Source organism: Pleurodeles waltl, chromosome 4_2 (assembly GCF_031143425.1).
Source record: "Pleurodeles waltl isolate 20211129_DDA chromosome 4_2, aPleWal1.hap1.20221129, whole genome shotgun sequence".
In the NCBI taxonomy this organism is placed as follows: Eukaryota; Metazoa; Chordata; class Amphibia; order Caudata; family Salamandridae; genus Pleurodeles; species Pleurodeles waltl.
The window spans coordinates 917462314-917534402 of NC_090443.1; positions in this window are offsets into that span (position 1 = coordinate 917462314).

The window sequence follows — 72089 nt, forward strand, 5'->3', positions numbered from 1 at the left end:
GTTACTGAATAATGTGCCAGTGAAGGAGAAGATGCAGGGCAGCCCATACTGTCAGTGAGAAGTGGCAGGGCTGTGGAACACACTCTGCACATGTGTGTGGTAATACACATAGTATAGGGCGTATGTGATACACAAGGAACTGGAACAGGGAAGTACTTATAGTCTGGACCCAGTGCATGGTCAAGCTCCCTTACATGGTCTTGGCCAATGACACAAAGGGGGCAATAGAACAACAGAGGTGCAGCACCAATTGCATCAATACAGTCCTTGTGTCCCTCAATGCACCCCTTACTCAGCCTTGTGTGCGTCTAATGAGAATTAAGGCACAGCATGATGTAGGTAGGGTCTAAATGCATCTATTTCTGTGTAGGTAAATGATGTACTTTGCAGAAGTTGCAACAGATCCTCACAACGTCTGCTGAGAATATTGGGGGCCCATCTCATACATTTTCATCCCCCCATATCACACCTGCCATCAGCAGCCATTCAGAGTGCTGGAATAATTGTACTATGGGATTTCTCATCTTAATCATGGCTTATACATATGCCACCCATACAGGTTTAGGGACCACCTTCCATACATAATGCATAGCGCAGGGCTCATTTGGTGCTGCTCATTAACAAGTTACCCTATGCATGCATCACATCACTTTGTAATGGTTGTGTAGGGAAAATGGTGCATCTGCCCAGCATCGGCTTCATCATTGTACATCTGACTTGCAGGACTAAGGTGGTGCTGGGACTCATCATACAGGTAGAATACAACATTTCCATATTCATAAGCATTACATGCAGCACTCAACCGTATCTGCAACTGTCATGCATATGCAAAAGTAAGGACTTTGGGGGTGATTCTGACCCCGGCGGTCAGAGACCGCCGGGGCCAGGGTCGGCGGGAGCACCGCCGACAGGCCTGCAGTGCCCCGCAGGGCATTCTGACCGCGGCGGTTCGGCCGCGGTCAGATGCGGAAAACCGGCGGTCTCCCGCCGGTTTTCCGCTGCCCATGTGAATCCTCCATGGCGGCGGAGCGCGCTCCGCCGCCATGGGGATTCTGACACCCCCTACCGCCATCCTGTTCCTGGCGGGTCTCCCGCCAGGAACAGGATGGCGGTAGGGGGTGCCGCGGGACCCTGGGGGCCCCTCTTTGTATTTCAGTGTCTGCTATGCAGACACTGAAATACGCGACGGGTGCCACTGCACCCGTCGCACCTTCCCACTCTGCCGGCTCAATTCTGAGCCGGCGTCCTCGTGGGAAGGATGATTTGCCCTGGGCTGGCGGGCGGCCTTTTGGCGGTCGCCCGCCAGCCCAGGGCAAATCCCAAAATACCCTCAGCGGTCTTTCGACCTTGGAGCGGTATTTTGGTGGGGGAAGTCTGGCGGGCGGCCTCTGCCGCCCGCCAGACTTAGAATGACCCCCTTTGTTTGGAAATGTGAGACTTACCAACGACTCCACCAATCTCAATTCTCAGATGATCCAGCAAATCCTGCTCGCTTGTAACCAGATCTGCTCATCGATGTTTCAGTTGGTTGTCATTCCTTCCATTGCCAAAGATCCTTGTGAGGTGGTGGAGCACCTTGCCCCACCACACCCGCCATGCCTCTGTGGGGTAGCCAAGGATTACATGGCCACCCAGTTACAGCATCAAAGGGATGTAGTGCTGAACAAGCCAGATGAACCCTCCCAGCTCATGGGCAGACATCAGCGGCATCCTCCCCTTCCCAGACATACTGCAAATGCAGTTCACCCAAAACTAAAAATAAAGTAAACCTAACACCTAACCCAACCATCCCATCAACTATTCTGCCCCAGACAAACAGACCACAATACAGAGACAAAAGCAGTACAATTACACTGCAAAAGACAAGTTGAAAGACAACTAAGGACAACACCTATAAGACACAGCACAAGAAACACTACAAACACTCCAAAATACACCAATCCACCTTCCAACACCAGCTCCACTCACCCTCACTCAGTCATGGACAATAAGACTGTGAAGTGAAAGTGAACTCACTGTACCATGTTTGGAGGCAGGATGTCCTGTTTCATCACTTCCTGGACGTGTGCATCATGTTTCCAGTCATGCATCGTTTTTTTTTACGCATTATGGTTATGCGTCATTTTTTTCACCATTAGCATGAAAAGGCCTGTAAACTTGCGATAGACGCTCAGGGGCTAGAAGTCTCATAGCTTAAGGAGTACTGTATAGTATATGCGTATGCGTGAAAAAGTTTGCCGCATGACGGTCATGCGTGGATTATACACCATGGTGCATTCAGAGGCGTGTGGACGGGTAATTGACACTCAGGGCCCAGGCATCATTTTACAAATGTTGCAATGTATAGCTGATGCGTTTGCATCATACATTTTTGTCTCATAACGATATTGCGTGGATTTTTGCATTGAGGCCTTGAGTGCACCCTCATTAACTTACCATTTTACATGGGCTCTGCAGCAATGTTGTATATGTGGTAGTGGTGGAGTGGTGACACAGACTGCTTGTGGCATAGTGTATGTTCCTGTTCTTGTGAAATGGTTTCATTGGACTGTGTTGATGGGCATGACAATTTTGGGTAGTGGCTCAAGGGCCTGGGAATATTTATGTTGATCCCAAAATGATGGTTATAATTTAGGTAAATGTGAATGTGTGAATGTCCAGTACTGTCATTACGGTGACAACTGGATGTTGAACCTATAGGTTTGTTTATGAGTCTGCTGCATGCGACTACTCATACCTTGTGCATATGTGCATGTGTAGCTACACTATGTCCACATACATGTTGGCACATGTGTGGTATGTGTGTACACATGTGTAGGTATACTAATTTGTTGGTGGAGTTCATTGTTATGTCTGAGATACAAATGTACACATACATAAAACATAATATATATGGTGACCTATGTCCAACACATGGAAAAGCATGTGACAACCATGATAGTTTCTACTCATAGGTTTCAGTTGACTTAATTTGTATTGACATCACGTAAACCCTGCCAATTTGCATGTGCAAGTGTGTCCACTCTGTGGTGTGTTGTTGGATTTTACTTCATGTTGCTCTTCTACAAGAGTGCCATTTGGTCCCTCATGCATCTTAGTTGCAGGAGATGTTATGTACACACGTTTTGGTGAAGACTGATATGTGCTTTGTGTGAGTGTTTTGTAATATCTGTAACATATGATGTCAATGGTGTGTTCATGGGATGTCAAACCTCCAATTACTATCTTCCTGCATAGACACATGTTGGCATTTGACAAATGCATGCATTGTCACATCACTGCCACCTATGTTTCTGTATGTCAGAACACATGTGAAGGTCATTTCTTACAGTCACTGATCTTGTGATACCTATGCCCTTACTATTGTGCTAGGTTGCCTTTTGTTCCGAATCCATACATATTACCATGCCTGATCCTTTACAGTGGTACATGTTTGCTGAGATATGTGGCACATGGGTGCATGCCATAAACTAGGAGCTCACATTTGTCCACATCATGTTTGTTATGACTGTCACAAACAATGGTATACCACTGTGTAACAGTGTTGCAGTCTGGCATAAAGGGCAGCCTACTCATCATCACAACCGTGTGAGTTTGTATGGGAATACAAACCCATGGTTGCATGTGAAGGGGCAAGTTAATGGAGCTCCATTTTACTCAGCCCCCTGTGCACATGCATCAGGCCCCTGACAATGAAATTCGGTAAGGCAACGAGAGCAGTGATGCGTGGATTTATTGAGCAGGTACCTAGCCTCTTCATAATTGCTACTCAGCTGAACTATGCACACTCCCCAGCAGACAGACACATGTACAGTCCAGGATATCACATTTTCCTCTGCGTACTTGATGTCAGCTTTCCCCTCTCATGTACTAAGCTTGGGTGCTTGCACATGTGGGACATGCGACATAATTTGATGTCCTTAGTTGTTTCCTTGGGCAGCTTTTTGGGTTTGTATATCCGTTGTGACTTCAATATTGGAAGCATGCCAGGGTACAGATGGTGTTGTCTTTCATAGCCTCCTGTCACGGTTGCATACGATGGGCAATTACCATAGTATGCTATTGCCCAACATGACTGAGTTATGTACTGACCTGCCCACCCTCTCTGTACATATGTGAAATGTTGCAATGTAGACATTGATGTGTTGTACAGCCAGAGTTGGTCTATGTGTGTCCCTTCTCCATGTATTCCTGTACTACTGGTAAGGCATGTATTGTCACCTACATTGCTCCCATTCTTTAGGCTTCTTGCACCTTGTACACATCTTCTACAGCAACATTGTCTGGTCATACATGGACATGATGCAACATGTGACTTGTGTAATTGGAAGATATACACATTTCCTTCTACTGGCTACTTGATAGTTACGGTTCTATTGACGGTATTCATGAGATGTCATGAGTTACACACACATATGACATTACTCCTGCCACAGTACTTGTGTTGTCTCCATTTCACCCCGTGTTGTATTTGCAAGTATCTGTGGGTGTCTCAAAGCTGTCCATCCACAACCTCCATTGAACATGGGCATGCATTTCTTTCAGCATGCCACAACCTAGGTAACTCTTACCATGACTGAATGATATAGAGATGTGTAATCATCTCAGTGCTGTACAGTTCATTTGCAAATTGCTACATATATGGCTAGGTCTACTCACACTCAGATTGTTGTTGTGCCTCAGACATTTTTCAACAATGCTGATCAAAATAGCACATCCCATACCTGATTGCGATGTTGGAGGACATAACATGTATGGGACAATTTGTTACTGTTGCTTTCATGCACTTGTTCTGTCATATGAGTGACAATGAGCGGTGTGTATTGCTTTGTGCTGTGTGATGTTGAAACTGGCAAACCCGTTGCTACCTAGAACAGACACCCGTACATCAGTCTTCACATGTTTGAATGGTTTTGCTCTAGGCATGTGCCAAGACAGCAGATTTGTGTGCCAAGAGTGTACATCATGTACATAGTGAATATTAGACATTCTGCCTACATTCGACCCACATAAAAATTTGGTGGTGCATTGTCCAAATAAATCTATGGATCGTGACTATGGGTCATGTGTTTGAATAGTGATTCTGTACAAATAGCTGATCATTTAGGCAGGCAACCTATTGCGCACTCCATAGCCAATGTATGTGTGCCATACATGAGGTACAATCCTCAATGTGCCAGGGTTGTACCCGATGGCAGTGAAAGGACACAATCCAATGGATACATTGTTCAGGCTCAGCATGGGGCATTGGTTACAATCCCCGAACACTTACTGAAAGACCACAGTTAGCAATGATGTTCCACCCTTGTCATACATGTACCATGCAGGCAAAGCTACTGTCACAATGAGTTGTGACATTGTTCTGTTCCTACATAACTTGATATCCATTTGTTAACAGCCCCTGCCTTATGTTTGCCCCCCTTGCATACATCCTGTTATGTATTGTGTTGTTGTGGTGAATAGGCTAGGTATTAGCACCTTGCCCACTTGACGGAACAATATAAGTAGTGGTGCATGGATCTAGACCTTCAGGAGTCACATGGCCGCAAATTGTGTATCTCTGATATGTGAGATGGTGACAGTAGACCCTCTTATGTCACAAACAATGTTGCTACTATACTGGCCACCCTTGTGTTACTTACCTCCTCACTGAGGTTTGAGTCACATTCCAATGGTGTATATAGTGGAGAATGAGTAGACCAAGGAGAATCAGGTGCAAATTGGTTTATTTGTGCTATTTACAATGTGATGTTAATAGTATAGTGACTATGGCCCTCATTCCGAACCTGGCGGTCATAGACCGCCAGGGCCGCGGGTGACGGAAGCACCGCCAACAGGCTGGCGGTGCTTCCTTGCCCATTCTGACCGCGGCGGTAAAGCCGCGGTCAGAAAACCGGGTCCGGTGGTTTCCCGCCGGATTTCCCCCGGCTGGGCGAATCTGCCATGGCAGCGCTGCAAGCAGCGCCGCCATGGGGATTCTGACCCCCTTACCGCCAGCCTGTTTCTGGCAGTCTTTACCGCCAGGAACAGGATGGCGGGAACGGGTGTCCTGGGGCCCTTGGGGGCCCCTGCAGTGCCCATGGCATGGGCCAGTGCCAATGGCATGGGCAGTGCAGGGGCCCCCTAACAGGGCCCCAGCATGCTTTTCACTGTCTGCATAACAGCCTCTGTGGCATCGGTGCTTGCGGCGGCCTCTGTGGCATCAGTGCTGGCGGCGGGCTCTCTGGTGGCAGTGCTGGTGGCGAACTTTGTGGCGGCGGTGCTGGTGGCGGGCTCTGTGGTGGCGGTGCTGGTGGCGGGCTCAGTGACTGCAGTGCTGGTGGCGGGCTCAGGGACTGCGGTGCTGGTGGCAGTGCATGTGGTGGTGCCGGTGGCGGTGCAGGTGGCGGTCTTCTCCGCCGAACCGGTTGGCGTCGACGTGGACAGAAGGTGTGACACTGGTCCCATAGTCGGTGCCACCATGCCCTCTCCTGACCTGCCCTTGATTTTCTGGCCCTTCCCCACCCTGGATGGTGGCGCAGCTGTCTTGCCACTATCCTCTTTTGTTTTCCCTGAGCCCTTGGTGGCAGGTGTTTTCACCTTCTCCCTCTGGGATGTGGGCAACTTTTTTACTTTTGCAGGTGGCGGAATGTCCTTGCCCTCGCTCCGTGGCACACTGGCTGCCCTGATGTTTGGTGCACTCCAAAATCCCCGCTGTTGCTGGGACCACAGTGCCCGGTGATGTGGTGGCTGAGGTGCTGGGTTGGGACCTGGAAAGCCTGGCCCTAGGGGGCGGACGGAGGGGAGGTGTAGGGAAAAGGTCAATGTTAGCCAGAAAGTTTTTTTTACACACACTGGGATGGGTAGATGGAGTGGGTTTGGGAGTGGAGGAAGAGGTAGTGGTTGTAGGAGGTATACGATTGCTGAATTTGGGTGAAGGTACATGGGCTGGAGGCTGTTGTGAGGTGGATGGCTGTTGGGTGGGTGTGTGCCTGCGTTTGTGTACTTTGGGAGGAGGGCTCACAGACACACTGGTAGAGGACACAGTGTGAATGGTAGTGGGGGTGGTGAGTGCACGTGAGCGGTGTGTGGTAATGGGCGTGCTGGTGATGGAGGTAGTGGCTGAAGATGTTGTGCATGCAGGTGTGAGTGGAGACGAGACAAGGAGGGAGGAGGATGACGTGGAGGAGGGGGACACAGTGGAAGCGGTGGATGCTGGTATGTCTGCATTGGACTGATGCTTGTGTGAGTGCCTGTGGGATGTGTGGTGCTTATGTTTGCCAGAGCCACCCTTGTGTGATGAGGTGTGTGCATGCTGATCTGATGGTGTGCTTGGGATAGGCTGAGGTACAGGGGATTGGGTATGGGTGGAGGAAGTTGGAGGGGGGAGGCTGGACACAGGGACAATGGCTGCCATCAGTGATGAGGCCAGAGCCTGAAATGCTCTCTGTTGGGCTGCCTGGCCAGAATGAATGCCCTCCAGGTATGCATTTGTTTGTTGCAAATGCCTCTCGACACCCTGGATGGCATTCACAATGGTAGATTGCCCAACAGTGAGGGATCTCAGGAGGTCAATAGCCTCCTCACGGAGGGCAGCAGGGCTGACTGGGGCAGGGCCTGAGGTGCCTGTGGCGAAGGAGATGCCCACCCTCCTGGGTGAGCGGCCACGGGACACACGCTGAGGGGCTTCTGGGAGGGCGGTGCTGGTAGCGGGGGTGGCGGCTGTACCTGTTGATGCGGGGGCACAGAGGGGCCCACCACCGCAAGGGAGCTCCCATCAGTGGAGGAGTCCCTGTCACTAATGTCACCTCCTGTCCCCGCTGTGGAGCTCCCCTCGGCCTCCGTCCCACTGGTGGCTTCAGACTCTGTTGTCTCGCCCTCCAGGGCCAAGTGGGATGCAGCTCCCTCCTGCTCCGGTGCCACTGCTCCTCGGCCTGATGATGCTATTGCACACAAGAACAGGGAGTCCACAAAAAGGGTGGGTGAAAGACAGAAGAAAGACATGTTCAGTGCATGCAATACCACTACCGTTGGAGGACACTACAGAAACAGCAGCCCTCTGCACTACGCCATGCACTTAGAGTTCCTAGATTAATCACAAGGCCATGGGGTACAAGGACTATGCCTGATTGCTGCACACATGGAAGTCACAGGAGCCTGACTCAGTGTAGATGGCTCTTACCACTGGTGGGGTAGGGGTGCCAAATAGCCTGCCTCACAAAGGGTCCTTGCCTACAAAGCTAGCCCTGGCCTAGGGTAACCCACTGCCCACCTTCCCCACCCAGACACCTCGTAATGCGTGCAGAGTCAGATGGATGTGACGGTACTCACCTCCTTGTGGCTGCTGTGATGCCCTCAAGCGCCCATCCAACTCCGGATACGCCACTGCCAGGATCCGGAACATCAGGGAGGTCATGGTGCGACAGGCACCCCTCCCACATTGGGAGGCCATCCCCAGCTGGGCTTCCGCCGTCTTCTTGCTCCAGTGGCGAATGTCCTCCATCTTTTCCGGCAGTGGGTGCTCCGTCTATGGTGGACCCCCAGGGTCCGGACGTCCTTGGCGATGGCACGCCAAAAATCCGTCTTCTGGTGGGCGCTGACCTAGAGGAATAGTACAGAGGGAAAGGAAAATCATTACCCGGCCGGACCGTCATACTCATTGACCCACGTTCCCACCCTTGCCCTGACACACAAACACTCACCGTCCACACATGCAGGCCTCAGCCCCCCCATGTATCTTCCATCCACAAGATTCCAAACAGGCATTGCCCATGCAGCATACTCACCTGTTTGTCTGCAGGACCGTAGAGTAGCGTGTACTGGGGGAGGAACCAATCCACTATCTTCTCCAACTCCTCCGAAGTGAAGGCATGGGCCCCTTCCCCAGACACATGAGCCATCGTCGCTTCCAGACACAGCAGCACTTGCAGTGTAGGTCCTCTCCTGTCGAAGGTCAGGTATCAAGTGAGTGAACAGAGAGATGGTGTAGAATGCGATGGTGTAGAATGCCAGCGCAGTTACCTCATAGCCCCTTGTCCCACCTTACAGGTCAGGCAGCCACCATTTCAGGGGGCCACAGGGCATTAATATTAACTGCGTCACACCTATCTAGGCCTTGCATACATACAGTAACAGGCACATTGCAGATTTACAAATGTTTGCTAATGACATGTAGTAATACCTCAGTGTTGGCTGACTCTATGCTCGGTGTTTTCCTCCAATGGGCACGTCCGCTGGGGCAGGTGGTGAGGTGGCGGCATCCTCCGGTGTACAGACCGCTGGTGGACCTGTCGACAATGGAAGAGAGACACATAATAGTCACCTACAGACTTGATCGTGCAACAATCCATGAACTGTGTGCCCAGTTGGAGCCAGACCTGATGTCAGCAATCCGCCATCCCACAGGAATCCCCCCTCTAGTGCACGTCCTGTCAGTACTCCATTTCCTGGCAAGTGGGTCTTTTCAAACAACAGTGGCCATTGCATCAGGGATGTCACAGCCAATGTTCTCAAACGTGTTGTCCAGAGTGTTGTCTGCCCTGCTGAAACACATGCACAGCTACATCGTTTTCCCTCAGGTGGAGGATTTGCCTACAGTGAAAGGTGACTTCTATGCCCTGGGACATATCCCCAACATCACAGGTGCCATTGATGGGACACATGTGACCTTGGTACCCCACCGCAGGAGTGAACAGGTGTACAGAAACCGGAAGAGCTACCATTCAATGAATGTGCAGATGGTGTGTTTGGCTGACCAGTACATCTCCCAGTTTCCTGGCTCAGTGCATGACGCTTACATTCTGAGGAATAGCAGCATCCCGTATGTGGTGGGGCAACTCCAGAGGCACCGTGTGTGGCTAATAGGTGAGGACAAGGACCCTATACCCTGTGAATAGTTGTCTGGGTCTGGGGTTGTCCCTAAGGGTTAGTGTGTGTCTAACAGTTGTTCCTCTACATTTGCAGGTGACTCTGGGTACCCCAACCTGTCATGGCTACTGACCCCAGTGAGAAATCCCAGGACAAGGGCAGAGGAACGCTACAGTGAGGCAGATGGGCGAACTAGGAGAGTGATCGAAAGGACCTTCGGCCTCTTGAAGGCCAGGTTCCGGTGCCTCCATATGACAGGTGGTTCTCTCTACTACTCACCAAAGAAGGTGTGCCAGATCATCGTGGCCTGCTGTATGCTGCACAACCTGGCTTTGAGATGACAGGTGCCTTTTCTGCAGGAGGATGGTCCAGATGGGGTTCCTGTGGCAGCTGTGGAGCCTGTGGACAGTGAAGAAGAGGAGGCAGAAGAAGAGGATATCGACAACAGAAACAACGTTATCCAGCAATACTTCCAGTGAGACACAGGTAAGACGATGTCACTGCCTCACACCTCTCATCCAATTGTTAGACCCATCATATGTCTGTCACTTACACCAAGTGTATGGACCTTGACTTGTCACTTTGCCTTTCCATTTCACAGATGTGGGTCCCACTGTGTGACCTCTGCTATATTACCTCATGGACTAGAGCTATTTACATGGGTATGTTGACAATACAATTGACATTGCTATATTCCATAGTTATTGCAAATACACATTTGTGAAAGCACAGACTGACTCCAGCTTGTTTTTTGATCCAAGGGTGTTTATTTCAGTGCAAAATAGCGGAGGGGGTTGTAAAATGGGCAGGGGTGATGATGGAGGATTGTCCATGGCAGAGTCCAGTCTATTTGTTTCACAGGTGCATTGTCCAAAGGGGCAGAGGAAGTGGAACTAGGGCAGTTGATGGATGGACAGGGTGACAAAGTGGGACAGAAGGATGACATTCAGGGTGGTCTCATTTCCTGGCGGGGGTCTTGGCATTGTTCTCTGTCTGTGTCCTGGACCTCAGGGACCGTTTGCAGGGTGGTTCTCCATCTGCAGGGGGTGGAGTGCTGGTGTCATGGTCCTGTGGCGGTGCCTCCTGTCCACTAGCGCCGCCGGAGGTGGTGGGCTGTTCATCATCCAGGCTAGTGTCAGGGGCCCCTTGTTGTGCCACAGTGTCCCTCCTGGTGTTCACAAGGTCCTTCAGCACCCCTACAATGGTGACCAGGGTGGTGTTGATGGACTTAAGTTCCTCCCTGTCCCCAGATACCCTTCCCTTCTGTGTCACTGAGGCTGCAGGGGCCTGTATTATGCCCCTGCTACTCCCCTGGTACTTCCTATATAGAATTGCAAATAAATATTCATGAAATATGCCACCACTCCATAGGCTCCTCCAATAGTGTGTCATCTTCACCTGAAGGTGCATACAATTAAGGCTCAGATTTATGAGATGTGGTGCAGGGCAGCACAGCAAGTCAGCTTGCTGTGCTGCCCTGTGTCAAATGGCAGCAGTGCACTTTATCTATGGGATACAGTAACTCTCTTTGGAGAAAAGCCCTTGTAATCCCACTGGACCTTGGCTACAGAATAACAGTAATGAAATGGTATGAAGTAGGGAAAAATAGAAGACATGTGATTAGAATAACAGTGAAAACCTTAATTGATCACTGAAGAAGGTCTCATTACATATATCACTAGTGCTCATACAAAAATGTATTTTTGTCACACACTGTCCCACCTCTCATCATAAGAACATAAAAATTGAATTGCATATAGTGTAAGACGCAACAATTTTCACACTAGACTTGTCACAGGACATTACAATGAAACACATAAATACAATCATGTACCAATAGGTTAGTTTTATCTTGAAAGGTACTGGTGAAACAATCACCACACTTCAGTCTTCCTTCATATATAGAAGAAAAGGCTGCCAGTCCAACTTATCAAAATGCAGTCCACCACAGGAGGTAGTAATGAGTACCGCAAGGGGATCATAATTTATCCAGAATGATTAAATACGGTGCAATCGTATTCTGTGAATCTCATTCCTAGGTTCTTAACACTCCTCAGCTTATATGTTGGCACGTTTCGGCCCATTAACATATATGTGCCTCATCCTGATATTGGAAGAAAGAAGTACCTAATGCAAAAACAACAAGTGTATGTACTTAAGTTTATATATATATTTACACATACCCCCAGCGTAACAAGAAACCTTGTTCATCCATTAGCCACCATATAAGAAACAATTAACAAAAAATTATCTACCATGTTCCAAGATTACAAAAAGAGCCATGAACATGTCGAACAAAAGTGTTTGGTGAGGTTGGTACTCTAAACCTTGACAACCTGGTGTTAGGAGGTGCATCATCAAGGAATAAAACAGATGTCGAATGCAAAAACCTAAAATAATAATAAAATATGATAAAAAGGCACCTTCACTCATGCTTATTATTGGGGAGGGGCATTAAACACTAAACTTTGCAAGATCTATGGCACTGGAAGATAGCCTACAAATCATTAATTTGAATATGCACAGCTATGTGTAGCAATGTGTGCGCTGATAAAACCATCAGTTATCAGAATGAACCTTGTTCTTGCAAAGACTCATGCATGGAGGGGGTGCCCACCTCAATTGGTACTGCTCAGATTGATCTGGGGATGCAAATGAGAATGGGAAACATGTGGGCAACAGAGGAGCTCCACATAAGTATTGCCCATTTCATAAGCGGTGTGCACCGCGCTTACCTCGAATGGGCTATGGGGGTCAGTTTCTCAAAGTCTTCTAAATCTGAGGATGCGTCAAAATCCATGGGTGTTGCTTGTGAACACCTTCTGCAACTTCCATGGAATGCCTCCCTAGTTCAAAGTAAGGTAAGTCAGGTGGTCATTCCGAGTTTGTCGGTAACCTGACCGCCACGCTGACGGCGATGTTGCGACCACCAGGGTAGCAGTGCAGACCGTCATATAATGAGTAAGGCATTGAACCCAATGCAACACAGACAACTGACCGCCAGTACCGCCACCGCCAACGAGCAGCATCCTGCTGTGGTAGGCAACTTCAGACTGGCAGAAACATGTGTGCCGCCCACCACATTCCCAGTCACCACACCGCCAGGATATCGGGGGCGGGCTGGCCGCGACAAAAATCCTGGCGGAAATAGAAAGTACAAAAGGAGATACCCACCTCCAGGCTCAGAGACGTGTCCATGGCCACCATGGCTAACAAACCGATTGTCTTCCTATTGTTGTATCTCGCCAAATACCTTCAGCGCCAGTGACAAAGATGAAGACGACAACTGTGAGTACACCTGGCACAGAGTGGAGGAATTGGCAGTGATACACACCCTCATAACACACATTCCCGGCACGGACAGCGAAGGCCACTCACACACACACACACATACAAATGTACCGTAACAGCACACACATCCACACACACACACAGGCACACACAAAATACGTCAAAGCCAAGTACCCAGTGCACAACAAAGCCAAGCAGATACATGCCAAACATAAAGCACAAAGCACACCAACACAGTCATACACATCCATGCACAACACCACATAACAACAACTAGACCACAAACAGGCATAGACAGGCACGTTGTGAAACACCAGACATGCACACCATAAACTGTATGTAGCAGTGACACACAATCAACAACAGTGAACACACATCCAGACAATGACACAGGTGACACGTCATGTACAAACAACATACAAGGAAATCCATACATGCAGCATCATACACATGGAGGCACACAACACCCCATACAATCCCACAAGCAAGTAGTCAGATATATAACAACATGCACACAGCACAACCCATACACAGACCATACACACCATTCCACACAGATGACACACCACCATGTAGAAGGAAACTAGGTATCTCAGCTTGCCAAGCACAGCAATGTGGGCAGATGTATTTAAAAAATAAATTATGACAGTAAACTATATACAAAATGTGGCAAATGGCAAGTTCAATGTCCGGTAATGCAGTACACATTGTCCATCTTGACTCATGTGAGCAAATAGGCCTCCAAGGCATAGGGGCATCAATGGAACAGGCAGGCACCTCAGTGGTTTGGGGGTGGTGGGGGGGTGGGTGACTTTGATTTGGAAGGGGCATGTCTCACTTTGGGCTTGTGAGGGGGGACTTTGGGTCTGGGAGGGGTGGATTTTTTGCTGGATGGAGGAGCAGGGGAAACACCAGAGGGAACACCAGAAGAATGGGAGGTGGAAGGGCCTAGGAGGGGCAGGGGGACACAACATTTAGGGTGAAACACGGGTGGGAGGGGAGTCGGGAAAGGTCTAGGGTGGAAAGGAAGACTTTTTTAGGTACACGAGGACGGCTACATGATTGAGGGTTGGGAGTGGAGGCAGAGGGAGTGCTCGTCTGATGTGTTGGTGTGCTGTACGTGCATGCTGGTGTGTGCAATGTGGCGGGTTAATGTTGGATGGATGAGTGGGTGCCTGTGCTTTCACTGGGAGGAGGGGGCTAGAGATGCAGGGAGATGGAATGGGAGATGCGTGAGTGACTGTTGGGGTGGTGTGTGCAAGTGAGGTGAATGTGCTGCAGGTGGCAGAGAAGGTAGTCATGGTGAGTGCAGATGTGGGGTGGGTGTCTGTGAGTCTGCTGTTGTGGTGATTGAGGGTATGACAGGAATGCTAGCAGGACCAGTGTGTGATGAGGCAGTGCTGGCAGGCGTGAGTGGAGAAGTGACTGTAAGGGAGGAGGTGGTGGGGGAAGTGTCTGTATGCAGATGTGTGTTTTGTGTGTGCATGCCTGTGGGTTCATTTGTGATGCTTATGTCTGTCTTTATTCACCTTGTCTGTCGTAGTGGGTGTATGCTGGTCTGTCTGTGTGCCCTGGACGGGAGTAGAGAGAGGGATTGTGGATTGGGAACAGGTAGCTGGAGGGGAGAAAGAAAGAAGATGAAGGGACACTGGCTGCCATCAATGAGGTGGGTCAGAGCCTGAAACAATCTCTGTAGGCCAGACAAGGCACTGTGAATGCCTTCCAGGAACACATTGGACTTCCGCATCTGGGATGCCAGTCCCTGGATGGCATTCACAATAGTTGTCTGCCCCACAGAGATGGACCTCAGGAGGTCAATAGCCTCCTCATTGAGGGCAGCAGGACTGACAGGGGCAGGGTTACAAGTGCCTGTGGCGAAGGAGACGCCTACCCTCCTGGGTGAGCGGGCACAGGCAACTGGGTGGGGAGCTACAGGGAGGGCGGAGCTGGTAAGGGGGTTGGCAGACAAGGAAGGTGCTGGAGTGGTCCCAGATGGGTCCACCACTGCCAGGGAGCCACCATAAGAGGGGGAATCTGAATCTGATGTGGTGTTTGCTCCAGTCTCCCCATGGTACACCCCTCATCTTCCGTCCCACTGGTCCCCTCAATTTCTCTCGTGCCAGCCTCCTAAGTCCCGTGGGCTGCTGCATCCCCACTTGCTGGTGCCCTTCCTCCTTCGCCAGATAATGCTAATGCACACATAGACAGATGTGATGAGAGAAGGAGGTTCGGAAAAACAGAAAGGGAGGAAATGGTGATAACCCACACATCCACTTCACATACAAACCATACATAAATTAGCCCCTGCCGGGTAAACAAGAGAACATTTTGCAATCAATAACATTGAAGTCATGCAAGCGATACCCAAACTTATCAACGATCACTTCACCCCTGCAGCCTATATATCTGATTGAAAATGACTACATGCCTGTCAACTGGCTAAAAGACTGATCCAACAATTCAACCCAAGAACATACTCAACCACATGTCATCCATTACAGGATGAAACAATTCTGAGCTCAGAGGAACTGTGCACGCAAACCTACTGACAGGACTGTCTGGAGTACATGTGGTACAGAGGTCCATTGATGTTGCAATTGAAGCACTTGCATTGTTAACAAATCATTCCTGTCATTACCCAAATACAGTGCCAATATGATCACCTTGTACTACTACAGTACACGTAGAGATGGAGGATGCAGCCAGTGACATGATAAAACATTTTAGAGACTCATACGTACAGTTGAATGTGTGTCACAGTGCCACCACTTCTGTTACTGCATAGCTCTACATAGCTAATGTGTCACTCTCCAACAAGATTGGTCTGACAACCAGGACTGTACACTCCCTAAATCTCATCTTACCACGTAAATCTCAAGTCCAGTGAGGATCACAGTACACAACCATGCAGAAGTCACCTAACAGTCTACACTTACCCCCTTGTGGCTGCAATGCTGCCCTCAAGCGCCCATTCAACTCTGGGTAGACTACCGCCAGAATGCGGGCCATTAGGGGGGTCAGAGTCCGACGGGCACCCCTTCCACGTTGGGAAGCCATCCCCAGCTGGGCCTCTGCGGTCTTCCATGCCCAGTGTCTCAGGTCCTCCCACCAATTCCTGTAGTGGGTGATCTGCCGGCTATGAACCCCAAGGGGCTGCACTTACTTGGCAATGGCTCTCCACAACCCTTTTTTCTGGTGGGAGCTGACCTGCATGGGAAACATTTAAAAAATGGGGGACAAGCTGTAAATTATACCAATACAGCTGCAACCTTTGGCGATACACAACATACACGGACCATGCACACTGCTAATATTCCACACACGTCATGTGCATGCAAAATCCCAAATCAGACATTCCATCTCAATGTGCACACAAATTCATCCTCAAACACCACAAGAAATGCGGGACAAAGGCTGTTGTACTGACGTATTGCCCTGGAGCTTCCTACAACCGTCTGTACAGGGGTAGGACCCCATCCACCAGTTTCTCTACCCCCTCCCTTGTGAAGGCTGGGGCCCTATCCCCTGAAGTGCATGCCATCATTGCTCCAAGAATCAGGACACAGAAGCATACGAAGTAGAGGTCTTCCTTGGCCGAATGCTAGGAGTCAAGTGAGCTGGCCCACACAAAATGACAGTTAGGACCACAGCGGTCATGACCGTCAGCACCGGCAGTGATCGGCCTTGGTCCCAGTTTCCCATATACGTCAGTGTTATCCAATGAAGAGTTGCATGGCGGTTCCAACTGCCTTCTGCCATGAAGACTGCCACCGGCGGAATGAGGTCACGTCCATCTATCCAATGCATGCAGGACAGATGGATGCCATTTTAGTATGTCACATGACCTTCCTGGGTTCACACTGCGTCATCACGTGCATATTGTCACAAATTCATTCATTTCGGTTAAACTTTGTGGATTATCACATATGTAGTGAGTGTCAGGTGACATCACCACACTTGTCACTACCTGTGTCATTATTGACAATCCATATGGTGGAAACTTTTTGCCTGCCTCCTTCCACTTTTGAGATACTGTTTTTGCTGGTTTTTAGACTCTGCGCACTTTACCACTGCTAACCAGTGCTAAAGTGCATATGCTCTCTCCCTTTAAATATGGTAACATTTGATCATACCCAATTGAGCTAGTTAATTTACGTATAAGTCCCTAGTAGAGTGCGCTATTTGTGCGCAGGGTCTGTAGATTAAATGCTACTGGTGGGCCTGCAGCACTGATTGTGCCACCCACTTCAGTAGCCCCTTAACCTTGTCTCAGACTTGCCATTGCAAGGCCTGTGTGTGCAGTTTCACTGCCAATTCTACTTGGCAGTTAAAAGTACTTGCCAAGCCTAAAACTCCCCTTTTTCTACATATAAGTCACCCCTAAGGTGTGCCCTGGATAACCCCTAGGACAGAGTGCTGTGTAGGCAAAAGGCAGGACATGTACCTATAAAGTTTGCATGACCTGGTAGTGTAAAACTCCTAAATTTATTTTTACACTGCTGTGAGGCCATCTCCCTTCACAGGCTAACATTGGGGCTGACCTCATACATTGTTTGAGTGCTAGCTGCTGATCTGAAAGGAGTAGGAAGGTCATATTTAGTATGACCAGAATGGTAATACAAAATCCTGCTGACTGGTGAAGTTGGATTTAATATTACTATTTTAGAAATTCCACTTTTAGAAAGTGAGCCTTTCTCTGCACTAATGGGGTCATTATGAGCTTGGCGGCCGGCAGTACACTGACAGTAACACCGCCAACAGGCTGGCGGTGTTCCGCTAGCGTATTATGACCTTGGCGCATTACCACGGCCATAACGTCAGCCCCTCCACTATACCTCCAGGCTTCCACCAGACGGTCATAATCCCCAACCGCCAGCCTGTCCTTGGCGGTAAACACCGCCATGGAAAGGCTGGTGGTAATGGGGACTCAGGGTGCCCCTGGGGCCCCTGCACTGCCCATGCACTTGGCTTGGGCAGTGCAGGGGCCCGCAGGCACAGCCCCATTGCACATCTCACTGCCCGAATTTCGGACAGTGAAATGCACGGCAGGTGCTGCTGCACCCGCTGCACATCAACATTGCCGCCGGCTCTAGTATGAGCTGGCTGCACTGTTGATGTGACTTTTCCGCTGGGCCAGCGGACGGACACGCTGTTTCCGTCCGCTGGGCCAGGGGAAATGTCAAAATAGGGTGCCACCAATACCGCCAGCACTGGCAGTATTGTGTCGCCCGTGGCTTCGGCGGTCTTTTTTCAAGACCGCCAAAGTCATAATGAGAGCCTAAATCTTTCTGTGCCTTACAATCCACGTCTGGCTGGGCTTAGTTGACAACTCCCTTGTGCATTCACTCAGACACACCCCAAATGCAGGATACTTGCAAATATCTGCACTTTGAATGGGTCTTCCTGGGCTGGCAGGGTGGAGGGCCTGACACTTGCATGTCAAAGGACAGTAGCCTGCCCTCACACACAGGACTACCACACCCCCTACTGGGACCCTAGCAGACAGGATTGAACTGAAAGGGGACCTTGTGCACTTCTAAGCCACTCTTTGAAGTCTTCCCCACTTCAAAGCCACAGTGGGGTATTTAAACAAGCCTCTGCCCCTACCAACTAAGACACTGCCTGGAGAAGAGAACCAGAACCTGAATCCTGCCAAGAAGACCTGTCTGGCTGCTCAAAGGACTCACCTGTCTGCTTTCTGTGAAGGACTGCTGCCTTGTTGTTGCCCTGCTGCCTTGCTCCTCTCTGGCTGTGGTGAAGAAGTGCTCTCCAAGGGCTTGCATAGAGCTTGCCTCCTGCTCCCTGAAGTCTCAGGACCAAAACGACTTTGGCCCATATTTATACTTTTTGACATGAGGGTTTGCGTCAAAACATTTACCGCCGGCTAACGGCGTTCCAACGCACCAGGCGGGCGCCTTATTTATGGATTGACGTTAGCCGGCGCTGCGTGCTGGTCAGAGTAAAAGAAAATGACTCTAACCAGGCAACGCCGGCGTAGGATGAATGGGGGTTGTGCATCAAAAAATGGTGCAAGTCAGGTTAGAGTAAAAAAATCATGGCTCTAACCTGACTTGTGCCATTTTTTGACACACAACCCCCATGGAAATGACTCCTGTTTTAGCAAAAACAGGAGTCATGCCCCCAATGGCCATGCCCAGGGGACTCCTGTCCCCTGGGCATGGCCATTGGGCACAGTGGCATGTAGGGGGGGCCCAAGTTAGGCCCCCCATGCCACATTTTCTTTTTTTTTATTCCTTACCTCAACTTACCTGTACTTACCTGGGATGGGTCCCCCCAATCATGGGTGTCCTCCAGGGGTGGGTGGGGGTGGCAGGGGGTGTCCCTGGGGGCAGGGAAGGGCACCTGTGGACTGCTTCCATGGTCAGAGACCATGGACATGAGCCCACAGGTCCCTTAAAGCTTGCCCTCGCCCAAGCATTAAAAAATGGCACACAGCAGGCTGGGCGCCGTTTTTTAAGGCCCGTCCCCTCCTGTGCATCAAAATGACGCGGAAGTATAGATAAGGCGCACAGGCCTTAAAGTCATTTTATGGACGGGAACGCCTACCTTGCATGCCATTAACGTAAGGCGGTTTCCTGCATCAAGGAAATGATGCACACTGAGGAATTTTGATGTTCGCGGGGTCGGGCATCATAGTATAAATATGGTGCAAGGTTTGCTCCAAATGTGCGTCTACAAGAAGGACTCCTTGTGCGGCGCAATTTGACGCACAGCCTGCCAGAAACAACACACAATCTGCACCGCTGTGAAAATTTCACCACACGCCGAACTGGAACAACGCAGCCCGAGAAGATCAACGCAGTGCCAGCATAGCGACTGGATATTTGACGTATGACGCACAGCCCAGCTGGAATGACGCAGCCCGACTTCCAGAGAGGAATGGATGCAGCGCCTGCCGTGCAGTAGAAAATTTGACGCAAAGCCTACCGGATCGACACAGCTCCTGTGACTTCGTCCTAGCAGTGCCGGAAATCCACGCATCATCCCCGGCTGTCTGAATACCCCGCAACCCAAAGAGGATCCACAACCGGGTGCTGGAAATCGATGCACAGCCACCCCTGCGAGAAAACTAAACGACGCATCACTGTGTGCTGCCCAAAAAATCAACGCACACCCCTTTGTTTCCACGCATCTCCTCCTTTGTGGTCCTTACAGAGATTTTTATGCGAACGCGGTACTTTGTGCTTGAAAGAGACTTTGTTTGCTTTAAAAAGACTTGACACTTTATATCACTTTTCAGTGATATCTCAACTTATACTTATTGCATTTTAATAGTTTTGACCTTCATTTATCCAGATAAATATTATATATTTTTCTAAACACTGTGTGGTGTATTTTTGTGGTGCTATATTGTGTTATTGTATGATTTATTGCACAAATACTTTACACATTGCCTTCTAAGTTAAGCCTGACTGCTCAAGTGCCAAGCTACCAGAGAGTGGTCACAGGATAATTTGGATTGTGTGTGACTTACCCTGATTAGAGTGAGGGTCATTGCTTGGACAGGGGGTAACCTGACTGCCAACCAAAGACCCCATTTCTAAAAGTGTATGTTGACATGTCCTGTACATGTCCATTGTCACAAGGGTTATGTGGCACTGTCTGGTTGGGAATGAAGTGTGGAGTAATGTGTCTTCCCACAACATGACATCTAACTCACATGACCAATTATTTATGATTGTTGTATGTCATACTTGGTGCTCAACATTGTGAGATGTTCCCAGATTTCTGTTTGTCTCCCTACCTAGATATCGCTAAAATTGAGTGATGAGGAGTGCACCAGTTAACCGGCCACTCATAGATCTTGAAAACATGGAAGAGCATCACATGATCCTTAGCTATCGACTTAACTGTTTGTGCATCAGTGAACTGGTCACCCAGTTAAAGGACAGACCTCCTGCTGGCTTTGAGAAATCCTCATGCCATCCCTCCAACATTCCAGATGTTGTCAGTCCTGCATTTTCCGGTGAGCGGCTCTTTTCAAGTGACTGTGGGACTGGCTGTAGGGGTGCAGGATGTGCTGAATGCCCTACTCAGGCATGTGCACCTGTACATCACGTTCCCACAACATGCAGAATTGGCCACTGTCAAAGCAGCCTTCTACAATATATCCAATGTCCCACATGTAATAGGAGCCATTGATGGGACTCACATCACCTTGGTACCTCCGAGGACCAATGAACAGGTCTACAGAAACCGGAAGAGTACATATTCACTCAATGTACAAGTGGCGTGTTTTGCAGACGAGTACATACCACATGTAAACGCAAAATTCCCAGGATCAGTACATGATTCCTACATCCTGGGGAACAGCAGTGTCCCTGCATTGATGTCACAGCTACAGGGAGAAAGGGTTCTGGCTCATAGGTATGTGTACTGCTCTCCATGTCAGACGCTTATACCCCTCCCTACACAGTCTGCACTCTGCCTGGTATTGTTACCTGTAGTCATGTCCCCTTTTCCACACAGGTGACTCCGAATACCCCAACCTGCCTGGCTCCTGAAATCTGTTAGACGTCCAAATACCGGAGGGGAGAACAGGTACAATGAGGCACATGGCTGGATGATTGGGAGGACTTTTGGCCTCTTGAAAGCTAGATTTTGTTGCCTCCATGTGTCCGGTGGTGCCCTACAATACTGACCACGGAAAGTCTGCAAGATCTTTGTTGCATGCTGCATGCTCCATAATCTGGCCCTCAGAAGGCACATCCCACTGTTGGAGGAGGGTGACATTGATGTTAGAGTCGTGTTTGGGGCCGGTGACTCTGATGCTGAGGAGGAGGCAGACAAGGATGAGGCACATGACAACAGGACTGTCCTGATTCATCACTACCTTAGATGATGAACAGGTATGTGTGATTCGTATGTCATCTGCACTTGAAATATGTATTGGTAATGCCAGTCTGTACCCAGATTTTGCATGCATCAAGGTGTGTGTGGGGACCACAGCCTTACATCTTATTTTCGGACCCTGAAAGGTAGCTGACTTACCATGAGGAGTAGTGGAAATGCATTGCTGCTATAACATGTGTGGCATGCTGGTGCCATTACGGAACATCCTAATGGTTATACCAAAGGTTTTGAGTCCTCAGTCTGCCTGTTTGGGTTAATGTAAGGGGGACCTATCAGTCTAGTCCTGCTGTGTAGGCATGTCATGCTGCATTGTCAGCTGCTGTGTGGCAACTACCTGTTCCTGACTACTCAGGGAGGTGGACAGTAGAGGATGTTACCTATGTGACATCTTTCCTGTTCAACACATGTGTGTGAGTGACAATGCAGGCCCTTACATAGGTGCTATTATAGCCGCTGGGACAGTCATCCTGTATTTGTGTTCAACTGCTGTTGATGTATGACTGTGGATTACATACAATAAAACATTGTGCCTAATTCAATTTAATTTTCCCTCTTCACGTCACATCTCTGTTTGCAATCTGCTTACTGAATTGCCTGTTGAAGGTAGCTAAGAAAGCACCATTGTAACTGCCCTTTAATCGTTAGTCAAGCAATGAAAAGCGGATGATAAAGAGTAGAAGTTCAGACTGTGGACGAAGTTTGAGTCAACATTAAAAGGCTTTGGTCTCCCCAATAGTCCTGAGGAGGCCCAAATGTATGGGGGCCGAAACTCGTTGACTTTTTTGATACTAAGAGAGGTTTAAGGAAGATTTAGTTTACCTTTAAGGATTGTGAAACACATCTCTTTATGAAGAAGGATGGACAGTATAAAGGCCAGAGATGTGTTAGGTAGTACAACCATCTCATAGATGTGGATCTGTTGTATATTATGTGTATATAACCACATTGTCTTTAAACAATGAGACCAATGAGGAATTTTTCTTTGGCACATATGTTTTGGCAGTATGGGCCTTATTCCAACTTTGGAGGAGGTGTTAATCCATCCCAAATGTGACGGATATGCCACCAGCCGTATTACGAGTTTCATAGGATATAATGGACTCGTAACACGGCTGGTGGTAAATCCGTCACTTTACCGTCACTTTTGGGACGGATTAACACCTCCTCCAAAGTTGGAATCAGGCCCTATGTGTTTATATAGTTTTGTTTATATGTATCAATGGTGATTTTATACCACTGTTTTTTGTCCTTTTTGTGAATAAATGCATTAATAAACCTGTAATTAATTTGCATTGTCTATGATTGATCAAGAGTTTCATTGATTGCAAATTAAGTATAGATTTTTTCCTGCTATTTGACCAATTGTTTACACTATGTTTATTCTCTACCCAGCTATAGTAGGGTTATAAGGGTAGATTTCTCTATATTCATTATTTACTGAATTGCCTGTTGGCATCATTGACAGTGGATGTAACAACACTATGGATGTACTTAAACACCTGCTGGAGTATCCCACTACATGGTCACTTTGACATCATTGTTGTGTTGACATGAGTGTATATTTATTGCTTGTAAATAGAATTGTCACTACATACAATGAAGAAACATGCACCATTGACTTGTGATAATTGCTGTTTATTTAGTGTTTAAAATCACAGTCCAGAGGAGTGGGGTAATTGTCTAGGTGTAGATCATAGTGGGTGGCACAGCTGTTTGTTTCACAGATCCTGTATCCATTTGCCTCAGAATGATGGGAACTTGGTATTAGACAGCCAACAGGGTGTAACAGTGGCACACATGGGTTACAGTTCAGAAGAGGGATCACTTCCTGGTGGGGGAATTGATCTTTGCCTCAGGTCCTGCAGCATGTCTGGATAGCCGACCTCTTTTATGGAGGGGTCCCTCAGCTGCAGGGGTAGGGGTGCTGGTGGCCTGTGGGTCCTCCTGCTGGGCCTCCATTCCAGCAGCAGGTGCTGAAGATGAGGGCAGTGGTGTTGACTGACTACTGGATGGGGCCTGCTGTTGGGTGGAGGATGTCTGCAGGATGTTGTTCAGTTCCTTGAACTCCCCTAAAATGGAGACCATAGTGACATTGAGTGCCTGCCACTGCTGCATGGCCTTCTGGTGGTATTCCCCCTGCAGCCTTTGGGTGTCCTGCAAGGTGGCGATTATCTGGCCCATCTTGTCCTGGGATTGCTGGTAGGCTCCTAAGGCTCTAGAGACAGCCTCCTGGCCAGTCATGTCCTGAACCTGCCTCGTCCCTTGGCCCGTGATCACCCTCCCACTGCCCCTTGCAGCCTGTGCCTGTGCCCCTGGTGCAGTTTGCCCCCTCCCACTGACACCAGGACCGTCATTGTCTTTGGTTTGCACCAATGATTCTTGCCCCTGTCCTTTGGGGCACACTGATGATTGATGTGACCTTGCAACACAGGTTTGCGAAGGTGGTCTCTGCTGTTCAATGGATGCCACAGGGGAGCTTGTTTCAGTTGTGGGCAGGGTGAGGCTGGTGTTGGTGGTGGACTGACCACTCATGCCTGATGGGCCAGCTTCGTCATCCATATACAGACATCCAAGTGATTTGTCCACTATTGGACCTGCTTCCAGGCCTGGGCTTTCTGTCACTGGCCTCCTCTGCTGTGTGGCAGTACTTGGGAGACCTGTGGAATGAGAGGTATTGAGTCACATGATGGTATTGTAGAAGAGATACACATGGTTTTTATGCCATCATTTACTGGATTTGCAGGACAGTAATGGCATTGCCAGTTATTAGACCACTGATTATGATCACTGATTCTGTTTCCATCAGTGGAATGTTGCAATGGTCCTATTTTGAGGAATATTTTATATTTGTCTTGCTACTGTCATTGCTATGTACTGCTGTGTATTCCAAATAACTTTTGGTGACGGAAAGTGACATGGTTTAACGTGCAAGTGCTGAGATGTAAAGTGGTTGTGGCAGTAATGCAAGGGAAGGGAGTGTTGCATTGTGGTAGTTGTAGTACTTGCTGCAGTTTGGGGTATGCTTGCACTAGACGGGCCTGTGAGGGAATGGTGTCAGTAGGGAGCTGTGCCATGCAAGGGTGGGCATTGGGTCCATGCTGGGTTTGTGCACTTTAGGGTGGTGTGAGGGGGTTAGAGGGTGGTGGGGGTACATGCTGTGCATGGTTACATGTTGTCCATGGTGTGTAGTTGACTTACCAGTGTCCAGTCCAATAGGATGTAGGAGGCTGGACTGGCTTGTAGTGAGTACCAAGGGGTACTTACACCTTGCACCAGGCCCAGTTATCCCTTATTAGTGTATAGGGTGTCTAGCAGCATAGGCTGATAGATAATGGTAGCTTAGCAGAGCAGCTTAGGCTGAACTAGGAGACGAGTGAAGCTCCTACAGTACCACTAGTGTCATATGCACAATATCATAAGAAAACACAATACACAGATGTACTAAAAATAAAGGTACTTTATTTTTATGACAATATGCCAAAAGTATCTCAGTGAGTACCCTCAGTATGAGGATAGCAAATGTACACAATATATATGTACACAATACCAAAATATGCAGTAATAGTCTTAGAAAACAGTGCAAACTATGTATAGTTACAATAGGATGCAATGGGGACACATAGGGATAGGGGCAACACAAACCATATACTCCAAAAGTGGAATGCGAACCACGAATGGACCCCAAACCTATGTGACCTTGTAGAGGGTCGCTGGGACTGTAAGAAAACAGTTAGGGTTAGAAAAATAGCCCACCCCAAGACCCTGAAAAGTGAGTGCAAAGTGCACTAAAGTTCCCCAAAGGACATAGAAGTCGTGATAGGGGAATTCTGCAGGAAAGACACAAATCAGCAATGCAACAACAATGGATTTCCAAATGAGGGTACCTGTGGAACAAGGGGACCAAGTCCAAAAGTCACAAGCAAGTCGGAGATGGGCAGATGCCCAGGAAATGCCAGCTGTGGGTGCAAAGAAGCTGCTACTGGACAGTAGAAGCTAAAGATTCTGCAGGAACGACAAGGGCTAGGAACTTCCCCTTTGGAGGACGGATCCCCCACGCCGTGGAGAGTCGTGCAGAAGTGTTTTCCTGAAGAAAGACTGCCAACAAGCCTTGCTAGCTGCAAATCGTACAGTTAGGGTTTTTGGATGCTGCTGTGGGCCAGGAGGGACCAGGATGTCGCCAATTGTGTCTGAAGACAGAGGGGGCGTCGAGCAAGACAAGAAGCCCTCTCAGAAGCAGGCAGCACCTGCAGAAGTGCTGGAACAGGCACTATGAAGTGGAGTGAAACAGTGCTCACCCGAAGTTGCACAAAGGAGTCCCACGCCGTCGGAGGACAACTTAGGAGGTCGTGCAATGCAGGTTAGAGTGCCGTGGACCCAGGCTGGACTGTGCACAAAGGATTTCCGCCGGAAGTGCACGGAGGCCGGAGTAGCTGCAAAAGTCACGGTTCCCAGCAATGCAGTCTGGCGTGGGGAGGCAAGGACTTACCTCCACTAAACTTGGACTGAAGAGTCACTGGACTGTTGGAGTCACTTGGACAGAGTTGCTGGATTCAAGGGACCTCGCTCATCGTGCTGAGAGGAGACCCAGGGTACCGGTGATGCAGTTCTTTGGTGCCTGCGATTGCAGGGGGACGATTCCGTCGACCCACAGGAGATTTCTTCGGCGCTTCTAGTGCAGAGAGGAGGCATACTACCCCCACAGCATGCACCACCAGGAAAGCAGTCGAGAAGGCGGCAGGATCAGCGTTACAGAGTTGCAGTAGTCGTCTTTGCTACTTTGTTGCAGTTTTGCAGGCTTCCAGCGCGGTCAGCAGTCGATTCCTTGGCAGAAGGTGAAGAGAGAGATGCAGAGGAACTTGGATGAGCTCTTGCATTCGTTATCTAAGGAATCCCAAGAGACAGAGACCCTAAATAGCCAGAAAAGAGGGTTTGGCTACGTAGGAGAGAGGATAGGCTAGCAACACCTGAAGGAGCCTATCAGAAGGAGTCTCTGACGTCACCTGATGGCACTGGCCACTCAGAGCAGTCCAGTGTGCCAGCAGCACCTCTGTTTCCAAGATGGCAGAGGTCTGGAGCACACTGGAGGAGCTCTGGGCACCTCCCAGGGGAGGTACAGGTCAGGGGAGTGGTCACTCCCCTTCCCTTTGTCCAGTTTCGCGCCAGAGCAGGGCTAAGGGGTCCCTGAACCGGTGTAGACTGGCTTATGCAGAAATTGGCACCATGTGTGCCCATGAAAGCATTTCCAGAGGCTGGGGGAGGCTACTCCTCCCCTGCCTTCACACCATTTTCCAAAGGGAGAGGGTGTAACACCCTGTCTCAGAGGAAGTCCTTTCTTCTGCCATCCTGGGCCAGGCCTGGCTGGACCCCAGGAGGGCAGAAGCCTGTCTGAGGGGTTGGCAGCAGCAGCAGCTGCAGTGAAACCCCGAGAAAGGCAGTTTGGCAGTACTAGGGTCTGTGCTACAGACCACTGGGATCATGGGATTGTGCCAACTATGCCAGGATGGTATAGAGGGGGCAATTCCATGTTCATAGACATGTTACATGGCCATATTCGGAGTTACCATTGTGAAGCTACATATAGGTAGTGACCTATATGTAGTGCACGCGTGTAATGGTGTCCGGGGAATTTGCCCTGAACAATGTGGGGGCACCTTGGCTAGTGCCAGGGTGCCCACACACTAAGTAACTTAGCACCCAACCTTTACCAGGTAAAGGTTAGACATATAGGTGACTTATAAGTTACTTAAGTGAAGTGTAAAATGGCTGTGAAATAACGTGGACATTATTTCACTCAGGCTGCAGTGGCAGGCCTGTGTAAGAATTGTCAGAGCTCCCTATGGGTGGCAAAAGAAATGCTGCAGCCCATAGGGATCTCCTGGAACCCCAATACCCTGGGTACCTCAGTACCATATACTAGGGAATTATAAGGGTGTTCCAGTAAGCCAATGTAAATTGGTGAAATTGGTCACTAGCCTGTTAGTGACAATTTGAAAGAAATGAGAGAGCATAACCACTGAGGTTCTGATTAGCAGAGCCTCAGTGAGACAGTTAGTCATAACACAGGTAACACATTCAGGCACACTTATGAGCACTGGGGCCCTGGCTGGCAGGGTCCCAGTGACACATACAACTAAAACAACATATATACAGTGAAAAATGGGGGTAACATGCCAGGCAAGATGGTACTTTCCTACACAACCCCCCCCCAAACGAAGGACAATAAGACTAGCCATGACCTGATGAGTCTTCATTGTCTAAGTGGAAATATCTGGAGAGTCCATCTGCATTGGAGTGGCTACTCCCAGTTCTATGTTCCACTGTATAGTCCATTCCCTGTAGGGATATGGACCACCTCAACAATTTAGGATTTTCACCTTTCATTTGTTTTAGCCAAAGTAGAGGTTTGTGGTCTGTCTGAACAATGAAGTGAGTGCCAAACAGGTATGGCCTCAACTTCTTCAGTGCCCAGACCACAGCAAAGGCCTCCCTCTCAATGGCAGACCAACGCTTTTCTCTAGGGGTCAACCTTCTACTAATAAAAGCAACAGGTTGATCCTGGCCCTCAGAATTAAGTTGTGATAGGACTGCCCCTACTCCTAATTCAGGTGCATCAGTTTGGACATAGAATGTTTCAGAGTAACAAGGGCTTTTCAGGACAGGTGCAGAGCACATGGCCTGCTTCAGCTCCTCAAAAGCTTTCTGACAGTTTGCTGTCCATAATACCTTTTTAGGCATTTTCTTGGATGTGAGGTCATTAAGAGGGGCTGCAATGGAACCATAGTTCTTAATGAACCTCCTGTAATACCCAGTGAGGCCTAGGAAGGCTCTCACCTGAGTCTGAGTAGTAGGGGGAATCCAATCTATAATAGTTTGGATTTTCCCCTGAAGTGGTGCAATCTGTTCCCCACCAACAAGGTGTCCCAGATAAACCACCTTCCCCTGCCCTATCTGGCACTTTGAAGCCTTGATAGTGAGGCCTGCCTTTTGCAGGGCCTCTAAAACTTTCCATAGGTGGACCAGGTGATCATCCCAACTGGAGCTAAAGACAGCTATATCATCCAGATATGCTGCACTAAAAGCTTCCAGCCCTTGCAGGACTGTGTTCACCAACCTCTGAAAAGTGGCAGGTGCATTTTTCAATTAAAAAAGGCATTACTGTGAATTGGTAATGACCTCCAATGGTTGAAAATGCAGTTTTAGGTTTAGCATCTTCTGATAGTTTGATCTGCCAATACCCTACAGTCAAATCAAAAGTGCTTAGATACTTGGCAGATGCCAGTGTATCTATGAGCTCATCTGCCCTGGGTATAGGGTGAGCATCAGTTTTGGTTACCTGGTTGAGACCTCTGTAGTCTACACAAAGCTGCATTTCCTTCTTTCCATCCTTGGAATGAGGTTTTGGTACAAGTACCACAGGAGAAGCCCATGGACTTTCAGAGTGCTCAACCACTCCCAGTTCTAACATTTTCTGCACCTCTTGCTTTATGCAGTCTCTGACATGGTCAGGCTTCCTATAGATTTTACTTTTGACAGGCAAGCTGTCTCCAGTATCTATAGTGTGCTCACACCAAGAAGTGGTACCTGGCACAGTAGAGAAGAGTTCAGAAAACTGACCCAGGAGATTTATGCAATGGTCTTTCTGCACAGCAGTAAGACAATCAGCAAAAACTACACCTTCCACTAGAGCATCTTGTTCTGTGGAAGAGAAGAGATCAGGTAGAGGATCACTGTCTTCTTCCTGTCCCTCATCAGTTGCCATGAGCAGGGTGAGATCAGCCCTGTCATAGTAGGGTTTCAGGATATTGACATGGAGCACCCTAAGGGGACTCCTGGCAGTGCCTAAGTCAACTAAGTAGGTGACTTCACCCTTCTTTTCAACAATTATGTGGGGTCCACCCCATTTATCTTGGAGTGCTCTTGGGGCCACAGGCTCCAAGACCCACACTTTCTGCCCTGGTTTGTACTGAACCAAAACAGCCTTCTGGTCATGCCATTGCTTTTGGAGCTCTTGGCTGGCCTGAAGGTTTTTACTGGCCTTTTTCATGTACTCCGCCATCCTTGATCTGAGGCCAAGTACATAATCCACAATATCTTGTTTTGGAGCTTTTAAAGGTTGTTCCCAACCCTCCTTGACAAGTGTTAGTGGACCCCTAACAGGGTGTCCAAAGAGGAGTTCAAAGGCGCTGAAGCCCACTCCTTTCTGGGGTACCTCCCTGTAGGCAAAAAGGAGGCATGGTAAAAGGATATCCCATCTCCTGCGGAGTTTTTCAGGGAGTCCCATAATCATGCATTTGAGAGTTTTGTTAAATCTCTCCACCAGTCCATTTGTTTGTGGATGATAGGTGTAGTGAACTTGTAAGTCACACCACACTCCTTCCACATGGCCTTTAAGTAAGCAGACATGAAATTGCTTCCCCTGTCTGATACCACCTCTTTTGGGAAGCAAACCCTGGAAAATATTCCCAGGAGGGCCTTTGCCACTGCAGGTGCTGCAGTGGTCCTTAGAAGAATTGCTTCAGGATATCTTGTGGCATGGTCCACTACCACCAAGATAAACCTATTGCCTGAAGCAGTAGGAGGGTCAAGGGGGCCAACTATGTCAACCCCTACCCTTTCAAAGGGAACCCCAATCACAGGCAGTGGAATAAGGGGTGCCTTTGGAGTGCCACCTGTCTTGCCACTGGCTTGACAGGTTTCACAGGACTTGCAAAATTCTTTTGTGTCCTCAGACATTCTAGGCCAATGAAACAAGGGAACAAGCCTGTCCCAAGTTTTCATTTGTCCCAGATGTCCAGCTAGGGGAATGTCGTGGGCTAGAGTTAGGAGGAACTTTCTGTACTCCTGAGGAATCACTAACCTCCTGACAGTTCCAGGTTTAGGATCCCTTGCTTCAGTGTACAAGAGGTTGTCCTCCCAGTAAACTCTGTGAGAGTCATTGACATCCCCATTAGCTTGTTTGACAGCTTGCTGTCTTAGACCCTCTAGTGTGGGACAGGTTTGCTGTGCCACACTCAGCTCCTCTCTGGCAGGCCCCCCTTCACCCAAAAGCTCAGCAGTGTCTGCTTCCAGCTCCTCTGGTGTAGGTTCTGCACAGGGTGGAAATTCTTCTTCCTCAGAAGTAGAATCCACTGTAGAGGGAGGGATAGTAGGAAGTGCTTTACTTCTACTAGCCCTAGCTTTAGGGAGCCCTTGGTCCATTGTTCCAGGATCCAAGTCACCCTGTCCTTTTTGCTTTTTGGCCTGAGCCCTGGTTAAAGCAAAAATATGCCCTGGGATGCCCAGCATTGCTGCATGGGCCTCCAACTCCACATCTGACCAAGCTGATGTCTCCAAATCATTTCCTAGTAGACAGTCTACAGGTAGATCTGTGGCTACCACAACTTTCTTTGGACCAGTAACCCCCCCCCAGTTGAGATTTACAACAGCCATGGGGTGGCTAAGTGTGTTGTTGTGAGCATCGGTTACTTGGTACTGGTGACCAAGTAGGTGTTGTTCAGGGTGGACCAGTTTCTCTATCACCATTGTGACACTGGCACCTGTGTCCCTGTAGGCCTGAACCTAAACACCATTTATTAGGGGTAGCTGCTTGTACTTATCCATGTTAAGGGGACAAGCAACTAAGGTGGCTAAATCAATAGCCCCCTCAGAGACTAACACAGCCTCTGTGGTCTCCCTAACAAGACCAACCCCAACTAAGTTACCAAAAGTGAGCCCAGCTACTCCCTTGGATTGGCTATTAGTAGGTTTGCTCCCACCACCACTGCTATTAGTAGGGACACTAGGTGTAGCAGTAGGGGTTGTAGTGGTAGGAGGCTTGGTGCTTTTCTTTGGACAACTGGGATCTGTTGTCCAATGGCCTTTTATTTTACTTAAATAGCACCATGGTTTCTTTTCTTTGTTTTGATTAGAAGAGGATTTGGGCCCACCACCCCCACCAGAGTGTTTTTGTGGGCCTGATGAAGACTCATTTTTAGATTTGTCCCCACCCTTGTCAGAAGACTTACCATCCTTCTTCTTGTTGCTATCTTTGTCACCCCTTGTATGAACTTTTCTGTTCACCCTTGTTCTGACCCATTTGTCTGCCTTCTTTCCCAATTCTTGGGGAGAGGTCAGATCAGATTCCACCCGGTACTGGTGCAGCAAATCAGACACACAATTATTAAGAATATGCTCTCTCAGGATCAAGTTATTAAGGCTGTCATAATCAGTAACTTTACTGCCATGTAACCACCCCTCCAAGGCCTTCACTGAATGGTCAATGAAATCAACCCAGTCTTGTGAAGACTCCTTTTTGGTCTCTCTGAACTTTATCCTGTATTGTTCAGTGGTTAAGCCATAACCATCCAGGAGTGCATTCTTAAGAACTGTAAAATTATTGGCATCACTTTCTTTCACAGTAAGGAGCCTATCCCTACCTTTTCCACTAAATGATAGCCATAGGATAGCAGCCCACTGCCTTTGAGGGACATCCTGTACAACACAGGCCCTCTCAAGTGCAGCAAACCACTTGTTAATGTCATCCCCCTCCTTATAAGGGGGAACTATCTTCTGCAGATTCCTGGAATCATGCTCTTTTGCAGGATGACTATGGGGAATACTGCTGCTGCCACCATGGGTTTCAAAACCCAACATCTGTCTTTCTTTCTCTAGTTCTAAGGACTGTCTATCCAAATCCAGCTGTTGCTTCTTAAGCTTCAGTCTGGTTTGTTCCACTCTCAACTTATTGAGTTCCCTTTCTAACATTCTGTCATCAGGGTTGGTGGGAGGGACATGTCTTGAAACAGAGGTATGATGAGAATTGACAGAAGGAGACCTGTCCCTTACAGAAGGCACCCTAACAGCTTGGTTAACAGAAACATCACTTCTACTGTGGTGAGAATGAATGCTCTTGCTATGATGTGAGACAACACTATCTGTATGGTGTGACTCAACCTCAGTACCAACTATGCTAGGCTGTCTAGTATTGGGCAGGCTAGGAAGTTTCTTTCCTGAATCTTTTCCTAGTGGAGTCCCTGGATCAGATTGGGAACCATTAGCTACTTTTTCAACAGATGGGGCCCTTTTGGCCTTATCTTGTTCTCTACGCATGTTAAGCAATAATTCCAAAGAAGGATTCTTCCCTACACTCAAACCTCTTTCTACAAAGAGACTCCTTGCTCCTTTCCAGCTAAGGTGGTCATATGCAAGTTTGGACAGATCAACATTTTGGCCTGTGCCAGACATTTTTAGAAAGGGAGTTTAAGTGATAGAAAAAGAGAAAAAAGTTTTCAGAACTTTTAGAAAGACAGAAAAAAAACTTTTTAAACTTTTAAGACTTTTTTAGAAAGTTTAGAGGTACTTTTCAGCACTTTAGAAAAGAGGTGAGAAAAGAAATGCAAAACTTTTTGGTTAGGTGTACATACACTGAACTTGTTTTGTATATTTTTCTCTTATGAAAAGTACACTGACAAAAGTGGTAAGTAGTCTCAAAGCACTTATCCCACCGCTGCACAACCAATGTAGGAGGCTGGGCTGGCTTGTAGTGAGTACCAAGGGGTACTTACACCTTGCACCAGGCCCAGTTATCCCTTATTAGTGTATAGGGTGTCTAGCAGCATAGGCTGATAGATAATGGTAGCTTAGCAGAGCAGCTTAGGTTGAACTAGGAGATGTGTGAAGCTCCTACAGTACCACTAGTGTCATATGCACAATATCATAAGAAAACACAATACACAGATATACTAAAAATAAAGGTACTTTATTTTTATGACAATATGCCAAAAGTATCTCAGTGTGTACCCTCAGTATGAGGATAGCAAATATACACAAGATATATGTACACAATACCAAAATATGCAGTAATAGTCTTAGAAAACAGTGCAAACAAGGTATAGTTACAATAGGATGCAATGGGGACACATAGGGATAGGGGCAACACAAACCATATACTCCAAAAGTGGAATGCGAACCATGAATGGACCCCAAACCTATGTGACCTTGTAGAGGGTCGCTGAGACTGTAAGAAAACAGTTAGGGTTAGAAAAATAGCCCACCCCGAGACCCTGAAAAGTGAGTGCAAAGTGCACTAAAGTTCCCCAAAGGACATAGAAGTTGTGATAAGGGAATTCTGCAGGAAAGACACAAATCAGCAATGCAACAACGATGGATTTCCAAACGAGGGTACCTGTGGAACAAGGGGACCAAGTCCAAAAGTCACAAGCAAGTCGGAGATGGGCAGATGCCCAGGAAATGCCAGCTGTGGGTGCAAAGAAGCTGCTACTGGACAGTAGAAGCTGAAGATTCTGCAGGAACAACAAGGGCTAGGAACTTTCCCTTTGGAGGATGGATCCCCCACGCCGTGGAGAGTCGTGCAAAAGTGTTTTCCTGAAGAAAAACTGCCAACAAGCCTTGCTAGCTGCAAATTGTGCAGTTAGGGTTTTTGGATGCTGCTGTGGGCCAGGAGGGACCAGGATGTCGCCAATTGCGTCTGGGGACAGAGGGGGCGTCGAGCAAGACAAGAAGCCCTCTCAGAAGCAGGCAGCATCCGCAGAAGTGCTGGAAAAAACACTACAAAGTGGAGTGAAATGGTGCTCACCCGAAGTTGCACAAAGGAGTCCCACGCCGCCGGAGGACAACTTAGGAGGTCGTGCATTGCAGGTTAGAGTGCCGTGGACCCAGGCTGGACTGTGCACAAAGGATTTCTGCCGGAAGTGCACGGAGGCCGGAGTAGCTGCAAAAGTCACGGTTCCCAGCAATGCAGTCTGGCGTGGGGAAGCAAGGACTTAACTCCACCAAACTTGGACTGAAGAGTCACTGGACTGTGGGAGTCACTTGGACAGAGTTGCTGGATTCAAGGGACCTCGCTCGTCGTGCTGAGAGGAGACCCAGGGTACCGGTGATGCAGTTCTTTGGTGCCTGCGGTTGCAGGGGGACGATTCCGTTGACCCACAGGAGATTTCTTCTGAGCTTCTAGTGCAGAGAGGAGGCAGACTACCCCCACTGCATGCACCACCAGGAAAGCAGTCGAGAAGGTGGCAGGATCAGTGTTACATAGTTGCAGTAGTCGTCTTTGCTACTTTGTTGCAGTTTTGAAGGCTTCCAGCGCGGTCAGCAGTCGATTCCTTGGCAGAAGGTGAAGAGAGAGATGCAGAGGAACTCGGATGAGCTCTTGCATTCGTTATCTAAGGAATTCCAAGAGACAGAGACCCTAAATAGCCAGAAAAGAGGGTTTGGCTACCTAGGAGAGAGGATAGGCTAGCAACAACTGAAGGAGCCTATCAGAAGGAGTCTCTGACGTCACCTGATGGCACTGGCCACTCAGAGCAGTCCAGTGTGCCAGCAGCACCTCTCTTTCCAAGATGGCAGAGGTCTGGAGCACACTGGAGGAGCTCTGGGCACCTCCCAGGGGAGGTACAGGTCAAGGGAGTGGTCACTCCCCTTCCCTTTGTCCAGTTTCGCGCCAGAGCAGGGCTAAGGGGTCCCTGAACCGGTGTAGACTGGCTTATGCAGAAATGGGCACCATGTGTGCCCATGAAAGCATTTCCAGAGGCTGGGGGAGGCTACTCCTCCCCTGCCTTCACACCATTTTCCAAAGGGAGAGGGTGTAACACCCTCTCTCAGAGGAAGTCCTTTGTTCTGCCATTCTGGGCCAGGCCTGACTGGACCCCAGGAGGGCAGAAGCCTGTCTGAGGGGTTGGCAGCAGCAGCAGCTGCAGTGAAACCCCGAGAAAGGCAGTTTGGTAGTACCAGGGTCTGTGCTACAGACCACTGGGATCATGGGATTGTGCCAACTATGCCAGGATGGTATAGAGGGGGCAATTCCATGATCATAGACATGTTACATGCCATATTCGGAGTTACCATTGTGAAGCTATATATAGGTAGTGACCTATATGTAGTGCACGCGTGTAATGGTGTCCGGGGAATTGGCCCTGAACAATGTGGGGGCACCTTGGCTAGTGCCAGGGTGCCCACACACTAAGTAACTTAGCACCCAACCTTTACCAGGTAAAGGTTAGACATATAGGTGACTTATAAGTTACTTAAGTGCAGTGTAAAATGGCTGTGAAATAACGTGGACGTTATTTCACTCAGGCTGCAGTGGCAGGCCTGTGTAAGAATTGTCAGAGCTCCCTATGGGTGGCAAAAGAAATGCTGCAGCCCATAGGGATCTCCTGGAACCCCAATACTCTGGGTACCTCAGTACCATATACTAGGGAATTATAAGGGTGTTCCAGTAAGCCAATGTAAATTGGTAAAATTGGTCACTAGCCTGTTAGTGACAATTTGAAAGAAATGAGAGAGCATAACCACTGAGGTTCTGATTAGCAGAGCCTCAGTGAGACAGTTAGTCATAACACAGGTAACACATTCAGGCACACTTATGAGCACTGGGGCCCTGGCTGGTAGGGTCCCAGTGACACATACAACTAAAACAACATATATACAGTGAAAAATGGGGGTAACATGCCAGGCAAGATGGTACTTTCCTACAGTATTCCCGTCAGCCCTTCTGGTTGTAGGATGGCCAAGACATTCTCCTCCCACAGCTCCACTCTTGTGATTTTGTCAACCATTACCCTCATTGGTGAATCTGTTTTTTTTTGTGGTGCCATGGTGGTTGGGTTGTGGGTGGGGGGAGTGTTGTGCAGGGATGCTGGGTGTGCTGTTTGTTGGTGTGAGTTAGGGTAATGAGATGTGTGTGTGGTTTGTAGTGTTTGTGTGCAGTGGTGTGTTGTGTGATGCGTGTTGAGTGTTGAGTGTGATGGTGCCTGTGATATCTAGGTGCAGTGCCGTCTTTCTGTGTGCTCTTGTTTCGCTATCACAAAGTTTCTGGGTGCAAAGGGTGCTGGGTATGTGTGGGTGTGTGCTTTGTAGTGCTGTGGTCAGGTGTGTGTATCAGGTGTGTGGTTATGGTATTGTCCAATGTGGTGCAGTGTTCTGGTGGAGGTGCATTTTTTCCTGCGGCAGTTCGGACCGCCCATGGAATAGCACCAGGTTGAGACAGCGGTGCAGATTTGTGATTCGTTATTTGGCAGGTGGGATGTTTTTGGCGTGGTGGTGCTGGTGGTGCAGACGCATCCTTCACACCGTCATTTCACCAATGGTGTTGTTTTTTGGGTGAATTTTAGGCAGCGTTGTGTTGGTGAATCGTAATGCGGCGGTCGTCAGACCACCATCACTGGTGGTCTTTCGGCAGCTTCTTACACAGCGGTCTTCGGTAAAGACCGCCAAAGTCAGAATGACCACCTTAGTGATTTATGCTGCCTTGCACTGCCTTGCCTTACTCCATATTTGTGAGGCCATTTGAAGTCACACTAAGGGGTTTTGTGTGGCCTCATAAATATGTGTTAGTGGTTTGCCACTCCATTGCGTCACAAAAAGTGACTCAATAGCAGAGCAAGGGCCTCCTCAATATAAGCCTAAGTGTGATTGGTGAACCTTTGCACCTTTACATCTTACATTTTGCATGAGCTACTGTGAGTTACTTTTTTCTTTTGAGTCCTGGAGTACTTGATGGTTACTGTACAGTATCTGTGGTGGACACTGCATTTTACCAAACATGCTCTGGGAAATTATATGTCAACGCATGCCAGTCATATACCAATAACTCCCTGTGCTCTTGATTCTCAAAGCTGACCAGATCAAATAGTAGATGCTTATTCCATGAGGTGGTAGGGTCTTGAAAGTTAATAAATTAGAGGTTATTCTGTGAACTAATGCAAGAATAGTGTCCCGCAAGGGACAGCAAAAATCTGTCATACAGTATGCATTTCCAGAATGAAAAGTTTCTTATTGAAACTAGCCAGGTGCCTTGAAGGGACAGATGTTGCTGTAAAAAAAAAAAAAAAAAAAAAGCTTCCATGCTGCTAATGGCATCACCGGAAGCATGCAGTGGTGCCCTCCAATACTGTCTGCTCCCTTGAGACCAAGGATCATGATTCCCAAAGAGGACGTTGCCCTACAGGAACAGCTATCGCAAATCAGTTACCTCAGGGTTCGATAACAGATCAGTGGTTTGTGACAGCAATTTTAGTCACAAACCATGTATACATACCTTTGTAAATCACAATAGGGAAATCATTATTTCATGGCTGGCCTTTTTGCGATGTTTGCTTTTGTAAGGCACCTCTGACTCGCAAAAGGGCAATCGTACATTGTAAAAAGGTGGATTATCTAATCCCGTTTTTTTTGTGAATCACAAGTTTAGAGGCTGAAAACACACTTCTACATTGGGTCCTTTGGACAAATAAACTAATATACAATTATGTATTTATTGCACAATCCACATTGTCTATTTTTGATATAACATGTTCATCGGTGTTTTAACCTTTTAATGTGCTAACATTTAGAGTTATTGTTTTTTCTTCTGTTTTACCTTCCAATATAAGAGGTCCAGATATTTCCTTAAATTCCTTCAGTCAGTAATCTGCCTTTACAGTGATCGTCAGTAACTTTCAATTATGTAGCTGAAGTCCCAGCTAAGAGGAATCATCTATATTTGGCACCAGATTAATAATATACAGAATTATAAAGATTGTAAATTATTATAAAAATTCGATTGCATGCACTGTCCAGAGATTGCAATTAGACAGATTTGCCTACGGCAGAATATTTTACCATATCAGAATTATCCTTAGTTGAATATACCATTAAATATTTAAATGATCTCTATAGGTACAGAAATAGAACCTTGCACCGGTGAAAATATAAATCCCTTTCAATGCATAAAAATGCATATATGCCTAATATAATCAGTGAAAAATGTATGTCTGATCTGGGTCGTTGAAACAGTGGGAGTTATATAAATGTAATGAAAACAACTGTAATCATAAATATTAGTCTTTCTGTCTGGTGTAAGGCTTTATTTGTCTACATAAAGACTGTATTTAGAAATGTAATCGCATACTGAACTAAGAGAAATGTGATAGGGTAAAATATTTCAGCATTAGCTTTTTGTGCAACTGTACTTTGAGTTATTTATTTTTATTCCGTAGTTTTCAAAGATCACACAATTATTCAATATGAATTCTGTAGATTTTGTACTTTCTGTTGTCAGCTCCAGTATCTTTATATCACCGGTGTCTTGAGGCAACTTTAAGTACTCGCGGGGGTCTAGTATCACCACCTCTAAGTAAGGCTCTGGTGCCCAAGTGACAGCTTTGTATTGCACGCTTTACACTTCAAGCTGAAGAGAAGTAATTATCAGGTGTGCTGCAGAACGACCCAGACATTCTCAAATTGTACTTAAAATTGAAACTCTGTAGTCATGGGGCAATCAGCAGGTGTTTCGTATTAATTGTATTCCTATCCTATTTTATAATAAGTTGAAAAGCTCGCTGTTCAATGCGGGGTTTTTAGGCTTTACCTCGAGCTGTTTTACTCTGGCGAAGTAATTTAGCCGAGCCAGCAATTTCCCCTCGCCTTCATTTTACAAGTAATCCTTTCCAAATCCTGGCGGAAAAAAGTAAGGCAGGTTTGTAATTAAAAAGGTGTGAACACAGGGGAAGTTGCCAAATGTGTCTTAGTGCTCAGTGCAAGACTTTTCATAGACACTGTCTTGATCAAAGCCCATACTGATGAAGTGACCATTGGATTGGCTGTGGAATGAGTCATAAACCTGTAGCCATTGTGCAGAGCTTTGGAGGGAGTTTAATTATGCAGGAGAGTTACATCATCAGACAAAATCTTTTCAGCACAATTGAGGGCACTCTTTGGAAATGATGCTCCTGGCAAAAGGGAGAGACCAAAGACGTTTTGGGGATTATATACTACAGGGTGACTGTTAGGGCTTCATGGCGTGGGGGCTGGAGGACGAGGAAAGGTAAGTGGGAACATTGAGTTGCACATTTCTGAATAAAATATAACCCACAATGACTTTTAAGAACGGCCCTGCCAGAATTTGTCTTAATACACTTGCTTGACTTCGTAAAGTCCTGTTTACTAACATTTTCCTCGGAATGTTGTGCAAATGATTGAAGAATGTCAGATTTCGTTGGCATTTTTTTTTTCTCATTCGGTGATTCTAAGTGCATTTTTTTCTTTAATATTATTTGCACTTTGGTATAATAGATTCATTTAAGGGATTATTTTCTGTTTTCCATTTTCACAAATGTGAGCAAACTCTAGGACCTCTATTAACCAAAGTGATACAAGTATTCAAAGTGACATCAGGCAACCGTTGAGCTTTAAGTCAAAATGAATTGCCATTTCAGTCCCCAAAGAAAGCTGTAAACGTTCCCGTCTATCCCCCATGTATGCCTCTCTTTACGGGTTGTTACACTAGATGAGGGTATTAGATTAACGTCTTGTCTTCCTGTGTGTAATGTGTGTCATTCCCATGACCCGACTCCCTTAAATAATTTTGTTACCAAGCAATGTTTGGACTCACTTTCTGTTAAGTCTTACTTCTCTCACAAAAGTGAACACATTTTCCCAGTAATGTCAGCCAACATGAACATCCCTAGGCATTTACCGTCTTTCTGGAAACTCTTATAGGAGCTGGGATACAGGAATGAAGGGTAGAGGTTTGCCAGTTGGAAAAAGGCCTCTGAGTTTTAAAGTGAGAAATGAAAACAACTTTTTGTGTTAAAAACAAGCTATTATGCAAATTCTTGCTAGTAGGAAGTGCGTGATAATGGGCAACCAACACATTTTAGTATCAGTACTTTCAGTGAATGGCTAATGGTAGCCATTATGAAACATCGTGCTAATCTTTGCACAGCACAGAGAACTACATTAAACGTCAAAGAAGCAGTGGAATGTGAAATTAAGAGTTCTAAACGGGCCAATTTAGGAATCTATATTTTAAATAAATAGCTAATATGGTGTCATTTTCAAGAAAAGGGTTCAGCTCTGAACACTGCAGAGAAGCAGAAAATACACTATAAAGTTAGAGACCCTCGAAAATGGGAAAGGGATTCCGGCTAGGATTTTTCGCCCTGAAGCACTGAGACAAACAGGATACACTTTTATTTTCATTTTATTTTATTTATGAGGTTTTATATAGCGCGAACACGACCACTTGTGGTGTCAGAGCCCTATACAATGGAATAGCAGAGAATGTACACAGGGTAATACAAAGAATCATGGGATTATATCAAAGTGCTGTACAATGGAGAATAAGATGAAATCTACACAAAGTAGTATATAGAGTCACAGGGTGCTATCAAGATGCCAGACTATTACGGGCAGCGGGGCATTGTAATGCAGTGCACCCATAAGTTATGGTGAGTGGGATATCTGTAAGAAGATAATGGTAGTGTTGCAAACGTAAATGATAGAGTCCGACAAGGGAAAACAAAGAGAAAAGAATTGTCAGGAACAACTGGATTCAAGGTTGCATCAGAGAGGAAGGGGACTATTCAGTTGCATCATGTTAGCTTCTTTTTTGAAGAGGGTTTTTGAAGGGCTGGCCTGATTTCCGGGAGAAGAGAGTTCTGAACTTTAGGGGAAATTCCACAGAAGGTTCACATGCAGGTTTTCTTTTTGTTTATTTTTCGGGGTTTCAGCAGTAGGGAGCTTGTGCTATGAGAAGATCTATTTCCTCCAGAAAGATCCAGTTTCTGGGCCAGGTAGCAAGGATTGTTGTGGTAAATGGCTTTGTGCGTCATGTAGGCAATTTGTACATCATTCTTAGATTCAAACGTAAGCCAGTTCAGAGTATGTAGGCATACATGGGGGATATGATCACTTTTTTTGGTGCCTGTAATGAGTTGAGAAGCCGCTTTTAGGGTAGCCCTCAGAGATGCTAGTTTTATTTTCGGTAGGCCCACAAGGGTAGCATTCCCATAGTCGAGTTTGGAGATGAGTGCTTGGACCGGTACTTTGAGATCTGCAATGGGCCGAAAGGTTTTCAGTTTCCTCAATGCATGAAGTTGCTAATTGGCCCCTCTAGTGGAGGCGTTGATGTGGTTCTGCAAGGAGAGGTTGTTGTCCAGTATAATTCCTAGGGATTTTGCGGATTTGACCATATGAGGGGAACAGTTCAAGGCTGTAAGAAGTGGGAGCCAGCCATTGATGTTAGAGGTGGAATTGGGTGGAGAGATTAATAGGAATTTGGTTTTGAGCTTAAGTTTGAGGTGACTGTGAGTCAGGAAATGTTGAGTTTTTGTCAAAGTGATGTTGAAGGTGATGTTGTCTTCGGGTGATGCAATTTTCAAGTAAAGTTGTGTATTATCAGCGTACATTTGTTGGGAATTGTTAGACATTTTGAGGATTTCAGTCATGGGTTCCAGGTACAAGTTCAACAGGATGGGGGAAAGAGTAGAAACTTGGGATACGCCAACCAAGACTAGCATCTGGTCGGATACAGTGTGGTTGATCAGGAGTCTTTGAGATCTGTTTTGTGGGAATGAAGTAAAATATTTTAATACAATGCCAGCAATACTCATCCTGTGTTCTAAGAGGTTCACAAGAATCTTGTGTTTGATCCACTTGTTCAGTTATTCCACCTGATTGATAATACATTTTCTACTGCAATGTGACTTGAAGCCCCACATTCATGAAGCCTCAAAAAAGAAAATCAGTGGCACAAATTAGGAGTTTAAACTGGTATGTGATAAATGCTTGGTAAATGTTGACAAAATGTGAATAATAAGATTATCTATCTATCTATATATATATATATAAATATATATATGTATGTATATATATATATATATATTTTCGTTTTTTTAATATATATGTATCTATACACACATACACACACATAGATATACACACACACATATATATATATACATATATATATATACAGACACACAGTATCTATACGTTATAGATAATCTCAGACACCGCTGCAAGTTTTGCCAAAGAAACATGTTTATTCCTGGCTTCACCCAATGCAAGTCTTTCACCTATTCTTTATCAATGATTGAATATTTGATATGCCCACATGGGAGAGACACATGCAGTCAATGCAAACTTTGGATGTTTACATTTGGTTTAGCAGGGTGTTATTATATTATTTATATGATCAAGATGTATTGATGTGAGTGCTATTCCATCACTTGGACCAATGGATGATAGTGGGTAATTGCTTTGAAAAGCTGGATAATGTTTCTTTACTTATAAAATGCTATAGCCCGACTTAATACATGATATTGCACAATGAGTTTAGAGATTTTACCACCACTCTAGATATGGGTAATTATTGTTTGCAATGCTTTTGCCATCCTCTCTATATTTTTCATGCACTGACGGAATATCGTGTATTGGTGTAACAAATTAAGTTGGCCTTTTGTGGGGGTGGTGAGCTAGACCGTGCTGTTCCATCTTTGAATTTCATTTATTTTGAATTTATTTTGATTATTTATAGAACTGCTGTTTGAGGGAGTCTTTGTGTGTGTTGGTATTCAGTTGATATATCACTTTGGAGTTATGGTTTAGGATCACTTTAAGATGGTGACTGCATAATGATCCAGCCTGCAGGATTGTTAGCCCTTTGTTTATGTTCATTACGTTGTCTTTTTACTCTGAGGTAATGCTGAACTCCTGTAACATGTGACCAAGGCCCGACTGGGCCGAAATGCATCAGGAGAAGCCAGCAATAAACACCTTTTTGGTAAAACCTACAGCGTGTCTGAGCATATCTACAGTGTATAGATACTGTGTGTGATTGTACTGTGGCTGTTGGAAGCCTGTTCAGACTGCCGTGTTTGGGTCACAGAACACTGGCGCTAAGGTGAATTACTAAACATATTCATATATATATACTTTTTAGATATACAGTGTAGTGACCAGATATAACCCTAACACCTTCAGGAAATATAATAGCAAAAGTATTATCCAGAAATGGATATTTATCCAGTGTTAAAGTTTGTAATCTGAGTTTCCAATTTATTGCCATCTGGCCTGCATTCATGTAGGATTAAAATAAGAGACTTGCCCCTTCTTCATAAATGTAAGGAGACAAGATCTGTTCTGGGATTTGGAAATATATTGTGTTGAATTGCTTCTTTCAACAATTTGTCAGAACTCACTGTTTGCAATGTTAAATAAATGAAACATTCCAAAGCTATCTCCTTTTCTTGTAGAACCCCAAACATTACCATGAATAACTCATATGCATCCTCTTGAGTGTTTCGTGTGAATTGTACACATCCGGTACATACACTGACAAGGTCTTGAATATGTGAGACACAATGGACTCCATTACAACCCTGGTGGTTGGTGTAAAAATGGCAGTAATACCGCCAACAGGCTGGTGGTAATTGCTGCCAAATTATGACCATGGTGGATAGATCTGAGATAGACAGCCACTTTAACATACCGACCACCAGGGCAGAAACAACAGTCACCGCGACGGTAGCTGCCTACAGCCAGGCGGAAGTCAATGTTCAGCCCACCGTATTATGACCCTGGAAACCGCCACCTCTTCCGGGGCGGTACAAATGACATCAAAAGCCTTGCGGAAACTGAGATCATAAGGGAAAGGAATCACTATTGGAGACACAGGGAACAACCACTCCGCCATGGATCCCGAGCTGCATGTCTTCCCCATACTCTTCTATGTGCTGCTCCACCACGAACACCAACAACCACAAAGACGACGACGATGAGTACAGCTCCCTTGCACACAAGGGAGGGGGAGAGGAAAAAGAGAGTGACACACGCACAACACACACCCGACATACACACACCATACACACAACCAGATGCACAAGGAAACAAGTTATTCCCCCTAAATCAGATGAATAATACAAAATGAATTATACTAAAGCGAGTGTAATAATATCAACACAGTATAAAAATAACTTAGCCAATGTTACAGATATTTACAATTGTACAGTTCAAGGGACACTGCCCAGACCTCAGTTTGCATGGGCCACATGGCCATAGGCCAAAGTCCAAGGCCCCACTTGTCACCTGCATCAACACAGAGAGAACACTGTAGGGGAATCAGTTGGTAAATAGGCAGGCACCTCAGGGGGACGGAGGATGGGGGGGCACTTCAGCCGCGAGATGGAACAAGACCACTGGTTCTGGAAGGGGCAACATGCCTGTGATTGGTCCTGGGGAGTGCATGGCCACAGTCTCTCGAGTGGGTGACTGCCCACATGCTCTGGAGGGGGAAACGTGCCCTGTGCTTGGTCCTGGGGAGTGCAAGATCACAGTCTCTCAAGTGGGTGGCTTGCCCACATACTCTGGAGGGGGCATTATGCCCTGTGCTAGATCCTGGGGAGTGCAAGGCCACAGTCTTGCAAGTGGGTGACTTGTCCACCTGCTCTGGAGGGGGCAATATGCCTTGTGCTTGATCCTGGGGAGGCTGAGGTTGGTGGGTGTCTTACCCACTGGTTCTGAAGGGGGCATCGTGCCCTGTGCTCTTGATCCTGGGGAGGCTGGGGTTGGTGGGTGTCTTACCCACTGGTTCTGGAGGGGGCATCGTGCCCTGTGCTCTTGATTCTGGGGAATGCAATGTCACAGTCTCTCAGGTGGGTGTCATACCCACTGGATTAGCAAGGGGCAGGCCGCACAGCAGCCCATAGAGGCAGGACTACATACCATCTGCCGGTGGTGACGGCTGCTCAGTGGTGGTAGTTGTGGTGCTGCAGCCGCTGGTGGGGGGAAGCTCCAGCCCAGTCCCTGCAGCCTCAAATGGCTGCCCACTGGTGGTGGTGGTACTGCTGCTGGGGAGAGGCTCCAACCCATCCCCTACACCCTCGGATGGCTGCACAACCATGGTTGGTGGTGGGGGCTCCGTCAGAGTTCCTGCCCCAGGCCCCTTGCCCTTCCTGCCTGCTGGTGCTGACTCCTTGGTCTTCCAGGCAGCAGCTGGAGCAGGCTCCTGGTCTTCCTGGCAGCAGCAGGGGCAGGCTCCTTGGTATTCCTGGCAGCAGCTGGGGCAGGCTCCTAGGTATTCCTGGCAGCAGCTGGGGCAGGTTCCTTACCCTTGAGGCTGCCTGGTGCAGGCTCCTTCACCCTCAGGACATGAACCCTGGTTCCTTTCCCACCACAAGTGGGTGTGATGACTACTGGTCTCCGTGGACTGGGTGGATGAGGTGCTTGGCTGGGTTTTTGCCACCCTGGCCAGACGTGCAGGACGGGGGGGATGGGTAGGGAAGAGGTCAAGTTGGGCAAGGTAAAGCTTTTTAGGGACACTGGGGTGGGAAGAGGGAAAAGGTTTGGGAGTGGAGGAAGAGGGAGTAGATGTAGGAGGTGTTTGTCTGCTGAGTTTGGGTGCAGGTGCATGGGCTGGATGCTGTTGTGAGGTGATGGCTGTTGGGTGTCTGAGTGCTTGGTTTGTGTACGTTAGGAGGGGGGACAGACAGAGTGGGAAAGGACACAGGTGATGTGTGCATGGCTGCTGTGGAGGTGTCTGCCAGTGAGGTGTGTGTTGTGCTAGGTGTGGTGGTGATGCTGGTAGTGGATGAGGATGTAGTGCATGCACAGTGTAGACAAAACTGATCTTTCATATGTGCTCATTTACTGTATAGTTGAATTGTAATGTTTGTACATGGTTAAACGTATACATACTTAAAAAATGTGACATACTCCATAGTTCTATTTTTTTCAAGGGTGTTTATTGACGTGCTAAGATATTGAGGGGCAAGTGCAATGGGATGGGGTGATGATGGAGGAAATTCCAGGGTCTAGTTCCACTCTGTAGCATAGGTGCATTGTCCACGGGGACATAGGAAGGGGAGCAATGGCAGTTCAAGGTGAACAGAGTGACAGAGTGGGACACAAGGGTGACAACCAGGAGAGTCTCATTTCCTGGCAGGGGTCTTGGCAATAGTCTCTGGCTTCTGCCTGGATCGCAAGGAACGTTTTTGGGGTGGTTCTCCTTCTGGAGGGGGAGGGGTGCTGGTGGCCTGTGAGTCCTGTGGTGGGGCCTCCTGTCCACTAGCGGCAGCGGAGGTGGAAGGCAGTTCAGATGTCTGGCTAGTGGCCGGGGCCTGCTGTTGTGAGACTGTCTCCCTCATAATATTGGCCATGTCTGCCAGCACCCCTGCTATGGAGACCAGGGTGGTGTTGATGGACTGAAAGTCCTCCCTGATCCCCTGGTACTGTCCCTCCTGCAGCCGCCTGTTCTCCTGCACATTTTCCAGGATCTGGCCCATCGTGTCCTGGGAATGTTGGTATGCTCCCATGATCTCTGCAAGTGCCTCCTGGAGACTCGATTCCCTGGGCCTGTCCTCCCCCTGGCGCACAGCACTCCTTCCAGTTTCCCTGTTGTCCTGTGCCTCTGTCCCCTGAACCGTGTGCCCACTGCCACTGACCCCAGGTCCCTAATTTTCATGGGTTTGAGGTGTGCCCTGGGTCCCTGTAGAGGTGGACACACTGCTGATTGACGTGTCCTGAGGACAGAGGTGTGGGTACACTGGGTGAGTGCTGTGGTGGTGTTTCCAGATGGGGGAGGCTCTGTGGTTGTCTGTGACTGGGCTTGGGTAACCGACTCTCCAGAGGTCTTTGATGGGTCAGGTTGGTCATCCAGATCTAGGTGACCAGAGTTGCTGTCATCACTGTGGGCCTCTTCAGTTAGGGACTGGATATTGCTGGCACCTCCTTTCAGGTGGCTGGGATACCTGTGAGGATGGAAATGATGTGTTATTATTTCTGTGTCTGACAAATTGTACATCAGTGGCTTGCCCTCTTTGGTTCGATTTTCCCTGGCAGCTTTCACTTGTGTAAGTTGGTATGTGGTGGGCTAGCTGGTTCTCTCTAGTGTGCATGCTTTAGTGATAGGTGTCCATGCAGGGCTGAGAGTGGTGTCCATGCATTGGTATGGCATGCAGGGCTTGGCATTGTGATGAGTGAGATGTGATGGTGGGGTGTGTGGGAAGTGGTGGAGTGATGGGGGTGAGGGTGGGGGTATGTGATGGCATGCAGGTAGGGGGGTGATAGAAGTAGAGAGTTGACTTACCAGAGTCCAATCCTCCTCCTACTCCTGCAAACCCTAAGGATGCATGATTGCCAAGACTTGCTCCTCCCATGTTGTTAGTTGTGGGGGAGGAGGTCAGGGTCCACCACCAGTCCTCTGTACAGTGAGTTGTTGTCTTGCTGCAATGGAATGTACCTTCTCCCGTAGGTCGTTCCACCTCTTCCTGATGGCATCTCTGGTTCTTGGGTGCTGTCCCACGACGTTGACCCTGTCCACGATTCTCCACCATAGCTTCATCTTCCTAGCGATAGATATCTGCTGCACCTGTGCTCCAAATAGCTGTGGCTCTACCCTGATGATTTCCTCCACCGTGACCCTTAGCTTCTCCTCTGAGAATCTGGGGTGTCTTTGTGGTGCCACGGGTGTTGTGTGAGTTGTGTAGGTGAGGGTGTGTAGGGTGATGTGTTGGGGTGTATTATGTGGGGTGAATTGTTTTGTTTGAGTGTGTGTATTTTGAGTGCGGCGGTATGTACCCCAATTGTTTACTGGTATTAAATGTCCGCCTTGGTGATTCGTGGGTCATAATATGATGGACATTGTTCTGTTGGTGTAACGGTGTGGGTTTGGATACCGCCAGTTTATCACTTACCTTTGGTGTGGCGGATTTGTGTCTGTGACTGAATACTGACGGATTGGTGTGTGTGTGTCATAATATGGTGAACGGATATCCGCCACCGCGGTGGTATTTTGGAGGCAGTCAGCATGACAGTAAGTGGGATTTACATCCAATGTCATAATGAGGGCCAATGTATTTTAGTTCCATCACTACACAAATGTTGCAGCAAAGCATACAGTACAGAAGACAATGCCTACTGTTGCTTTTGTTGAATTGCATATACAACATGAGGTAATGCAAACAGTATGCTTAGAACAACATTAGTATAGCAGTTGACATGAGAGACGTTTGACAACTGGTGACTAACAATTTCTCCCTCACTGTCAATTTTTTGTTTCTTAGAGACTTCTCCGGACTCTTCTTTTCTTCCTTTTTAACAACACCACTATACTGCTTTGAAAGTTTCCACTTTGAACAGATGCTGCATTTTTCATAAACTGTATGCTGTCCTAAATGAGGAGCACAAAGAATTCTTAATCAGTTGTATTCTTTTGCACAACTTAGATCTGCATTTACTTTGCTATCATCAAAGGCAAATAGATACAAACTGGGCAATGTCCTAACCCGAGACAAGGCTACATAGGACATCCCCTCCTTAAACACTGTATTATGAATATTAATAAATACTGCATCTCTTCCTTGAGATTTATGAATAGTAGTAACATCAGCCAGAGAAACTGGAAACTGTCTCCATCGAACTTATAAGTCTTTCACTAGCAAAAAACGTACAATGGAACTTCTAATCTGCTTTACCCTATCAATCTGATCAAATGTAAACATTAGAAATTCCACCTTATTCCTATTAAAAAAGGTAATGAAATCAATAACTTTACCCATAGCACCATTAACTAACCCTTCCTCAACATTTAAAATCCCATGCAAAATGACTCAACAGTTCTTGCAAACACTCAGACGCTTCTTCAATCTAGCAGTTCATTAAACATATTTTTCTGTGAATCCAGTTTTGCTTGTAGTTTTTTTATTTACAAATACTATCACACCCTGTTGTCCATTTTTGTCTATTGCTATACATTTAAATATTTCTTGTTTATCTAATTCCAGCCAATTCTTTGTTGGGTGAAGCACACTTCTCCAATGTAGGCATTAGGCACATAATTGGTTTTCCATCTTCTATGAACGTTTTTTAATGAGCCACCTTTCTAGCAGGTGCCTTCACTCTTTTGAAAGCAAACTTACTATAATATCCTTCAGAATATTCCCATATTCAATGTCATATGCTTGTCACATATCCCTAAGTAAGAATTTGTATTGGAAATGTAACCAAAATTCACATTTCCAATACTTTCCAATAAATTCTGAGTTTCATCAGGAAGCAGTACTTTAAACACAGGCTGACCTTTGACGGGTGTAAGTTGCAGTTAATATCTGAAAACAATCAAGTGTTTTCCTCCAAATAGGACATCGTAGTCAGGTCTTAAAATCTGTTGCATCCTCAAATGTACAAAGGCAAGCATTAAGTTTGAGGCCATGCTCACCTCATCGATGATTAAAAGCTTTAACTTTTTTTTACACTCTTGATACTTCATGGCAAGCTTTACCGCATAACGTTTGGTATTCCAGTTTGTTGTCATGTTCCACAGGCAGCATCAAAAGTCAATGTAAAGTAATTGCTAATATTGTGTGGAAGTAACTACTGTCAAGGTTGACACAATGGATCCATAGCCCTTGACAAATCTACGGTACTATCCTGTGAGGCCTAAGAAGGCTCTCACCTCTGTTTGTGTTCTAGGTGGTTGCCAGGCCTTGATAGTTTCAATCTTGGCCTGGAGTGGCTGCACCTTGCCACCACTTACTAGGTGACCTAAGTACACCACGGAACCCTGCCCAATCTGGCACTTATTAGCTCTGATGGTCAGGCCTGCCTGTTGCAGGGCCTGAAGCACCTCCTTAAGGTGGAGCAGGTGTTCCTTCCAGGTGGAACTTTAGACGGCAATGCTGTCTAAGTAGGCTGCACAGAAGGCATCTTTGCCAACTAGGACCCCGTTAACCAACCACTGGAAGGTAGCGGGGACATTTTTCAGCCCAAAGGGCATCACCCTGAATTAGTAATGGCCCTCTGGTGTGGAAAACGCAGATCTCTCTTTAGCCCCCTCAGTCAAGGCGATCTGCCAGTCCCCTGATGTGAGATCAATAGTACTGAGGAATTTGGCAGCGCCTAGCCTGTCTATGAGCTCATCAGCTTGGGGGATGGGGTGAGCGTCAGTCCGTGTGACTGAGTTGAGACCCCGGTAGTCCACACAGAACCAGAGTTCTGGCTTGGCACGGGGTGCAGCAGCCTTGGGTACCAGCACCACAAGGCTGGCCCAGGGACTACTGGACTCCTCAATAACCCCTGGGGCCAGCCTCTTGGCAACTTAATCCTCCTTAATGCTGGCCTTCACCTTGTCTGAAAGCCTGTAGATTTTGTTTTTTACAGGGAGACTGTCTCCCGTGTCAATATCATGGACACACAGGTGTGTGAGTCCAGGGGTGAGGGAAAACAAAGAGTACTGTTCCAGTAAATGGTAACAGTCCCATTGTTGGTCCAGGGTCAGGGAGTCAGAGAGATTAACACCCTCCACTGACCAATCACCTTCCTTGGCAGAGAGGAGGTTGGGGAGAAGTTCATTCTCCTCTTCCATACCCTCATCTGTCACCAGAAGCATGTTGACCTCCGACCTCTGAAAATGAGGCTTCAATCGATTGACATGGAGCACCCTTAGGGGTGCCTAGGTGATTGGAGGTCCACTAAGTAAGTGGCCTACCCTTTTCGCTCCTTTACTTCAAATTGGCCAATCCAGCGATCCTGGAGAGCTCTAGGCTCGACTGGCTCCATTACCCACACTTTGTCTCTAGGTTGAAACTCCACCATGGTTGTCTTCTGGTCATATCAATGTTTTATTACCTCTTGACTGGCCTCAAGGTTACTTTTGGCCGTCTTCCAGAAGCGGTGCATCTGGTTTCCGAGGGCCAACATGTAGCTGACCACATCCTGAGAGGGTGCCTTGGGAACTTTCTCCCACCCCTCCTTGACAATGCTTAAGCGCCCCCTGACATGGTACCCATAGAAAAGCTCAAAGGGACTGAACCCCACCCCCTTCTGAGGTACCTCTCTGTAAGCAAAGAGAAGGCATGGTAAGAGGACGTCCCATTTACGCCTCAGGGACTCAGGGAGGCCTGTGATCATGCCTTTCAAGGTCTTGTTGAATCTCTCCTCAAGACCATTAGATTGGGGGTGAAATGGTGTGGTGAACTTGTAGGTTACCCCACACGCATCCCACATGGACTTCTTGAATGCAGACATGAAGTTAGTGCCTCTGTCAGACACAATCTCCTTTGGGAATCTCACGTGGGTAAATATCCCCATCAGAGTTCTGGTCACCACCGGTGCAGTTACTGTCCTCAGAGGGACTGCCTCTGGGTAGCGGGTGGCATGGTCCACCAAAACCAGGATAAACCAGTTGCCTATGGCAGTTTTGGGGTCCAATGGACGAACAATGTTGATTCCCACCCTTTCAAAGGTGGTGTCAACGACAGGGAGTGTGATCAGGGGGGCTTTTAGCCTTTTCCTTGTTTTCCCATTAGCCCGGCAGGTGGTACAGGACCTACAGAACGCATCTGAGCTTGTCCTCATCCGGGGCAAATAGAAGTGAGTGACAAGCCTGGCAAAGGTCTTGTCTTGCCCCAAATGTCCTGCCAGGGGAATGTTGTGAGCCAGACCCAGTAGGAAGGCCCGGTAACACTGGGGGACCACCAGCACACATGCTGCCACAGCCCCAGGAACCTTAGGCTCACTGTAAAGGAGAGGCTTCACCTGCTGCTTGGGCTGAGGCCTGTTACCTCAAGCCCACAAGAGTGGGACGCACTTTCTGCACCTTGCAGAATTTCTCCCAGGTGGGCCCACCCTCAACTTGCCAGCCAGCAAGCTCAGGTAGGTCACCTAGGGTGACAATGTCTTCCCCAGTTGGCTCAGGGGCCTCCTCCTCGAGAACCCCGTCAACCACCGTGGGAACTTCTGGGACTGCTTTCCCGCACCCCTTGCCCCTCTCCTTGGCAGCTGCCTAGGCCATTTTTCCAGGCTCCAGACACCCTTGACTTCTCTCCCAGGCAGCCATGGACTCTGTGATCATGCAGACCCACTCAGGCAACCCTAACATCTCCAAGTGAGACCTTAGCTCTACCTCCTTCTAGGCAGTGTGCTCAAGTCATTGCCTAACATACAATATACAGGCATGGCAGGACTCATAGCTACTTTCAGAGTACCAGAGACCCCCTCCCCCACTCAAAGGGAACCAGAGCTACCGGTAGGTGGCTCTCACGATTTTCGGCGACTATGACTTGGTGGAATGTATTAGGGAGTACCTGCTCTGCTGACACCAGCTGACCATTGACAGTGGTCATGCGGGCTCTTGTATCACGCAGAGCCTCCACTCTTTGCCCCTGGATGGTGACCCACTGCCTATACTTGGAAGAATTGGCAGGCATGTGGGTTTTAGGCACCATCTCTGCATCCCCCAGGGACACTAGGGTCACCTCTATCTGTTCCCCAAAACTAACTAGGAGTACCTCCGCCCGAGCGCTACGCTAGCCAACCCAGTTGTAATTGGAATTCTCTCTCCTCCCGCCTTTCCTCTGTGGTCTGGCCTTGGTCAGAGACACTGCTCCCTGGTTTGGCAGGGGGCACAATCACAGTGGTAACATCGACCACTACTGGCACAACATCCTTTGAGGGGCCCTCCTCTTGCTCCTCATCCTCAACATCCTCCTCTGAATGGGCTTCTGTCCAGGCCCTCAGCTCCATTTGGTACTCCTCCTTCCTGGAGGCACCCTGGGTGGTTACTCCCAACCATTTGCAGAACCCTTTCAGCTGTTTGACAGTGAATGTCTCCAGCATGGCTAGGTCAAAATCTTCAGCTCCTGCTTGTGACCCAGCCAGAGACATGTTGAATGAGGATTTTAGTTAAAAGTGTCAGGCAGAAAAACGAAATTGCAGAAAAAGGTAAAAAATCAAGTTGACCTTCAACTGTGGGTAGGTAATGAACACTTAGCTAATGTATGTCACTGCACAAATACAAATCCTATCCTCACCGCTGATCACCAATGTTAAAAATGGGGTCTTTGGTTGGCAGTCAGGTTACCCCCTGTCCAAGCAAGGACCCTCACTCTAGTCGGGGTAAGTCACACACAATCCAAATTATCCTGTGCCCACCCTCTGGTAGCTTGCCACTGAGCAGTCAGGCTTAACTTAGAAGGCAATGTGTAAAGTATTTGTGCAATAAATCATGCAATAATACAGTAGAACACCACAAAAATACACCAAACAGTGTTTAGAAAAATATATGATATTTATCAGGTAAAATGCAGCTCGAAACGATTAAGATGCAATAAGTATATGTTGAGATATCACTGTAAAAATGATGTAAAGTGTCTTTAGTCTCTTAAAAGCAAGAAAGGCCTCTTGCAAGCACAAAGTACCTGGTTTGCGGGCAAAATCTCCGCAAGGAACCGCAGAGAAGCGTGGAAAACAGGGAGGTGTGCGTCGATCTCTTGGGCCAGCTCGGATTTGGCTAGCTCTTCGGGTTGCAGGATTTTCGGATGTCCCAGAGATGATGCGTTGAAATCCAGTGTTGGCAGGACGAAGTCATAGGGGGGGCGTCGATCCGGTAGGCGTTGTGTGGAAAATTCTACCGCACGGCAGGCGCTGCGTCAATTCCTATCAGGAAGTCGGACTGTGTCGTTCCAGCTCGGCTGTGCGTCGATCCAGTGTGTCGTGCGTCGAATTTCCAATCGCTACTCTGGCACTGCATCGATCTTCTCCTTGGGAACTCGGGATGCGTCGTTCCGGTTCGGCGTGCAGTGGTTTTCTCACCGCGATGCAGGCTGTGCGTCGTTTCTGGCAGGCGGTGCCTCGATTTTGCAGGAGGCAAGCTCTATCCAAGCCCTTGGAGAGCACTTCTCAGCACAGCCAGAGAGCAGCAAGGCAGCAAGGCAACAGCAAGGCAGCAGTCCTTCACAGAAAGCAGTCAGGTGAGTCCTTTGGGCAGCCAGGCAGTTCTTCTTGGCAGGTTGCAGGTTCTGGTTCAGGTTCTCTTCTCCAGGAAGTGTCTGAGTTGGTAGGGGCAGAGGCCCTGTTTAAATACCCAAATGTGCCTTTGAAGTGGGGGAGACCTCAAAGAGTGGCTTAGAAGTGCACAAGGTCCCCTTTCAGTTCAATCCTCTCTGCCAGGGTCCACATAGGGGGTGTGGCAGTCCTTTGTGGGAGGGAAGGCTACTGTCCTTTGACATGTAAGTGTCAGGCCCTCCATCCTCCCAGCCCAGGAAGACCCATTCAAAATACAGATGTACAGATGTATGCAAGTGAGGCTGAGCATCCTGTGTTTGGGGTTTGTCTGAGTGAATGCACAAGGGAGCTGTAAACTGAACCTAGCCAGACGTGGATTGTAAGGCACAGAAGGATTTAAGTGCAGAGAAATGCTCACTTTCTAAAAGTGGCATTTCTAAAATAGTAATATTAAATCCAACTTCACCAGTCAGCAGGATTTTGTATTACCATTCTGGCCACACTAAATATGACCTCCCTACCCCTTTCAGATCAGCAGCTACCACTCAAACAGTATATGAGGGTAGCCCTAATGTTAGCCTATGAAAGGAGCAGGCCTCACAGCAGTGCAAAAACAAATTGAGGAGTTTTACACTACCAGGACATGTAAACTACACGGGTACATGTCCTGCCTTTTCTCTACACAGCACCCTGCCCTATGGGTTACCTAGGGCATACCTTAGGGGGGAAGTATATGTAGAAAAAGGGGAGTTTTAGGCTTGGCAAGTTCTTTTAAATGCCAAGTCTAAATGGCAGTGAAACTGCACCCATAGACCTTGCATTGGTAGGCATGAGACATGGTTAAGGGGCTACTGAAGTGGGTGGCACAAACAGTGCTGCAGGCCCACTAGTAGCATTTAATCTACAGGCCCTGGGCACATATAGTGCACTTTACTAGGGACTTACAAGTAAATTAAATAAGCCAATTGGGTATGATCCAATTTCATCATGTTTAAGGGAGAGAGCATAGGCACTTTAGAACTGCTTAGCAGTGGTAAAGTGCGCAGTCCTAAAACCAGCAAAAACAGTATCCAAACAGTGGCGGAAGGCAGGGAAAAAGTTAGGGGTGACCACCCTAAGGCTGTCAGGTCTAACACTAATCCAGTGGGTGCAGTAATTACACATGTCAAATTACACTCTGTAGTCTTCTGTAGGAAAGCAGTGAGAACCTTTCTTAAAAAGCTTTTACCGGTATGCCCCTCATGGAGCACCTCAGCTTCTGACTCCAGACCAATGGCAACAAAACGATATGAGGCACCCTTGCGTAGAGACCCCTGGGACCATGCCCAACCTTCTGCAATGCCATCGCCATCCTCATCGCCCCCCTCACCATTGACTCCCTCCACTATGTCCTACGCGGCAATCTCAATTTCCGCCTTAACGATCCCAATGACAAAAACTCCACTTCCCTCATAGAGAACCTCAGCAACATTGGCCTCAGTCAGCTAGTCAACAAACCCATGCACAAAGCCGGACACACACTGGATGCCATCTACACTTTAGCGATCAAATCAATTTCACCCACGTGACTGAACTCACCATGACTGACCAGAACCCGACCTCGCCATAGCCATACAAGAAGGTTACAAAATCACCCGTAGAGACCGCATAAACAAACCAGGAGGAGGTATTGCCATAATACACAAAAACACCATCAAAATTTCCACCAACACCAACGATACCCTAGACAATGCAGAACACCTACACTTTCAAATACACATCAACGCCAACACCACCCTTAGAGGAACCCTCATCTACAGACCACCAGGAACCCGCCCCCCATTCTGCAACTCCATCGCAGATACCATCAGCTCCCACGCCCTCACCTCCATAGTCTACATACTCCTTGGTGACCTCAACTTTCACTTGGAAAACACCCACGACTGCAACTCCCCAGCCCTGCTGGACAACCTCACGAACCTCAGCCTCAAGCAACTGGTCACCTCACATACTCACTCTGCTGGACACACGCTAGACACCATCTTCACCTCCAGCAGCCACATCACCTTCACTCACACCACAGAACTCCACTGGACTGACCACCACTGCGTCCACTTCTCCTTCATGAAACCCCCCACCCACCACCAACAACACACTACACCCTACCGCAAGTGGAACAAGATCTCCAAAGAACACCTGCTCGCCAACCTCACACAAGCTCCACCTCCCATCACCAACGACCCCAACACTGCCGTCCACAACCTCACACAATGGCTAGCAACCTGCGCAGACTCCCTCGCCCCTTTGAAAACAAACAACAACACCCGCACCATCAAGACCGCCCCCTAGTTCGCCACAGAACTCCAGGCCTCCAAACAAGAATGCCGAAAAATTGAGAAAGCCTGGCGCCAAGAACCCTCAATGAGCAACTCCTCCGTCCTCAAAACAGCCATGCGCAAACACCACCAACTCATCCGGACAACCAAACGGTCCTTCTACAATGAACGCATAGACAACAACACACACAACAGCAAGGAACTCTTTGCCATCGTCAAAGAACTCCCCAAACCCAAATCCAGCACCATCAACCCTCCACACTCCCAAAATCTCTGCAACTCCCTCTCCAACTACTTTCACTGCAAAATCGCAGACATACACAACAGCTTCACAGCAGCAGCACCCACCATCACCACCACCGACACAACCAACACCACAACACCCCCCACACCAACCAACTACACACCTGGACCCCCACCAGCGATGAAGAAGTCGGCAAAACCATGAACTCCATCCACTCAGGCTCCCGAACAGACCCTTGCCCCCACCACATTTTCAACAAGGCCAACCAAATCATCGCTCCCCAGCTCCGTGACGTCATTAACAGTTCTTTCGACACCACAACCTTCCCAGACATTGGGAAGCACGCCAAAGTCAACGCTCTTCTCAAAAAACCCAAAGCAGACCCGGAAGACCTCACAAACTACCGTCCCAATTCTCTTCTCTCCTTCCTCGCAAAGGTCGCTGAGAAGATAGTAAACGCTCAACTGTCTCGCTTCTTAGAAGAAAACAACATACTTGACGCCTCCCAGTCTGGATTCCGCAAGAACCACAGCACTGAGACCGCCCTCATCGCCTGCACAGACGACATCAGGACCAGAGTGGACAAGGGCGAGACCGTCCCCCTCATCCTCCTAGACCTCTCTGCAGCTTTCAACACTGTATGCCACCAAACCCCCCACGCATGCCTTTTCGACGCCGGAATTTGCTACAAGGCCCTGGACTGGCTCACCTCCTTCCTCACCAAAAGAACCAAAAGAGTTCGCCTCCCTCCTTTCTGGTCTACAGCCACCAAGATCATCTGTGGGGTCCCCCAAGGATCCTCCCTCAGCCCCACCCTCTTCAACATCTACATGGCTCCTCTTGCCAACATCCTCCGCACCCACGGCATCACCATAATCTCATACACAGACGACACCCAGCTCATCATCTCCCTCACCAGGAACACAACCACCGCCAAGATTAACCTGCATGCCGGACTCCTCGACGTCGCCAAATGGATGACAGCAAGCTACCTCAAATTAACCTCAAACAAAACAGAGATCATCATCTTCGGCCCCAACAAGACAGCATGGAATGACTCCTGGTGGCCCACCACCCTCGGACCATCCCCAACACCCACCACCCACGCACGCAACCTTGGTATCATTCTATACTCATCTCTCTCCATTACCCAGCAAATCAACGCCATACCATCCTCCTGCTTCAACACCCTTCGATTGCTACGCAATACTTTCAAATAGATTCTGTTAGAAACAAGAAGAACAGTCACCCACGCCCTCATCAGCAGCAGACTGGACTACGGCAACGCCCTCTACACAGGGACCACAGCCATGCTTCAAAGAAAACTCCAGCGAATTCAGAACGCAGCCGCACGTCTCTTCCTCAACCTCCCTCGCCACAAAAACCTATCAACCCACCTCAGATACCTACACTGGCTGTCCACCAACAAAAGGATCATTTTCAAAGTCCTCGTCCACGCTCACAAAGCCCTCCATGATACTGGACTGGCCTACCTCAACGAATAAGTAAACTCCCACATACCAACTCGACAGCTCTGCTCCACCGACCTCGTCCTTTCTACAGTCCCCAGCATCCAACGCACCATCTCCGGCGGCAGATCCTTCTCCCACCTCGCCCGCCAAGACCTGGAACTCTCTCCCCACCAACCTACGCAAGACCCAGGACCTCCTAACCTTCAGAAAGAACCTTAAAACATGGCTTTTTGAGCAGTAACCGGCAACCTCTCTCCCTCCTACCAGCGCCTTGAGACCGTAACGGGTGAGTAGCGCGCTTAAGAAACTATTTGATTGATTGATTGACCACATCATCATCCATTTTACCATCTCCAATTCATAGCACACAACCTCCAAGCACCTCAGTACCCCACACTACAGCTCGGGCAAGGTAACTGAGACCCTATGGGTTCAAGCTCTAGGCACCGCACAACCCAAGCCAACGGCAGACCTCGACCTCAATCAGGCTGTCCAAAACTTCAACCCCTGGATCACCAAATCCGCCAACAGTGTCGCCCTGCTGAACCCAACTAAAAACCACAACATCTCCAAGCCAGCGCGATGGTACACTCCAGAGCTCAGAAACTCCAGTGACTGCCACTGACTCGAGAAACAATGGTGCATGACCAAGGACATCAAGGCAGCAAAAAGAGCAGGAATTCTTCAGCCGGACAGCCATAGAGACCACCATCTACTCATCCCAGGAACTCTGCAACACCCTCTCAGACTACTTCCACAGCAAGATCACCACCATATACAATAATTTTGACCCCAACCCCCACCCCCATCCTAGACAACATCTCTCAAGCAGCGAACGGCAGCCACATGATAACCTCCTATTCCCCAATTACCACACAGACCACCACAGCCATCATGTCATCCATCCACTCCAGGGCACTCATTGACCCTTACTCCCACCAGCTTTTCAACCTCAGATCTAACATTATTTGCACAGAACTAACTTGTATCCTCCACACCTCCATCTACATGGCAACCTTTGAGGATGAACCGAAGCACGCAGAGGTCAGACCCCTCTTAAAGAAACCCTCTGCCGACCCCAGAAACCTCAAAATGTACAGACTGATCTTCCTGCTCCCCTTCCTGGCCAAAGTCCTCGAAAAAGCCATCAACCAGCACAGAGACTGCACTAATCGCCACCACGGATGACATCAGGACCCTCTTTGACTGTTGAGAGTCACCAGCTCTAATCCTTCTGGACTTCTCTGTAGCATTGGATACAGTCTCATACCATACTCTCCTGAATAGACTCCACAACATATACATTCAACAAAACACCCTTAAGTGTGTCTCCTCTTTCGTCTCAGGCTGCAAGCAGAGCATCCACTTTCCTCCCTTCACTTCCACACCCAAGAACATCACCTGTGGCATACCCCAAGGATCCTCCGTTAGCCCAATCCTGTTCAACGTCTACATGACCCCCCTCTCACACATCGTTAGATCCTACGGACTCAATGTAGTCTCCTGTGCCAACAACACTCAACTAATCCTCTCACTCACCAAAGACCACCACAACGCCAAAACCAACTTCTGTAATGCCATGGCCAACATAGCAACATAGATGAAAAATAGCTGCCTTGAACTAAACACAGACAAAACAGAAGTCCTGATATCTGTGAAGAACACCTCCATATGGAACCACAGCTAGTGGTCAGCAGAACTCAGACCAATTCCCTCTCCATGCGACCACATAAAACCTTGACATCATCCTCGACTGACAACTATCCATGAACTGACAAATACACTCAGTTGCCTCCTCCTGTTTCTACATCCTCCGTATGCTCTACTGAATCTTCAAATGGATCCCTACCAACACCAGAAAGACAATCATGCATGCCCTGGTCACCAGTCACCTCAACTATGTCAACGATCTCTATACCGGAGAACACCACAGCCAAACTCATCCTTAACATCTCCAAGTGCTGAAGAATCACCCCACACATCAGTAACCTCCAGAAAAGAACCCAATTTGAAATCCTAACACTTGCATACAAGGCTCGCTGCAACTTATGGCCTTCCTACATCAACCACCGACTGAGCTTCTACGTCCCAGCAAGACAACTATACTCCACCTTGCTAAATATCGCACGCACACCTGCATCCATTGCAGCCACAGTGCAGGCCGCTACTTCTCCTACACAGCAGCCAAGTCCTGGAACAGCCTGCCCCTGCACCTCCAAGCAGCTCCCTCCCTGGCAGACTTCAGACGGAGTCTCAAGATGTGGCTTTTTGACTGAGACATGGCACCCTGAGCACCCAGATATCCTTAGGGGTGATAGTGCTTGCCTTTACAAATGCCATGATTGATTGATTGGTACCAGCTTGACCATTGACATACAACAGTATAGTTTTAAATGATATGAATATACACTCTTTCATGTCATGGAGCAATCCATGCTCAACTCTGGCTTTCACCTCCATGTATATTTCTTTTTGCTTGTCATTTAGTTGTCCAACTAAGTCTTCCTAATCTATTGCTTCCCATCTTTTTTGTTCCATTGCAGTCTCCAACTCATTCATTGCAATAGCAGCTTCATTTTTAATTATTGGCTGTCCAAATTGATCTTGACTTAAAAGACCTGAACTTGGGCTGCTTTGTGATCTCTCCTTAGCTATTCCAGCAACAGTTGTTTCATCCTGTTCAATTACATCATTTAGCATTTTCAAATAGTTAGGAAATAGTGAAAACTGGATGTTATTCTTTACAGCATTAATTAAGAGTCTTCATACCAGTCAGACTCTCCCAGTAATTCTGAATCAGAACTCCAAGACTTAAACAGTTGTAGAAGTGCCAAATAGCAAAACTCCCTTTTTCAGCAGTCTGGCATCTCAGGCGCATATTTATACTTTTTTTGCGCTGCGTTTGCTTCATTTTTTGACGCAAAAGCAGCGCAAACTTACAAAATACAATTATATTTTGTAAGTTTGCACCACTTTTGCATCAAAAAATGGTGCAAATGTGGTGCAAAAAAAGTATAAATATGGGCCTCAGTGTTCTATGGTTAATTAGATTGCCTTTATTGTGGCGTACCAAACAACTGACACAACCAATTCAATAGTTTTAAAGTATTTCATAAAAACAAGCATATTCAAGATGTGGACTCCTTTATGGATAGTACATGTCCAATATGTTTGTTTTGACGATGTCTGTATTTCTGGATTAAATTCTGCAAGGTAATGAATTTCTGGAAAATACTTCAACACTTTATTTCGACAGATGCTAGGCCGAGACTTAACCAAATATTTCCTCTTGACTTAGAGTATAAACTAGGTGCACTCAACTAATCTCAGCACTTATAGGATCCAATTTCTCTGTATGAAAGCATCTTCAAACTGAAGCTAAATAATATCTTTGTTAGAGACTTTACAGCAGAAATCTCTTACTATATATCTTTAATCTTGTCTTCTCAGACTTTGTTATGTATGAAGTTACATAACGAACAGCAGCTATAGAGTTGTCTGCAACAAATTGAATCTCCATATTAGAATTCAAAATTTTTAGAATGTCAGGATTGTAGTCATTAATATATTTTGAAGCCTCTGTTCCCCTGAGGTTGTAAGTGTTATTGAGTGATTTTCAAGTAAGTGTATGTCTCACTGCAGATAACAAAACTTGACTCTTTTTTTTTAAATATCAGGTCTAGGAAATCCAAAGCAACACTTTGTGTAAAATGTTTGTTTTGCTCTGTATTTCCAATGACAGTACTTCCCACATCTATATGATCAAAAATTCAGAAGTTGCTGTTTTACGCGTTTTTCGTCACTGTGTTTTGGGATGCTACATGTAACATACTGCTCTATAAAAGTAAGTACAGACTCACCTGTGTCTGTTCCAAATGTTGGTGCTTCTTCTATTCACAACAGCATACCAATATGAGGAAACTCTCTTGCTTGGTACTCATTATGTCAAAAGAAATCAGTAACTTCTCCAAGAGGTGGATTTATTGTGTTGCAGACGAAGGAGAGCATGATTTGAATTCTGAGTTTAAAACACCTATAAATGTTTGCAGGATCCGAAGAGCAAAGTTCTCCTGGTGTCTTTAAAAGGATGTTACAGTTTGCTTCTCTCAAAATGTCATCCTGTGCACACACAACTCATGATCATAAACCAGGTTGGTTTATCTAAATTTTGCAACATACATTTCAGTTCACCAGGACGACGATACCAGTACTCATTGGTCCCACATTGACATGCCATCAAATGTATCAAATTATACTCTAACTTCTCATATGAACTTTTTCTACAGTCTGTTGCAGACATGTTTTGTAGATTAACTTCTGCCTTAAGAATATGATTAACAGCATTTGATAGTCAAAACAAATTAGTTTCAAATAATAGCTGGAATATATATATATATATATATATATGGAATAATTTGCTGAAATCTAGGGTCCTCTGAATATAATCTTGTGGACCTCAGTGTCTGTGATACTCAGCCGCTGGTCTGTGCAGATGACGTTCATCATACCATCCACCAACACCAGTTGGAAAGTATCGTGGAAAACATCAAGCCTCTAAACTTTTCTCCCACACACTCATTGGAGCTCCTTTTACATGTTTCATCTGATACAGTTCAATGGTATCTCCCATGATTTCTTTAGAATGCAGTGGATAGACACCATAGTCTTCATATATTTCTTCATATCTACTTTTTTCCACTTTTTCAAACTGTTCTCTTGAAGTGAAGATTTCTTCTTCCATGCAACTTCCATGTGTACAAACATCTACATCTCACATATACACATTATTCTGTTTTAGATAGAATACAGCTTTCTTCACTTTATTCACATCCACTAGTTTCTGCCAGATTCTTTTTATTTTTTGAGGGCACACCATTGACTAGGATAACAAGTGGTTCTTCCAAATCTCTCTCTACACCCACAGTTTCAATATTGCATTTAAAATCTAAAGGTAAGTTCATAACTCTACCTTTAAGGCCTTTCTGTAGCTCAGTGGGTGACTGTTTCTCAGTCTTTGGTTCCATACGATGTATAGCATCAAAAGGTTGTTTAGATTGTGCTAATATTGATTCATAAACATTTTGATGTCGAAGTTCATCTGGAATTTAAACCCTTCTGTGCCCAGGACGTAATGGTTACGTCCTGAGGCACAGTGCTGCTGTGCCCAGGACGTAACCATTACTTCCTGTGCACAGAGCCCAGAGGGAGCGCTAGCGCTCCCTCTGTGGGGTTCCCCCCCACCCCCCCAAGTCAGGGATGGGGAAGCCCTTCCCCTCCCACCCCTGACCCCCCCAATCCCCCCTGCTTGCGCGCTGATTAGTCACAGGGTCTCCCCCATTGCGCTGGAAGCAGAGCTTCCAGCGCGATTGAAAGAGAAATGCTTTTGCATTTCTCTTTCAATGCCATGGGGGAGGCCCCGAGAGAATTCAAAGGGAAGGAAATGTATTTCCTTCCCTTTGAAGTCTCTCACAGGTTTCAAAAGCCGGATTGCTTGCAATCCGGCTTTTGAAACCCCACTAGACACCAGGGATTTTTTTTTTTTCAATGAAATTGGCAAAAGGGAGCGACCCCTTGGGCAAGGGTCGCTCCTAGGGGGGGCATTTTTTTAGGAAGGCCTTTTCTGCCCCCCCTGGGGGCAGATTGACCTAAAATCAACCACTTCTGCCCCCAAGGGGGGCAGAAATGCTCTAATTACAGTTTGCCCCCCAGGGGAGCGACCTTTGTCTGATGGGTCGCTCCCCATCTCTAAAAAAACAAAAAAAAAAAAAAAACCCACCAAAAAAAAATTTGCCCTGGCAACAAGAGGTTTCTGTCCCCCCGGGGCAGATCGGCCTAATAATAGGCCGATCTGCCCCCAGGGGGGGCAGAAATGGCCTAAAATAAATTTGCCCCCCCAACCCCCACCCCCCCACCAGGAGCGATCCTTGCCTACGGGGTCACTCCCCCTGTGTGACATTGGCGCCAAAAAACAAATCCCCGGTGCCTAGTGGTTTCTGCCCCCTTGGGGGCAGATTGACCTAAAATCGACCACTTCTGCCCCCAAGGGGGGCAGAAATGCTCTAAATACAGTTTGCCCCCCAGAGGAGCGACCCTTGTCTGATGGGTCGCTCCCCATCTCTATAAAAACAAACAAACAAAAAAAAAACACAAAAAAAAAATTTGCCCTGGCAACAAGAGGTTTCTGCCCTGGCCGATCTGCCCCCAGGGGGGGCAGAAATGGCCTAAAATAAATTTGCCCCCCCAACCCCCACCCCCCCACCAGGAGCGACCCTTGCCTATGGGGTCGCTCCCCCTGCGTGACATTGGCGCCAAAAAACAAATCCCCGGTGCCTAGTGGTTTCTGCCCCCTTGGGGGAAGATTGACCTAAAATCGACCACTTCTGCCCCCAAGGGGGGCAGAAATGCTCTAAATACAGTTTGCCCCCCAGGGGAGCGACCCTTGTCTGATGGGTCGCTCCCCATCTCTAAAAAAACAAACAAACAAAAAAAAGAAAACACAAAAAAAAAATTTGCCCTGGCAACAAGAGGTTTCTGCCCCCCCGGGGGCAGATCGGCCTAATAATAGGCCGATCTGCCCCCAGGGGGGCCAGAAATGGCCTAAAATAAATTTACCCCCCCAACCCCCACCCCCCCACCAGGAGCAACCCTTGCCTACGGGGTCGCTCCCCCTGCGTGACATTGGCGCCAAAAAACAAATCCACAGTGCCTAGTGGTTTCTGCCCCCTTGGGGGCAGATTGACCTAAAATCGACCACTTCTGCCCCCAAGGGGGGCAGAAATGCTCTAAATACAGTTTGCCCCCCAGGGGAGCGACCCTTGTCTGATGGGTCGCTCCCCATCCCTAAAAAAACAAACAAACAAAAAAAAAAAACACCCAAAAAAAATTTGCCCCGTTGTGTCCACGTTGTGTTTTGGCCCATTTCCTTTCGTGGGCGCTAGGCCTACCCACACAAGTGAGGTACCATTTTTATGGAGAGACTTAGGGGAACGCTGGGTGGAAGGAAATTTGTGGCTCCTCTCAGATTCCAGAACTTTCTGTCACCGAAATGAGAGGAAAAAGTGTTTTGGGGCCAAATTTTGATGTTTGCAAAGGATTCTGGGTAACAGAACCTGGTCAGAGCCCCGCAAATCACCCCATCTTGGATTCCCCTAGGTCTCTAGTTTTCAAAAATGCGCTGGTTTGCTAGGTTTCCCCAGGTGCCGGCTGAGCTAGAGGCCAAAATCCACAGATAAGCACTGTTTTCTAAGAAAAAATTTGATGTGTCCACGTTGTGTTTTGGGCCGTTTCCTGTCGCGAGCGCTAGGCCTACCCACACAAGTGAGGTATCATTTTTATCGGGAGACGTGGGGGAACGCTGGGTGGAAGGAAATTTGTGGCTCCTCTCAGATTCCAGAACTTTCTGCCACAGAAATGTGAGGAACATGTGTTTTTTTAGCCAAATTTTGAGGTTTGCAAAGGATTCTGGGTAACAGAACCTGGTCCGAGCCACACAAGTCACCCCATCTTGGATTCCCCTAGGTCTCTAGCTTTCAGAAATGCACAGGTTTGGTAGGTTTCCCTAGGTGGCGGCTGAGCTACAGGCCAAAATCTACAGGTAGGCACTTTGCAAAAAACACCTCTGTTTTCCTTCAAAAATTTGGCTGTGTCCACGTTGCGCTTTGGGGCGTTTCCTGTCGCGGGCGCTAGGCCTACCCACACAAGTGAGGTATCATTTTTATCGGGAGATGTGGGGGAACGCTGGGTGGAAGGAAATTTGTGGCTCCTCTCAGATTCCAGAACTTTCTGCCACAGAAATGTGAGGAACATGTGTTTTTTTAGCCAAATTTTGAGGTTTGCAAAGGATTCTGGGTAACAGAACCTGGTCCGAGCCACACAAGTCACCCCATCTTGGATTCCCCTAGGTCTCTAGTTTTCAGAAATGCACAGGTTTGGTAGGTTTCCCTAGGTGGCGGCTGAGCTACAGGCCAAAATCTACAGGTAGGCACTTTGCAAAAAACACCTCTGTTTTCCTTCAAAAATTTGGCTGTGTCCACGTTGCGCTTTGGGGCGTTTCCTGTCGCGGGCGCTAGTCCTACCCACACAAGTGAGGTATCATTTTTATCGGGACACGTGGGGGAACGCTGGGTGGAAGGAAATTTGTGGCTCCTCTCAGATTCCAGAACTTTCTGCCACAGAAATGTGAGGAACATGTGTTTTTTTAGCCAAATTTTGAGGTTTGCAAAGGATTCTGGGTAACAGAACCTGGTCCGAGCCACACAAGTCACCCCATCTTGGATTCCCCTAGGTCTCTAGTTTTCAGAAATGCACAGGTTTGGTAGGTTTCCCCAGGTGGCGGCTGAGCTACAGGCCAAAATCTACAGGTAGGCACTTTGCAAAAAACACCTCTGTTTTCCTTCAAAAATTTGGCTGTGTCCACGTTGCGCTTTGGGGTGTTTCCTGTCGCGGGCGCTAGGCCTACCCACACAAGTGAGGTATCATTTTTATCGGGAGACGTGGGGGAACGCTGGGTGGAAGGAAATTTGTGGCTCCTCTCAGATTCCAGAACTTTCTGCCACAGAAATGTGAGGAACATGTGTTTTTTTAGCCAAATTTTGAGGTTTGCAAAGGATTCTGGGTAACAGAACCTGGTCCGAGCCACACAAGTCACCCCATCTTGGATTCCCCTAGGTCTCTAGTTTTCAGAAATGCACAGGTTTGGTAGGTTTCCCTAGGTGGCGGCTGAGCTACAGGCCAAAATCTACAGGTAGGCACTTTGCAGAAAACACCTTTGTTTTCCTTCAAAAATTTGGCTGTGTCCACGTTGCGCTTTGGGGCGTTTCCTGTCGCGGGCGCTAGGCCTACCCACACAAGTGAGGTATCATTTTCATCGGGAGACGTGGGGGAACGGTGGGTGGAAGGAAATTTGTGGCTCCTCTCAGATTCCAGAACTTTCTGCCACAGAAATGTGAGGAACATGTGTTTTTTTAGCCAAATTTTGAGGTTTGCAAAGGATTCTGGGTAACAGAACCTGGTCCGAGCCACACAAGTCACCCCATCTTGGATTCCCCTAGGTCTCTAGTTTTCAGAAATGCACAGGTGTGGTAGGTTTCCCTAGGTGGCGGCTGAGCTACAGGCCAAAATCTACAGGTAGGCACTTTGCAAAAAACACCTCTGTTTTCCTTCAAACATTTGGCTGTGTCCACGTTGCGCTTTGGGGCGTTTCCTGTCGCGGGCGCTAGGCCTACCCACACAAGTGAGGTATCATTTTTATCGGGAGACGTGGGGGAACGCTGGGTGGAAGGAAATTTGTGGCTCCTCTCAGATTCCAGAACTTTCTGCCACAGAATTGTGAGGAACATGTGTTTTTTTTAGCCAAATTTTGAGGTTTGCAATGGATTCTGGGTAACAGAACCTGGTCCGAGCCACACAAGTCACCCCATCTTGGATTCCCCTAGGTCTCTAGCTTTCAGAAATGCACAGGTTTGGTAGGTTTCCCTAGGTGGCGGCTGAGCTACAGGCCAAAATCTACAGGTAGGCACTTTGCAAAAAACACCTCTGTTTTACTTCAAAAATTTGGCTGTGTCCACGTTGCGCTTTGGGGCGTTTCCTGTCGCGGGCGCTAGGCCTACCCACACAAGTGAGGTATCATTTTTATCGGGAGACGTGGGGGAACGCTGGGTGGAAGGACATTTGTGGCTCCTCTCAGATTCCAGAACTTTCTGCCACAGAAATGTGAGGAACATGTGTTTTTTTAGCCAAATTTTGAGGTTTGCAAAAGATTCTGGGTAACAGAACCTGGTCCGAGCCATACAAGTCACCCCATCTTGGATTCCCCTAGGTCTCTAGTTTTCAGAAATGCACAGGTTTGGTAGGTTTCCCTAGGTGGCGGCTGAGCTAGAGGCCAAAATCTACAGGTAGGCACTTTGCAAAAAACACCTCTGTTTTCCTTCAAAAATTTGTCTGTGTCCACGTTGCGCTTTGGGGCGTTTCCTGTCGCGGGCGCTAGGCCTACCCACACAAGTGAGGTATCATTTTTATCGGGAGACGTGGGGGAACGCTGGGTGGAAGGAAATTCGTGGCTCCTCTCAGATTCCAGAACTTTCTGCCACAGAAATGTGAGGAACATGTGTTTTTTTTGCCAAATATTGAGGTTTGCAAAGGATTCTGGGTAACAGAACCTGGTCCGAGCCACACAAGTCACCCCATCTTGGATTCCCCTAGGTCTCTAGTTTTCAGAAATGCACAGGTTTGGTAGGTTTCCTTAGGTGGCGGCTGAGCTACAGGCCAAAATCTACAGGTAGGCACTTTGCAAAAAACACCTCTGTTTTCCTTCAAAAATTTGGCTGTGTCCACGTTGCGCTTTGGCGCGTTTCCTGTCGCGGGCGCTAGGCCTACCCACACAAGTGATGTATCATTTTTATCGGGAGATGTGGGGGAACGCTGTGTGGAAGGAAATTTGTGGCTCCTCTCAGATTCCAGAACTTTCTGCCACAGAAATGTGAGGAACATGTGTTTTTTTAGCCAAATTTTGAGGTTTGCAAAGGATTCTGGGTAACAGAACCTGGTCCGAGCCACACAAGTCACCCCATCTTGGATTCCCCTAGGTCTCTAGTTTTCAGAAATGCACAGGTTTGGTAGGTTTCCTTAGGTGGCGGCTGAGCTAGAGGCCAAAATCTACAGGTAGGCACTTTGCAAAAAACACCTCTGTTTTCCTTCAAAAATTTGTCTGTGTCCACGTTGCGCTTTGGGGCGTTTCCTGTCGCGGGCGCTAGGCCTACCCACACAAGTGAGGTATCATTTTTATCGGGAGACGTGGGGGAACGCTGGGTGGAAGGAAGTTTGTGGCTCCTCTCAGATTCCAGAACTTTCTGCCACAGAAATGTGAGGAATATGTGTTTTTTTAGCCAAATTTTGAGGTTTGCAAAGGATTCTGGGTAACAGAACCTGGTCCGAGCCACACAAGTCACCCCATCTTGGATTCCCCTAGGTCTCTAGTTTTCAGAAATGCACAGGTTTGGTAGGTTTCCCTAGGTGGCGGCTGAGCTACAGGCCAAAATCTACAGGTAGGCACTTTGCAAAAAACACCTCTGTTTTCCTTCAAAAATTTGGCTGTGTCCACGTTGCGCTTTGGGGCGTTTCCTGTCGCGGGCGCTAGTCCTACCCACACAAGTGAGGTATCATTTTTATCGGGACACGTGGGGGAACGCTGGGTGGAAGGAAATTTGTGGCTCCTCTCAGATTCCAGAACTTTCTGCCACAGAAATGTGAGGAACATGTGTTTTTTTAGCCAAATTTTGAGGTTTGCAAAGGATTCTGGGTAACAGAACCTGGTCCGAGCCACACAAGTCACCCCATCTTGGATTCCGCTAGGTCTCTAGTTTTCAGAAATGCACAGGTTTGGTAGGTTTCCCTAGGTGGCGGCTGAGCTACAGGCCAAAATCTACAGGTAGGCACTTTGCAAAAAACACCTCTGTTTTCCTTCAAAAATTTGGCTGTGTCCACGTTGCGCTTTGGGGCGTTTCCTGTCGCGGGCGCTAGTCCTACCCACACAAGTGAGGTATCATTTTTATCGGGACACGTGGGGGAATGCTGGGTGGAAGGAAATTTGTGGCTCCTCTCAGATTCCAGAACTTTCTGCCACAGAAATGTGAGGAACATGTTTTTTTTAGCCAAATTTTGAGGTTTGCAAAGGATTCTGGGTAACAGAACCTGGTCCGAGCCACACAAGTCACCCCATCTTGGATTCCCCTAGGTCTCTAGTTTTCAGAAATGCACAGGTTTGGTAGGTTTCCCTAGGTGGCGGCTGAGCTACAGGCCAAAATCTACAGGTAGGCACTTTGCAAAAAACACCTCTGTTTTCCTTCAAAAATTTGGCTGTGTCCACGTTGCGCTTTGGGGTGTTTCCTGTCGCGGGCGCTAGGCCTACCCACACAAGTGAGGTATCATTTTTATCGGGAGACGTGGGGGAACGCTGGGTGGAAGGAAATTTGTGGCTCCTCTCAGATTCCAGAACTTTCTGCCACAGAAATGTGAGGAACATGTGTTTTTTCTGCCAAATTTTGAGGTTTGCAAAGGATTCTGGGTAACAGAACCTGGTCCGAGCCACACAAGTCACCCCATCTTGGATTCCCCTAGGTCTCTAGTTTTCAGAAATGCACAGGTTTGGTAGGTTTCCCTAGGTGGCGGCTGAGCTACAGGCCAAAATCTACAGGTAGGCACTTTGCAGAAAACACCTCTGTTTTCCTTCAAAAATTTGGCTGTGTCCACGTTGCGCTTTGGGGCGTTTCCTGTCGCGGGCGCTAGGCCTACCCACACAAGTGAGGTATCATTTTCATCGGGAGACGTGGGGGAACCCTGGGTGGAAGGAAATTTGTGGCTCCTCTCAGATTCCAGAACTTTCTGCCACAGAAATGTGAGGAACATGTGTTTTTTTAGCCAAATTTTGAGGTTTGCAAAGGATTCTGGGTAACAGAACCTGGTCCGAGCCACACAAGTCACCCCATCTTGGATTCCCCTAGGTCTCTAGTTTTCAGAAATGCACAGGTGTGGTAGGTTTCCCTAGGTGGCGGCTGAGCTACACGCCAAAATCTACAGGTAGGCACTTTGCAAAAAACACCTCTGTTTTCCTTCAAACATTTGGCTGTGTCCACGTTGCGCTTTGGGGCGTTTCCTGTCGCGGGCGCTAGGCCTACCCACACAAGTGAGGTATCATTTTTATCGGGAGACGTGGGGGAACGCTGGGTGGAAGGAAATTTGTGGCTCCTCTCAGATTCCAGAACTTTCTGCCACAGAATTGTGAGGAACATGTGTTTTTTTTAGCCAAATTTTGAGGTTTGCAAAGGATTCTGGGTAACAGAACCTGGTCCGAGCCACACAAGTCACCCCATCTTGGATTCCCCTAGGTCTCTAGCTTTCAGAAATGCACAGGTTTGGTAGGTTTCCCTAGGTGGCGGCTGAGCTACAGGCCAAAATCTACAGGTAGGCACTTTGCAAAAAACACCTCTGTTTTACTTCAAAAATTTGGCTGTGTCCACGTTGCGCTTTGGGGCGTTTCCTGTCGCGGGCGCTAGGCCTACCCACACAAGTGAGGTATCATTTTTATCGGGAGACGTGGGGGAACGCTGGGTGGAAGGACATTTGTGGCTCCTCTCAGATTCCAGAACTTTCTGCCACAGAAATGTGAGGAACATGTGTTTTTTTAGCCAAATTTTGAGGTTTGCAAAGGATTCTGGGTAACAGAACCTGGTCCGAGCCACACAAGTCACCCCATCTTGGATTCCCCTAGGTCTCTAGTTTTCAGAAATGCACAGGTTTGTTAGGTTTCCCTAGGTGGCGGCTGAGCTAGAGGCCAAAATCTACAGGTAGGCACTTTGCAAAAAACACCTCTGTTTTCCTTCAAAAATTTGTCTGTGTCCACGTTGCGCTTTGGGGCGTTTCCTGTTGCGGGCGCTAGGCCTACCCACACAAGTGAGGTATCATTTTTATCGGGAGACGTGGGGGAACGCTGGGTGGAAGGAAATTTGTGGC